General features: G+C 44.6%; 2 protein-coding genes across 2 annotated transcripts; both read left to right on the top strand.

The window, feature by feature from the left end:
* The first annotated feature begins 372 nt into the window (after positions 1-372).
* LOC128056652 (HLA class II histocompatibility antigen, DM alpha chain) lies at positions 373-5,209 on the top strand. Its single transcript, XM_052649457.1, has 5 exons — positions 373-524; positions 2,366-2,650; positions 4,067-4,345; positions 4,557-4,685; positions 5,038-5,209. Exons 1-5 carry the CDS (start codon positions 437-439, stop codon positions 5,040-5,042), a joined length of 786 nt encoding a protein of 261 aa, XP_052505417.1. The 5' UTR covers positions 373-436; the 3' UTR covers positions 5,043-5,209.
* Positions 5,210-14,928: 9,719 nt separating this feature from the next.
* Positions 14,929-21,410, top strand: LOC128056564 (HLA class II histocompatibility antigen, DM beta chain). Its single transcript, XM_052649354.1, has 6 exons — positions 14,929-15,180; positions 16,024-16,305; positions 18,133-18,417; positions 19,978-20,094; positions 20,492-20,527; positions 20,861-21,410. Exons 1-6 carry the CDS (start codon positions 15,126-15,128, stop codon positions 20,872-20,874), a joined length of 789 nt encoding a protein of 262 aa, XP_052505314.1. The 5' UTR covers positions 14,929-15,125; the 3' UTR covers positions 20,875-21,410.
* The last annotated feature ends 34,030 nt before the right edge of the window (positions 21,411-55,440 follow it).

A 55,440-nucleotide genomic window follows, 5' to 3' on the forward strand; every position in this document is an offset into this window, starting at 1 on the left:
AAACAGTCTGAAGAGCCCTGTGTCTGGGTGAGGGGGTGGGGTTTGCTATGGAAAAATGAGCTTCCTCAGTTTATTATTTGGCCACGGGGTGGTGCTGCTCAGAAGAGTCCCTCGGTCTGGTTACAAGCTGAGGCTGACAGCCAGATACTAAAGAGGGATCCCCACCAGGAGGCAGACATTCCTCCACTGCCTCCCCATGCCGCCAGCTACACCCCAAGCCTGGCCGGGTGAAAGAGCCAGGTCCTAAGAAGGTGGCTTGCTCCAGGTCTCTCCCCAGCGACTAATAACGTCAAACCCTACACTCTTTGTGATTGGCTTATCCAAAATGACAAGGGCAGTGGTGGGAAGTGAGCTGGAGAAACATGATCTGGGAAGGAATTTGGGGACCTGGGTCAGCTGGCTGGTAGTTCCTAGCCCCCCGGGGAAGTGTGAAGATATGGATCGTGAGCCGAGCCAGGAAACTGCGCTGCTACGGCTGCTCTCCTTTCTGTGGCTGCTGCCCCTGTCCTGGACCGCCCCTGAAGGTATGACAGTACCTCTCATTGACTTCCATCCTGATTGGGGTAGAGCCTAGGGAACCGGGGTATTTGAAAGTGACAAGAATGCTTAGTAAATGGTGAAAGTGTGACGAGAGAGCAAAACGATAGCAGAACTGGGAAGGAGAGCCATGCTATAGATGGATGGTAAACAATGCCAGAGGTGCTTCGTCAGTTCCATTGAAGACAGTCTCTTGAAGCAGAGATTATTATATCCATAACTTGGGCAAGTTCACCCCTTTGGTAAGTGATAGAGCTGGGATTTAAACAAAACAGATGTTATCTCCACTGTTCCTACTTAGGAACCCTGCACTCTGAAATCAATTCACCTTATAATTCTTGAAAAACCTCTTAACTTTATTGGTCCTTAATTTCTTTCTCTGAAAAGGATGGAGTGGAATGGAAGAAGAACCTGGAAGATCTCTCTTACTCTGTCTATCATTCTGGGTACTGGGTTTTGAGTAGAATCTTTCTGGCTGGGGAGATTCCTGCCAGGAGTTTCAAAGAATTAGGGAGTATTTGCTGCAGCTATGGTGCTATTCCCCCAGTCCTGTCTTTGCAAGATCTGCAGGGCTGAGGGAGGGAAGACATATTCAGAGAGGCCTGCTGCCAATGAAGTGCCTGAAAAGAAGCCTGGAGAGTGGTTTTATAGTCTGCCATGGACTTCCCTGGTAGCTCAGATGGTAAAATGTCTGCCTACAATGCGGGATACTCGGGTTCAGTCCCTGGGTCGGGAAGATCTCCTGGAGAAGGAAATGGCAACCCACTCTAGTATTCTTGCCTGGAAAATCCCATGGACGGAAGAGCCTGGTAGGTTACAGTTCATGGGGTCGCAAAGAGTTGGGCACAACTGAACGACTTCACTTGTGTGTGTCTGAGTGTAGGGTAGGGCACTGTTGTCTACGGCTTAGATCACCATTCTTCCATCCACGTGAAGACTGGGAAACCCATACAGGCCCTTCACAAGTCAACAGGATGGCCTTCTGGGAATTACACAAAGGTCTCTTCTGTGGGAGAAAGTAGCCCTGTGCCAGGACTTCCCAGGTGGGGCTAGTGGTAAAGAACCTGCCTGCCAATGCAGGAGGTGAGTCCTGCCTGGAGAATCCCATGAACAGAGGAACCTGCTGGCTACAGTCCATAGGGTCGCAAATAATTGGACACGACTGAATGGACTTAGCACGCGCACACACACAACTCTGTGCCAAGATGCATGGCTTGGTAAGCAAAATGCAAGCTGAATTTCAGCCATAACTTACCTCTTTGGCTGGGTGCTTTGGGGCACAAAAATACAGTCAATGCTGCGACTCTGTCAACTGAATTTGTCTCTTTAGATCCTAGAACCTTTTACTTGTTACAGCTTTAGATGTTTTTATGGACTGGGAAAGTCTGGAGAGATTCTGTAATTTCTTTTTCGCCCTTTTCAGAGTCTAAGTGACAGACACAAGAGGGGTTGTAAACCCACTACTGCCCCCCTCCTGCCTGGAACAGGGCTTGCTGTTTTCTTTTTTAAAAAGTATTTATTTATTTGGCTGTACTGGATTTTAGTTGAGGTAAGCAGAATCTTCATTAGGTTACGCAGGATCTTCCGTTGCGGCAAGTGGATTCTCTAGTTGTGGCGCAAAGGCCCCTGAGCTATTGCTCAGTAGCTGCAGTGCACAGGCTTAGTTGCTTCTCAGCTACGGGACCTTCGTTTCTCGACCAGGGATCCAACCCAAGTCCCGTGCATTGCAAGGGGGATTCTTAACCACTGGACCACCAAGGAAGTCCCTTGCTGTTTTCTAAGCTGAAGGGGATCCCACCTCCCTGAACCCCGCCTGTCTCTTTTGCAGCTCCTGCTCCAGGGTGGAGGGATGACCTACAAAACCACACGTTCCTGCACACAATGTACTGCCAGGACTGGAGCCCCAACGTGGGGCTCTCTGAGGCCTACGACGGGGACCAGCTTTTCTCCTTCGACTTTTCCCAGACCATCCGAGTGCCTCGCTTGCCTGAATTTGCTGACTGGGCTCACCAGCATGGAGATACTTCCAACATTATGTTTGACAAAGGTTTTTGCCGGACCATGATCGAGGAAATTGGCCCACAACTTGAAGGGAAAATCCCTGTGTCTAGAGGTCAGGGCATTTTTCTGTAGAGGTGGGGAGGGGAGCTGCCCTCTTAACCTCATTATACACTGAATTTTTCCCTTTCACACCAATTCCCCATCTCTCATGCTTTCTGGTTCTCCCCTTGAACCTTGATTTTTTTTTACCACCCATGGTCTGCACTCTGTTTTTGTTGTGGGCAGAAGAAAAGCCCCTGGGGTGTAGTAGGATTCAAAACTATGGAACTTGATAAATTTAGCAGGGACCAACTAATGCCTTCTGACTGTTAGCACTTGGGTTATGATTGATGCTCAGCAAGATGGAAGGGGAGAATGGAAGTATCTGATGATGTGTCTGAATTTCATTTTATTTATATATTTTAAAACTTGAGTTTATTAGGAAATACTGACGGATCATAGTAGATGAAAACCCTAGCTGAGTTAATGAAATGGTAGTTAACTGCCTTGGTAAACTAAGCTTAACTACATGAATTAAGTAAGCTCTGTTAATATTTATTTTCTTATTCTGCCATAATTGTTTGGACATCACAATGTGTTTTTTTAATTGGAATATAGTTGATCCACAGTGCTGTGCCAATCTCTGCTGCGCAGCCAAGTGACACAGTCATGCACACACATACATTCCTTTTTTAATATTCTTCTCCATCATTGTTTATCCCAGGAGATTGGATATAATTCCCCATGCCACACAGCAGCACCTTGTTGTCCAACTGTTCTAAAGGAAATAGTTTGCAATCATAATGTGTTTTAATGTACATTTTTCAAGATTTAAACAATACCACATCAAAACTGAGTTGACATCAATTGGATGACAAGGTAACTTAAAAAACATATATAGATGTGATCAGCACGTCTTTCAAATATGTCCAAACATATAGTTCTTGAAACTATCCTTCCAATCAGTATTTTCAATGTTTTTTTAGCAATTGGTTCTTTTTTTTCCGGTGGTTACCTTTATTTTTTAATTTTTATTTTATATTGGAGTATAGTTGATGTACAATGTTGTGTTAGTTTTAGGTGTACAGTAAAGTGGTTCCCTTACACACATACATATATTCATTCTTTTTCAGTTTCTTTTCCCACATAGGTTATCACAGAATATTGAGTAGAGTTCCCAGTGCTGTAAAGTAGGTCCTTACTGATTATTGATCTTATATATAGTAGTGTGTCTGTTAATCCCAAACTCCTGGTTAAAATGTGCTTGCATTTTTAATGAGAAGACAGCTCATGGTCAGGAGCCCCCCCGTGCGGTCCAGTTAGGAGGGTGGGGCTGGCGTGGTCTGCCTCTGGTCCAAATCTGGTTCTTGCCTGGGCAAAGACCTCCCCCAGAGCCCCAATTCCTCGTTTCTCCTCCACGTGCCACGGCCCCTCCATAAACGGGGTTCCCATCTGAGCTTCCTTCCTTCACGCCTCAATCCCCTCACAGGGTTCCCCATCGTTCAGGTGTTCACACTGAAGCCCCTGGAGTTTGGCAAGCCCAACATGCTGGTCTGTTTCATCAGTAACCTCTTTCCACCCACACTGACCGTGGAGTGGCAGCATCAGTCGGCGCCCGTGGAAGGAGTCGGGCCCACTTTTGTCTCGGCGGTTGATGGACTCACCTTCCAGGCCTTTTCCTACTTAAACTTCACACCCGCACCCTCTGATCTTTTTTCTTGCATCGTGACACATGAGATCGATGGCTACACAGCAATCGCTTTTTGGGGTGAGACCCTTCTCCCTGGAAGCCTGGTTCCTTTGTGGGGCAGAAGAGAGGGGGACCCATGGGAGGGCTTCTTTCTCCACCTGGCCCTTGTTCAGGCCGTTCCCGCTCTGCGCCAACCTCAGTCTTCCCAGCCTCGGGGTCTGCCCTGCCGTAGACAGCCACAGCATCCCCAACCAGGTCTCGGGGCTGATCAGCTCCCCTTTTTCTCCAGTGCCCCAGAACGCGCTGCCCTCTGATCTTCTGGAGAATGTGCTGTGCGGCGTGGCCTTGGGCCTGGGTGTGCTGGGCATCACTGTTGGCGTGGTCCTCATCATCTACTCCCGGAAGCCGTGCTCAGGGGGTACGTTGGGGCATCTGGAGGGGGCGGGAGAGCCAGACACAGTGGCGCACATGTGAGTTTGCTGGGGACCGTCTTGTGACCCAGGGAGCACACAGTGGCCCTTGGGTGGGCAGGCCTGTATCTGCACACCCATCCTCCTGGTTGAGGCCCCGGCTGCACATACACAGTTACAGGTCGGGAGGATGTCTTTGCATGGGGGAGGAGCAGCGGGGGAGCTGGAGGAAGGGCGTTTGGAGATGATCTGGAGACAAGGAGAGAGCAACTTCTGGATGGTGTGTTGCTGGTGGGGAAGGGCCTTTGGGGATGAGAAGGATCCCCCTGATGGATTTTCTCCATCCTTCTTTCTCCTCAGGCTGACTCTTCCTGACCAGAGTCTGATACCAACAGCTGCAGCCATGCAACCAGGAGGTGTTCAGGTTCTCACATCCTGACCAGGATCTCTCATTCTCAGAGCAGGAGGCCCTGGGACTCCTCTGGGGTGTGTGTGTGTGTGTGTGTGTGTGTGTGTGTGTGTGTGTGTGTGTGTCTGTCTGTGTGAGCATGTGTTGCACCCAGGTTTCTCAGCTGAGGGCTCTGCATCCAGGGGAACCCAGAGTGGCCTTCTGATCACAACCACACCCCTGCTGTGTCAAGGCAATAAATTTCATTTCTTAATATTGATGTGGCTTCTTTTTTAACTCATGATATTTTATTTCTGGATATTTTAACTCAAGTAGGTTATCATGTCAAACTCAACATGCCTTCACCTGACACAGTTTGCCCTCATTAGGGAGAGAAATGGGAAAACCCCCAACTCCTGGCTGACTCCTGCTTCCTGGTATCCACACAGCATGACGGCTTTTACTCCTATTAGTCTGTGCAAAATATGTGAGTAATGAAATCAGAGCCTCTTTCTGATAATCTGCTCACACAATAGTGGAGGAAGCTGCTTGCTTTTCTTTTTTTTTTTTTTGCACTCTACTGTTTGTGAAAGTGTTCATGCCTAGTAGAGGCTGCCTTGAGGAATATATAATTACCTTCAACCTTCACCATAGCTGGGAGAACAAGAGCTTCAGAGTGGGAAAAATACGACTTCAGATGCTGTTCTAAGTCATCTTGGTTTTGTGAGAACAGTATAATCAAAAATCACTGAAGTGAAGTGTGAACAGCCTGGAAGGGCCCAGAACTCACGCGTCCTCTCCGATGACCTGTTCCGTGGCCTGAGGGGACTATCCAGGGAGAACCATGCTGCTGCTGCCCCGGGAGGGCGGTGGTGGTGTGGTGGGGGCACATGGCGAATGGTAGTAACTCCCTTTGTCTGCACTTTCTTTCTTGCTTTTCTCGAGGTCTGGGAGTTGCTTTCAAGGAGGGAGTGGCGTTAAGACGAAAAGTGAAATTATTTTGGTGTTGGTGCAAGAGTCTCTGCTTTCTGCATTGTATCAGAATCTAAGGGAAAATATTCACTTCTTCTGAGAACCTGGCACCTCCTCTGAACCACCTTATTGCTAAGAGCAGCATGTGTATTGGTTAAGAAGATGGGGTGCAGAACCAGACCACTGGGGATTCAGTCATGACTGTAGCTGTGTTCCCTTGGATGAGTTCCTCAACCTCTCTGTGTCTTGGTGTCATTTTCTGTAAAAGGATGATGTTAACAGTGTTGCCTCCCTGAATAAGGTTGCTGTGAAGCTTAAATAAATTAATATCTTGCAGAATGCTTAGAACAGTGCTTGGCACGTAGAAAAAGTGCTTGTAACTTAGCCAAGATTTTCACTGGGGAATTCAGCAGCATCATTAACTTCTTTTCTGGAAACAACTTTGACTCTACCTTCAAGTATTATGTGGTCTCTCTTTGAGACCTTTTCCTTTCACTTTACCATTTTGCATCTGTCCCTTGTTACTTTCTAGTTCTTGATTTCTCTCTCTCCATTTTCCAACCTATCCAGAAACTTCCTGCCACTCAAGCCTTAAAAGTGGTTTTATTTATTTATCTGTGAGTATTTTTTTGGCTGCACCTCTTGGCTTGTGGGATCTTAGTTCCCCGACCAGGAGTGAATCTGGGCCCTTGGCAGTGAAAGTGCAGAGTCGAAAATCACTGGACCACCAGAAAGTTTCCAAACCTTTTTTTAAACTACACTGTGTGGCCTTAGACAAGTCACACCCTCTCTCTGGGCCTCAAACTCCTCATCTGTAAAGCGGTGGGCTTAGGTTAGGTGCTCTCTGATCAAGCATTCTGTGATACTGTCACTTATAATATTCAAGAAGCCTTCCAGACCTTCTCTCATCTGATGTCCCCCTTTTAATAAAAATCTTAGTGCCTCCTCTTCCGTGAACCTATGCCTAATCTTCCAGCCCTATCTGACCTTGACTGAAGTCTTCCAAGACGTGATACACTCAGCCCAGACTCTGCTCTCACGGCTATGCTGTCTTGGCTCATGGGTTAGTTTTTTCACACAATTGCTTTGTCATTTCAGTGATTCAGGGACCATAAACAGTTTACACGCTCACCAACTCTCACTTTCCTTTATTGTCATTAGCACTTGAAATTATTTGACTTTCAAATGTTGGCAATTCAGTGGGTGTCAAGTGGTGTCATGTTTCAATTTGCTTTTTTTGCCTTACTAGTGAGGCTGGACATCATCTCCTAGGTTTCTCTCTGTGTGAGTTGTTGATTTATATTGTTCGTCTATCTTAAAAATGGTTTTTTCATGTGACTGTGGGGGTGGGTGTTTCTGATATATTCCGTATAGTAATCCTATGTCAGTATATAAATACTGTAAGTGCCTTCTTCCACTTTGCTGCTCATCAGTTAAGTTTGTATATGGTCCCTTCCCTAAATAGAATGATTTCATTCTCATGATCAAAACCCATATGGTGGGAAATCCCTGGGGGCCCAGTGGTTAAGACTCCATGCTTCCAATGGAGAAGGCACTGGTTTAATTCCTGGTCATCAAACTAAGATACCACATACACCTGATGTGACCAAAAACTTAAAAAAAAAAAAGCCCATATGGTTTGTGTTTTCATAATCTTAAGAAATTCTTTCCAAACCCAGGGCAGTAAAGTTATAATTTTTGCTGGAACATAAAGCGATAAGGTGAGTCTCCATATTCTCAGTGAGAATATTTTTAAAACATTTTGACCAGTTTCAAAATATAAAGCTTTAGGTATATAGAAGTTATAGGCAAATAGTCAAACATCGGCTAACTACTTTTATTTAGTTACTCACAAGTTTAAAATCACATAATTTATAACATAGTATTTTAACAGATATTGCTGTTTCCACTTTCATGTTCCATAATTTTTATTCTAATTCTTCTCATGTATTTATTTTTGATTATGCTAATGGTTTCTAGATTATCTGATTGATTGATTTAAAAATAAATCCATTTATTTAAACTAAAATGCCCCACCAAAACCAGTTTATTCTTCTCTCCCATCTCCCGGCCCCTGTCTCTGGCACCCACAAATCTGTTCTCTTCCATTCCTATAAGCTTGTTTATTATTATTATTCCACATAATAAAGAGATTACATGGTATTTTTTCTTTTTCCAACTTATTTCATTTCACATAATGCCCTTGAGGTCCATCCATGTTGTTGAAAATGACAACATTTTATTTTTTATGACTGAATAGTATCCGATTATATGTACACACGACAATTTCTTTTTTCTTTCATTCACTGATGGACAGTTAGGTTGTTTCCATATTGTGTCTACAGTAAATAATGCTGCAGTGAACATGGGGGTATATATATATATACACATATTTGAATTAATGTGTTTGTTTTCTTTGAATCAAGACCCAGAAGTGGAATTGCTAGATCATATGGTAGTTCTGTTTTTTATTGTTTTGAGGAACTTCTGTACTGTTGCTGAATCCTCATGCAATATGGTAGGAATGGAAGTTGGTTAAGCCACTCTGGAAAACAGTACGCAGGCTCCTCAGCTATTTGTTACTTGAAATCATTTTAGAATAATGTATCTTCTCCAAAGAACTTTGAAAGAGTGGCCATAATTTGGAAAGGGAAGAATTTAAGGACTTATATCGAAGGTAATTCTCTCTTTTCTGATGCATAATTTTGGGTGAAAATGCTTTGCTTTGTATTTGTCTGGCCATCTATGATGTTGCACTGAGCCGCCTTCTATTAGTGTTTGTTATTCTCCTTTCACATTTGGATCTTTACTGATCTGGAGTGTTTGCATATGGTGTGAGTATGTTTACAGCTTCCCTTTTCTCCAAACACTAAATTGACATTAATGTCATTTAGAAACTATTTGATTTATTCCCAGAAATTTTATGCCAAATTCCTCCATATGCATGGATTTGTCTCTGAATTATTCTGTTCAATTGGTCTGTCAGTTTCTTGTTCACTTAAACATGTTTAAATGATTACGGCTTTTTAAAAATGTTTTCATATTTGACAATGCTAGTTTCCGTTTCTTTGCCACCTCACTTCCCAGATAACTACATTATGCTCTTCTTTATCAAAATTGTCTAAGATTCTCATGGACTTTATTATCATATATATTTTAGAGTCAGTTTGTCAAATTCTCCCCAAATTCTGCTTTGATTTTAGTTAGGAATATGGGGGGAACCTGACTTCTTCATTGTGATAGGATGCCTCATCCATGAATAATGGTATGTCTCTTCACTTCTTGAGGTCTTCATTTATGTACTTTAATAAAGTTTTCCTTTTATTCCATAAAGTTCTTATACTTTTGTATATTAATTTCTAAATATATAAATATATGATGGTTTTTAAATTCCTATTAGAAATGGTTGACAATTTTCAGTTATTTTCTGATTATTAAGATATTATTATAGGGCTTCCCTGGTGGCTCAGATGGTGAAGAATCTGTTTCTAATGCAGGAAACCTGGGTTTGATCCCTGGGTCAAGGAGAACACCTGGAGAAGGAAATGGCTACCCACTCCAGTGTTCTTGCCTGGAGAATTCCATGGACAGAGGAGCCTGGCTACAATCCATGGGGTTGCAAAGAGTCAGACAGGATTGAATGACTAATACTTTCACTTTTTCAAGACATTATTATAGTGTAGGATTTTGAATCATAAATCCGGAGTTCAAGTCATCGTGCTGTTACCCAGCATCTGGGTAAAGCTGAGCAATCACTAACTTCCCTCTGCCTCCATTTTTTCATAGCTAAGATGGGGAGGTAATAACATGATTCAAGAGTGGTGGTGGCAGGACTTCCAGTGTCTAAGACTTCATGTTCCCAATGCAGGGGACCCAAGTTTGATCCCTGGTCAGGCAATAAGATCCAACATGCCACAACTAAAGATCCTACATACTGCAACTAAGTCCTGGCTGAGTCAGATAAATTAAATATTTTTTTAAAAAGACTTGTGGCAAATCAGGTAAAATATATGCTAGTAGTTCAAGTCATCCGGCTGCAGGACGGAAAGATGTTGAACTAGTTATAGCTACTGTAACCCAAAGGTCAGGGTCTAGAGTAGTGAATCCTAACAGAGAAGATGAAGAGTGAGAAGAGGTGAGATGGCAGGTGGAAGCTGACCAGACGGGGAAGTCACGTAACCCTGACCCAATGCAGAAGTGTGTAGTTTTGGGAAGACATTGAAGGAAGTCACAAATGTGGTCTTTTACTCTTGGTTTTCAATTACAGATGTTGGATGGATTGAACAATTTTTGACTTTATAAAACGGAAGCTTAAGTGAAAACCATCTGTCCAGAAGAGGAGCCTGTGTGCATACAGGGACACTAGGAAGTACCTAGAAGAGCTCCAGTATTATGGCCAGCCTCTCGGAAAAAGCGTAAGACCACATTGGTGAATTTCATCCATGTGCCAGTGATGTCATTGTGGTTGGTTTTGTTTTCACCAGTCCAGGTGGCTGGTAGACCCTCAACAGAAACATACACTTCCAAGCTTGTGCGGTTATACACCAACCGCCTTCCTCTTCTCTGATGTGAAGGCAGCCCACTTCCAGGCCTACTCAATGCAGAGGACTTCCCGTGCACCAGACCCACAATGACTTCTCTTTTCTCTTTTAAGTCCACCATCCAGATTGCTTGCCTGCTTTAACAAAAACTCTTCTCTTTCTAGGTGTTTCTTCTCACTCTCCAACTGACCTGCAAGTGAACGACATGGAGGCAGAGGTCACATCTCTTAGCTCTTGGGAGTCTGAATAATGCTTTGCACACACACACCACAGTTAGTCCACTTCTGGCCTTGGTGGCTAGGTTGGTGGAAGAGGCAGTGGGCAAGGAGGGGACTCACTCTTTGGGCCCTTCTATAGCGGCAGTAAAAGAGGGACAGGGACTCCCCTGGGAGCCCAGTGGTTGAGAATCCACCTGCCAGTGCAGGGGACCCAGGTTTGATCTCTAATTCAGGAAGATCCTACAAGCCACAGGAAAACTAAGCCCGTGCACCAGGACTGTTGAAGTCCGTGAGCCCTATAGACTGTGCTCTGCAGCAAGAGGTCCTTACACCACAGCTGGAGAAAGCCCATGAGCAGCAGTGAAGACCAGGTATAGCCAATAAATAAATAAATACAGAGGGACAGCACAAGAGAAGCTGCCTGGGGTTCCCTAATGTCAGTCCTGGGTTCTACATAAATGGTCATCCAATCACCGACAGCCACAGGACTGGAAAAGGTCAGTTTTCACTCCAATCCCAAAGAAAGGCAATGCCAAAGAATGCTCACACTACCGCACAATTGCACTCATCTCACATGCTAGCAAAGTAATGCTCACAATTCTCCAAGCCAGGCTTCAACAGTATGTGAATCATGAACTTCCAGATGTTTAAGCTTGATTTAGAAAAGGCATAGGAACCAGAGGTCAAATTACCAACATCCGTTGGTGATTCAAAATGGATTACCAATGTTGGATCATCGAAAAAGCAAGAGAGTTCCAGAAAAACATCTGCTTCTGCTTTATCGATTACGCCAAAGCCTTTGACTGTGTGGATCACAACAAACTGTGGAAAATTCAAGAGATGGGAATACCAGACCACCTGACCTGCCTCCTGAGAAATCTGTATGCAAGTCAAGAAGCAACAGTTAGAACCAGACATGGAACAACAGACCGGTTCCAAATTGGGAAAGGAGTATGTCAGGCTGTATATTGTTACTCTGCTTATTTAACTCATATGCAGAGTACATCATGCAAAATGCCTGGCTGAATGAAGCACAAGCTGGAATCAAGATTGCTGGGAGAAATATCAATAACCTCAGATATGCAGATGACACCACCCTTATGGCAGAAAACGAAGAGGAACTAAAGAGCCTCTTGATGAAAGTGAAAGCTTAGAGTGAAAAGGTTGGCTTAAAGCTCAACATTCAGAAAACGAAGATCATGGCATCCGGTCCCATCACTTCATGGCAAATAGATGGGGAAACGATGGAAACAGTGACAGACTTTATTCTCTTGGGCTCCAAAATCACTGCAGATGGTGACTGCAGCCATGAAATTAAAAGACACTTGCTCCTTGGAAGAAAAGCTATGACCAACCTAGACAGTATATTAAAAAGCAGAGACATTACTTTACCAACAAATGTCCATCTAGTCAAAGCTATAGCTTTTCCAGTGGTCATGTATGGATGTGAGAGTTGGACTGTAAAGAAAGCTGAGTGCTGAAGAATTGATGCTTTTGAACTGTGGTGTTGGAGAAGACTCTTGAAGCGTCCCTAGAATTGCAAGGAGATCAAACCAGTCCATCCTAAAGGAAATCAGTCCTGAGCGTTCATTGGAAGGACTGATGTTGAAGATGAAACTCCAATACTTTGGCCATCTGATGCGAAGAACTGACTCATTGGAAAAGACCCTGATGCTGGGAAAGATTGAAGGCAGGAGAGGAAGGGGACGACAGAGGATGAGATGGTTGGATGGTATCACCGAGTTGATGGATATGAGTCTGACTCTGGGAGCTGGTGATTGACAGGGAGGCCTGGCGTGTTGCAGTTCATGGAGTCGCAAAGAGTCGGACACGACTGAGCGACTGAACTGAACTGAACTGAATTACCAACAATGCTCAAGACAGTTGAAATATTCTTTGGAGTTGACTACAAGTGGGGACAGAGCTATGTGCGTAAAAACAAACACAAAAAAGTAGAGTCAAGAGGAAAAAGGGAAGGAAGAAACCACTTCGCTGAGCACAGGTCGCTGGGTTTTTCTGTCCAGCTTAATTCTAAAACCACACTCAATCTTCTCATTAATAGAGAAGTGAAATTGCCTGCGTTTCCTGTTGCTGCCTTATGGAAGGTTTCACATCTTTGGCTGCCTGAGCAGAGACCCAGGCACAAGAGGGAGCTCGCCGAGCCTCCAGAAGCTGGCGGAGGGCCACGCAGGGAGCATTCCGGTTCCAGGCAGGCTTTGGAGACCTTGATAAGGATCCCGAGACCTGGTTCCTAAGGTTAGGGTCACCACCTACCTGGCGGTGGAGGAGAGACTTTCAAAGGGGAAGTGAACGTGTGTGCAGGGGAACTCACACAGTTTTGAGACTGTTGAAAGACAAAGTAGAAGAGACACTGGTTCAGAGTGGGAGGAACTCGGAGCATTGGAAAGAGAAGACTCAGAGGCATGTGCTGGCTCTTCCCGTTTTCCTTTTCTCAGCTTGGGCCACCACAGGCTACCTCTATGTGCTCCTCTCAGTCCTAGGACAGTGAGTGTGTGGGCACACTCAAATGTTTGTGTGTGTGTACCTTGAAACCTTTGGTGTGAATCTTCAACTTGTTTTCCAAATTATAAAAAGGACCATTAACAGGACTTTTAAGATTAAACGAAATAGTGTGGATCTCATAGTATCCGCCACAAAGTAGAAGCTCAACAAATTTTGGACTCCCCCCCACCTCCTCCGTTTTCGGTTCATTCAACACCCTTCACGGCTGATTAGAGAAGTTCAAGTGTAGAACAATCTTGTAACCAGGTGGGGTTGAGGGCGGGGGTGGTAGAAAAACATGGTCAGAGCATCAGTGAAGCTCAACTAATTACACAAAACCAGCCTTTGGTTCCTGATATTCATCTATATTTTCATTTGGAGGATATAGTTTCCCCTTTCCTCTCTTCTTCAGAAATATCATATTCTCTTGGAGTCAGGGACTTGGAGGGAGGATGGGTGTTAAGGGGTTCCCTCCTCATCCTCTTTTGTTTAGCTCACTATTAAGTCAAGTTCAAGAGCTTTCAGGAACCAAGCTGGGGAGAGGCAGCCCTGAAGACTGGTGGGGACCACAGGGAAGTCAACTGAGGGTTTTACATTTGTAATGGAAAAATCTACCAGTTGTATAGGTCACAGGTGAGAATGGATTGCTACGTGAAGCTTGTCTTTTCCTGGGGAAGAAGAACAGGGAACGTTTATCTCATTTTCCTAGTGGCTTCACAATGCTAAGGAGGGCCTGCCCCAAGACAGATGGGACCTGTCCGGGAAACACATAGGGGAATTTTGAGTTTGGGGGAGACAAGTGAGCTTTGGGCACTGGCTCATGACCAGCTATTTATCAAGCAGATTAGTGGGGTTGCCCAGCGGTCTGCCCTGAGATGGTTCAAAGGATAGGGTGTCCTGGCTCCAGAAAGCAGAAAGGGGAAAATGAAACTCGTCTGGCTAGAACGGAAGAAGCAATGGGAGCCCAGGGAGGGACTGTTCAGGGCTGTGGCCCTGAGCTCTTAGGAACAGCGCCTCTTATTCTGCCATCTTGCTTTGAGGCCAGAAAAGAAGGGCCTCTTGTCCACCTGTTTCCTGGGTGACAGGACAGACCACGGGTTATGTAATCAAGGGTTAAGTTCCCCAGTAACTTCCCTTAAAGGAGCAAGAGAGGTGACCTTGTCTCAGTATCTGGGGAGACCTTAAGAGAAAACAGTTAGACCAGGGGGCAGTCTAGGCTGCATACATCCTGGGAATACAGGGTTATTCTCTCCACCAATCTAGGGAAATCCTCCTGTGTGTGTGGGGGGGTGTGTGTGTGTGGGTGTGTGTGTGTGAGAGTTGCTCAGTCGTGTCCGACTCTGCAACCCCATGGACTGCAGCCCACCAGGCTCTTCTGTCCAAGGGAGTCTCCAGGCAAGAGCACTCGAGCGGGTTGCCATTTCCTTCTCAAGGGAAATCCACCTGCAGACTGGTTGTTCTGAGGGATAGTAAGAGACCAGTTGCTAAAAGCCCAGGGCAGGATGAGATCTACCTGGTAACTGATGATGCTGGGCTGATCTGCTCAATGATTTGTCTCTATACTTGTCCCCGCCTACCTAGGCAGTCTGACAATTCTGTTTGGAAAGCTCAGATGATCTGGCAAGGAACAGGTTTATTATCTCGGGCCTTAGTAGCCCCAAACTGCTCATTTAGAGAGCATCAAGGGGCCCCGGGCAGTACCACATTCCCACTTAGTGTGTAGAGATACTCTACCCAGGCTGGGACTTTTGGGGTAGACGAAGACCCAGGGCCCCTGGAGGAGCTGGTCCAGGGGACCCAACTCTCCGTGTCTCCCCAGAGCAAAGAATGACTGTCCTCTTGCCGCTGCTGCTGGGTCTCAGCCTGGGCTGCACCGGAGCAGGTAAGGACTCTCCCTTCCTCTGCTCCCTTTGGATTGGGGGGTTCTGTTTTGCTGTTGGATTCGGATACCCCAAAGCAGTCTATCTCCCTATTATATACTCCCACCACACTTTGTACTGTAGCTTTGCAGCAATTTTTTGAATTTATATTTTTAAATTGAAGTATTGTTGATTTACAATATTGTGTTAATTTCTGCTGAGCAAAGTGACTCAGTTATGCACATGTATAGTTCTTTTTTATATCCTTTTCCATTATGGTTTATCCCAGGATATTACTATAGCTGCCAGCGCTACACAGTAGAAACTTGTTCATCTGGGTAGCAAATTTAATGTAATTAAGCTGTGTAATTATTTGTGTGACAGATATCTCTTGCTGGAATGTAGGCAAAGGTGATGACGGCCCTGTTGATGGCTGCTGTGTCCCCAGTTCCTCGCGTGGTGTCTGGCACACGGCGAGTCCTCCAGATATACATGTGGCATGGATATTTAATAATGTATCCAGCACAGAACAAGCCTGACTCTTTCCTTTGACCCCCTTTTCTCACTCAGTCATTGGTCTTACTGAAAATCTTAATCCTGGGTAAATTGTTGTGTTTAAACATGCAAATAATTTTGGGTCACTTGTGTCTCCATGCTGAGTCTTATGTAAAGAGGAAATGGGATCTAGGAACTTCTCTGTTAGGATTACCTAGTGCCTGCATCAAGACTTGCAGAGACTCCTGTTCATGAGCTTGGTGAGCAGATGATGCCTCAGGCAGGAATTCTGTACCCTCCTCACCAGGTGTAACTGAGGCTTGGGCTCCTGCAGAGGACTCTGAGCCGCCCCCTTTCTCTGGCTCCTGCAGGTGGCTTTGTGGCACACGTGGAAAGCACCTGTCTGTTGGACGATGATGGGAGTCCAAAAGAGTTCACGTATTGCGTCTCCTTCAACAAGGATTTGCTGACCTGCTGGGATCCCCTGCAGGCCAGTATGGTTCCTCGTGAATTTGGGGTGCTGAACGGCTTGGCCAAGTACCTCTCAGAGTCCCTCAACAGTAACGATGTCCTGATCCAGCGCTTGTCCAGTGGTCTGCAGGACTGTGCCGTGCACACCCAGCCCTTCTGGAGCTCTCTGACCCACAGGACACGTAAGGAGAGAGGGGAGCAGAGGGATGGTGCGGAGAGGGGAGGCCGTGAAGGCTCCCTCCACTGACAGGGGGTTTAATGTGGGCAGAAAAGAAGCAGATAAATGGGAGGACCTGTGATGTAGAAAGAGAAGGAAACAAGGGGGTTGACAGGAATGGGGCTGGAATGCAAACGGGGTGGTGATATTTGAGCAGGCAAGGAGCTTCTGCAGGGAGAGTAAGAATATTCTCCTTCGATTCAGGGCATCTCAGGAGACAGATCCAACTTCAGCCAGGGGTTGAACTGTCAGAATAACCAGAATGGCTTTCCTCAAAATGCTTGTGCCTCTGTATCCCAGGTTCTGGTGTCCCGGGTCTAAGATGGGCCCAAGCATGGGACAATTTGGAAAGCCTCCCAGGGAATTCTGAAGTAAAGCGAAAGTGAAAGTCGTTCAGTTGTGTACGACTTTTCGCAACCCCATGGACTATACAGTCCGTGGAATTCTCCAGGCCAGAATATTGTGGATAGCCTTTCCCTTCTCCAGGGGATCTTCCCAATCCCGGGATCGAACCCAGGTCTCCCACGTTGCAGGCGGATTCTTTACCAGCTGAGTCACAAGGGAAGCAAACTCTCTCCCTAATCACTTGCATAGAGAATGACTTGAGATTGGTTAAAAAAAAAACAAAAACCCAAACTTGAAGTTCTCTATCTTAAAAAGTATTGTGTCTCAAGATACCATTTCTCAGAATTGCCTGGGGAAGGTGCTTGTTAAAAATGCAAGTGCTGGGATTTCCCTGGTGGTCCAGTGGTCAAGAATCAGTGCTTCCAGTGCAGGGGGCTCAGGTTCAACCCCTGGTCAGGGAACTAGGATCCCGAAAGCTGTGTGGCACAGCCAAAAACAAAAACAGAAATAAATTTAAAATAAAAACATAAAAATAAAAATGCAAGTCCTTGAGAGCTACTGCAGATCTGTTGAATAAAAATATCCAGGGATGTAGGCTAGGGAATCTGCATTTTAACACAATATCTTGGATTTTTATTGAGGATTTTATTTGAAAGACACCCAAGCAAGCTGAAGGGTCACCTAGAAAAATAAATTACTAACAGATGGCAATATGAACGATCTGATGAATTGGGTCCACCCTCATCCAAATTTAAGAGTTAGTCCTGAATTAGTCTTGCTTCCTTAAACTATTCAGGCTTCCCAGATGGCACAGTGGTAAAGAATCTGCCTGCGAGTGCAGGAGACTCAGGAGATAGGGGTTCAATCCCTGGATCAGGAAGATCCCCTGGCATAGGAAACGGCAACCCACGCCAGTATTCTTGCCTGGGAAATCCCATGGACAGAGGAAACTGGCAGGTTCCAGTCCGTGAGTTCGCAAAGAGTCAGACACGACTGAGCACGCACACATGCCTTAAACTCTTCAAGGGAAAAAGAATACTTTCTTTACCAAGTTAATCTGTTCAATGTGATTTGAGGACAAGGGTGTTTTCCTTCTTTTGCTCACCCCCACCTACAAGTCTGGATGACGATTTGCTTTTAAGTACTTGCAATGAATACAATGCCTTCTGAAACAGCTTGCAGTTCAGCCCCAGCTTCTACTTACCGTGATCAAACAGGATTTTGGAGGAACGAGAAAGGAAGGAGCAGGGATGGAGTGGGAGACAGGAAAGAGTGCAGAGGGATATATTCCAGCCTCTCATTTTCAGAGGGATGTGTGCAGGCCTGGGGTGAGGGCGGGGAGGGCGGGTGGGCAAAATCCTAAAAGCATTGAAGTAGGAGAGAAACCAGGTTGGAGGAAAAGCCAGGGTGGTACCCTCCTTCGTGACTGTTTCTTCCTCCTGTGCAGGCCCGCCGACTGTGCAGGTAGCCAGAACCACTCCTTTTAACACGAGGGAGTCTGTGATGCTGGCCTGCTACGTGTGGGGCTTCTACCCAGCGGACGTGGCCATCACGTGGAGGAGGAACGGGCAGGAGGTCCTCCCACACGGCACAGCCTGGAGGGTCATCCAGCCCAATGGAGACTGGACGTACCAGACCGTCTCCCATCTGGCCACAACCCCCTCTTTTGGGGACACCTACACCTGTGTGGTCGAGCACATTGGGGCTCCTGAACTCATCCTTCAGGACTGGAGTAAGTGTGCAGCAGGCAGGAGGAATTAGCGTTAAAGCAGAGAGCTGCTGGAATTCCCTGGCAGCCCAGTGGCTAAGATTCTTCGCTTCCACTTGCAGGGGGCCCAGGTTTGATCCCTGGTCAGGGAACTGAGACCCACACGTGCTGCTCTAGCGTGGCCAACAATAACAACAAAAAGCAGAGAGCTACTGCAAGTGGGTTGGAGAAGGCAATGGCACCCCACTCCAGTACTCTTGCCTGGGAAATCCCATGGGCGGAGGAGCCTGGTAGGCTGCAGTCTGTGGGGTCGCTGAGTCGGACACGACTGAGCGACTTTACTTTCGCTTTTCACTTTCATGCATTGGGGAAGGAAATGGCAACCCACTCCAGTGTTCTTGCCTGGAGAATCCCAGGGACGGGGGAGCCTGGTGGGCTGCCGTCTCTGGGGTCGCACAGAGTCGGACGCGACTGAAGCGACTTAGCAGCAGCAGCAGCACTGCAAGTAGGTGGTTGTAAAAAAAAAACACCGGTACTTTGGCAGAGGGAGGAAGCTGTAGAGAGGTCCACGGTACAGGGAAGAGAGGGAGATGCTGAAAATGAGCAAGTCTGGAGGAACTCGTGGAGCGTGCTTGACCAGAGATGGGGCCAGGGGATACTGGGGCATAAAGAGTTAATCATCCTTGCCGTTGCTATGGTGCTGTGGTTGGTGTTCTGCGCTTGTTGGAAGGTGGGAGGGGAGCCTGATTGTCCTGAGAAGAGGATGTCGATTTGGTAACCATATTTTCAGAGCCCCAGATTGTGATGCAGTATTCTAGGATCTTCAAATTTCCACTGTTCCGTTGTCAGGTCAGGGATGGGAACTGGAGAAATAAAGATCGCAGGAGAGCGAGGAGCCTCTTGGTGTCAGAGAGGGGAAGCCCAGGCTGACAGATGCTTTGATGTGCACGTTTGAGGGCTACCGCGTCAAGCCAATCATCACTGTTTGAACCCTAGGACTGGAAGTAGTTAAAGGAAAGGAATTTGGGAGGGGCACCGGATTCAGACTAGGACCAGTTCCAGGATGTGGGGGCTGTGGAGGTGGGATAGACACAGGTTCTGGAAGGACCCATGGCCAATCTGAAAGTGGATAGGCAGAGACACCTAAGCCCTTGGATAGCAAGGAACTGCAGAAAGGAAAGGTGGAAAGACAATTTAATGGGAAAATGCTCGAATAAAGCAGTCAAGGGAGCGAGTATTGTCACCACAGGCGAGTGAAGAGAGGAGTGGGGGGCCCTGCCTTCTCCGGTCAGGGTGCCTTTGGGGTGAAGAAAGAAAACGGGAAGCCTGGAGGGCCCTACAGTCTCAGAGAGCATCTGGAAGCCGGGGTACAAACTTGGGGAGAGGGGTTCCTCAGGGACCTTCAGGAACAGAGACCCACGGGACGGGGGTTTTGAGGAAAGGCCACTTGCTCAGGCCTGGATTGGTGTGAGCCCTGGGCCCCGGATGAGCACCCCTGAACCTCTGGGCGGAGGTCGCAGTCAGCGAAGGCGCTCTGGGGACGCGCTCTGGGAACTGGTTGCAGTTCAGTTCCTGTGTCCGCAGCTCCTGGGCTGTTGCCTGTGCAGACGGTGAAGGTTTCCTTGTCTCTGGTAACGCTGGTCCTGGGCTTCATCGTCTTCGTTTTTGGTCTGCGCAGTTGGCAGAGAGCCACCTCCTCCGGTGAGTGAGCCTCCCGAAATGTCAGACCCAACCTCTGCTCACTTTGTGTTTGTGACTGGCTCTCCCGTGGCGTCCGCCATTGCCATGGAGGAGACTTTCATCCACCAGGCCTGTCCTGGGCGGGAGGGACCAACTGAGAGATGGGGATCGGCATCTACACACTACTATGGATAAAGCAGATCACTAACAGGAACCTGCTGTATAACACAGAAAACTCCCCAGTACTCTGCAGTGGCCTAGATGGGAAAAGAATCAAAGATGAGAGGGGGTATAGGTATATGTATGCACTTCGCTGTACACTTGAAACCAATACAACAGAGTAAATCAACTATAGTCTAATACAAATTAAAAAAGAAAAGAAAAGACTGTCCTCAACGCAAATATTTTCTTCTCCTAGGCTACATTTTCCTCCCGGGGTCCACTTATCCAGAAGGTAATGTCTCTGTTGGTCTGTGCGCCTCCTGGTCCCTTGGAGGGGGAGACAGAGGGCGTTATCTCTGGTGCTGATGGCGGGGGTGGTGCGCGTCCGCTGGGATCAGGCTGAGTGTGATTGAAGCTGCTGCTGTTGGGCTCAAGAGCAGAAAGCAGGAGCACCGGCCCCCTCCGCTTCTGCCCGACAGTGTGTCTGAAAGTGGCTTCTAGTGCTTGGTGATCTAGAATTTTCCACATCACTGTGTTAAGGGCTCTGGCATGGATGGTTATAGGGACAAACGATGGGGTCAAGTTGGCTCGAAGCATTATTATCTCCTTTTCATTTCTTCTGCAGGTCATCACGATTGATAGAGGCAGAACCCTACAGCTTTCCCTCCACATGAGGAGGAGGTCTGAACTCTTGGGGATGCTGCTGGGGCCCTCCACATCTTCTTGGACCCTGTGGTTTCTCTGTTTAATTCTTTGAATTTCCCAGTGTTCCCTATGTGAGGGCTTTCCTGGTGGCTCAGCTGGTAAAGAATCCGCCTGCAATGAGGGAGACCTGGGTGTGATCCCTGGGTTGGGAAGATCCCCTGGAGAAGGGAAAGGCTACCCACTCCAGTATTCTGGCCTGGAGAATTCCATAGATTGTAAAGTCCATGGGGTCACAAAGAGTTGGACATGACTGAGTGACTTTCACTTCACTTCACTTCCCTATGTGAACCTTAGTAACTTGGGGAAACTCATTCCTGGTAAAAATATTCTGTAACCAAGGTGCTGTCCATAGGCAGACCCCAGGGCTAAATATCTGGGGTGAATATCATCTGGGGAGGAAGGTTAAAGACCCTCTTGGGGGCCCCCCTGTGTCACAGAGGGCATGAGTCACTGTTGATTGTCTCTGAGGAATAAACTGGTGGAATCCTGTTTTTTTCCATGCTTTTTCCTGCGGTCCTGGGGAGGGACAGCGGGCAGTCGGGCTGGGCTTGATTCGCTCCAGTCGGTGTTTCCTCCCATTTTCCCATCTGGACAGGACAGAACTGGGGGCTGTTTTCTGCTGGATAATTCATAAGAAGACTTTAAACTTTGGTGGGAGGGAGTCACAGAGTCAGAGATAGTAGGAGGTTAACAGTTTTCTGAACTCATAAGGGATCTTAATGAGGCTTAAATGAGTTCATGCTTATAATTGGCCAAGAACATTACCTGGCACCCAGCCAGCCCGCCGCCGTGAAGTTAGCTGTTAGCGGTCACTCTACTTTCCGGGCCAGGCTTCCTACCAGGTGCTTTACTTGCTCTGTTTCATTTGATCTTCATCACAACCCTGACAGACCCTCAGGCAGGGTTCAAAGGGCAGAGCTCAACTTCAGATCTGAATTCTGGGCCGTTACTCCTTCCACAACCAGCATGGGAAAGGGACCACAGCTCGAGTGCTTGTCACGATGTAGGCAGTGGGATAGGTGCTTTATGCTGTATCTCATTCACGCTCCACAATCACCCGGTAAGGGGGAAATGGTCTGCCTCCAAGTCCCAAGATGAAAGTGAGGTTCAGAGGGGTTAAATAGCCTGCCCAAGGTCGAACAGCAAATTCTCTACAGGATGTCAGTTTGCCTGAGCTGGAAGTAACTAGGCTGCTGTATTCTGAGGACTTTCCTGCTGGTGCACACACGATTCTTCAGAGCCCTCCTTCCATTCTCTCCACCTGGAGCCCATGGGGCATCCACCGTTTGGGACTGGATTTCACACAGGGCAAGAGAGGTGCTTTAAAGAAAGCTGAGCGCCGAAGAATTGATGCTTTTAAACTGTGGTGTTGGAGAAGACTCTTGAGAGTCCAAACTGCAAGGAGATCCAACCAGTCCATCCTAAAGGAGATCAGTCCTGGGTGTTCATTGGAGGAACTGATGTTGAAGCTGAAACTCCAATACTTTGGTCACCTGATTGCGAAGAGCTGACTCATTTGTAAAGACCCTGGTGCTGGGAAAGATTGAAGGCAGGAGGAGAAGGGGGCGACAGAGGATGAGATGGTTGGATGACATCACTGACCAATGGAAATGGGTTTGGGTGGACTCCAGGAGTTGGTGATGGACAGGGAAGCCTGGTGTGCTGCAGCCCATGGGGTCGCAAAGACATGACGGAGCGACTGAACTGAACTGAACTGAGCTGAACTGGAGAGGTGCTGATCATTCCCAGTGAAGGGTGACACCTGCTGGACCCAGGTGGCATTGTCTTTGGAATGAGAGTTGGAGTCTAGAAAGAAACCAGAAATGAAAACACATACTGGAGGAGTTTAGCCTGACAGAAAGTTGTGGACAGAGAACAAGCGGTTAAGAATGCACGTCTGCCAAAAAAGAAAAAAAAGAATACATGTCTGTGTGTGGGTGTCTATGTAGGAACATGGTAAGCAGAATCTGATGAGCTGCGGGAAGGGGTCAGAAGACAGTGTGTGGAATCTTCCTGCCTTGTCTCCATGGTGGTCTGTGTGGGTGCCTGGTGGGTGGGGTTGGGTCCCTTCCTCCCTGCATGGTTTCTGTCCTGATGGGGGCCTGGAGAACAGTGGGGATAGCACTGATCGTACAGCCTTCATATCCAAGGCAGGTGCTCAGGCATAAAAAAAGAAGAAAATAATTCCATTTGCAGCAACATGGATGGGCCTAGAGATTATTTTACTAAGTGAAGCAAGTCAGAAAGAGGAAGACAGATACCATGTGATACCACTTATATGTGGAATCTAAAATAAGATACAAATGAATTTATCTACGAAACAGACTCACAGATACAGAGAATGGATGGATGGTTGCCAAGAGGTGGGCTTGGGAGAGGGATGGTTTGGGAGTTTGGGGTTGGCAGATACAAATTATTGTATATAGAATGGATAAACAACAAGGTCCTATTATAGTGCCCAGGGAGCTATAGTCAGTATCCTGTGATAAATCATAATGGAAAAGAATATAAAAAAGGATGCATATATATAAACTCCGGGAGTTGGTGATGGACAGGGAGGCCTGGTGTGCTGCAGTTTCCATGGGGTTGCAAAGAGTCGGACACGACTGAACAACTGACCTGAACTGATATATGTGTGTGTGTATAACTGAATCACTTTGCTGTACAGAAGAAATTAACACAACATTGTCGATCAACTATGATTCAATTGAAAAAAAAAGTAGGTGCTCAGGGTTTGTCTAATCAGTGAATTGATTTCCACTACGTCCATGCTTTCCCCAGAAAGATCCTTGTGATCAAGGCACCTCTTCTGGAACGAGTTTCGCCAGAAAGTCAATGAAATGGGAAAATGCTCCTGAGTTCAAAATGGCTCTTCTCTGAGCTGGGCCATGTAAGGTAGGAAGCAGTTGTGTGCTCTGTGCTGTGATTGGTGAGTGTAGGCTCAGAAACAAATCCCTACAAATTTTATCAATTTTATGTTTCATTGAAAAAAGGTTTTTATAGGGACTTCCCTGGCAGTGCAGTTGTTAAGACCCCAGGCTTCCACTTCAGGGGGCTTGGGTTCGATCCCTGGTCAGGGAACTAACATCCCAAATGCTGTGCAGTGCAGCCAAAAAAAAAAAAAAGGAAACAGTTTTTATGTAACAATTAATTAGCCTGTATATCATGTAAATGATCTATCACCTCTACCCAACTCTGAGCTTCCTTTAAGAACTTGCCATCTGAAGCCTTGCCATATCCTTTCATTTTCACTTTTCCATTCCCTGTGCTTGCTTTTGTTTGCTTGACAAAGCTAATTCCTTCTGAAATTCTAGTCTAGTCTGGGGTGGGGCTTTGGTCTATGCTTGGCCATTTATGAAGGAGACGCTGTACATTCGGAGGGTATGGGTGTGGTCTCAGCGGTGGAAATCAAGGGGGCAGGACCCCAGGGGAAGGAGGGAGAGAGGCAGCGAATGAGTGCACCTCCAGTCTCCCTCTGGAGATCCCAGGCAAGCTTGCTCTGTCCTAATCTTACTGGGTTTTGTTTTATAGGGAAGGCTGTCCTCTTTCAGATGGGGAGCTGAAAGAAAAATACCACGTAGATCTCCTGGGATCCAGCAAGCCAGATTACAAGGGGAGAGAAAGGAGGATGTGTGCGCTACACAGGCAAGCGAGTGGAGCCTGGGAGGAAGGCAGGATGATGGGTCACCTCCAGGATTGTGTGAGGAGAGTAAAATGCCACATACATACAGCAAAGAGCCAGAAAGGGGTGTGTGTGTGTGCCTGTGTGTGCGTGTGCCTGTGAGAGAGAGAGAGAGAGAGAGAGAGAGAGAGAGAGAGAGAGCTGGGCTTTTGCATTATATCTAATACAAGTGGCACAATGATTGGTTCTCTCCCTTCAATGTCTTCTTTGTTTTAAAAACTGAACTGGAAGCTGGGAACTGACTCTGAAGGTCATCTAGTCCAACTCTGAGCATAGCGGACATGCATCTGTGTCCATGAGGGCAGACACCAACGCTGTAGTCAAAGGTGTTGACCCCAAGTTTGAGGCTCTTTGGGCCCTTGAAGACGATGGGAATAAAACCAGATGCACCCCCCACCTGAAAAGAACACAACATTGTAAGCCAACTATGCGCTAATAAAAATTTAAAAATGTAAAAGGAAAAAACGAAGGGAACACCAAGGATGTCTGGCAACCCCGGAAGCTGGAGAGAGGCAGGGAACAGATTTCTCCTTAAAATCTCCAGGGAGGACTAGTCCTCTCGGCAGCTTGATCGTGGCCTTCTGGGCTTCTCAGCAGTGAGAGAATCAATTTCTGCTTCACCCCCCCTTTTTAAAGCGTCAAGTGCACCCCAGAAGGCTGTCTCCTCAGGGCCCCACGTTCCAGGTACTTTGCTTCCTTAGTGCACATTCATGGGAAAGGAGCAGACAGGGATTGGTAGCTAATCTCACTATTCATTTAGGAAAAATAATGTAGGGAAATTATTTTTAGATCATCTTCTCAAGTAATTCTGTTTTCGAAGTAAAGTCAGATGGATCAGATGAGAAATGAGGGTGGAGTGGAACCTTGGTTGGACTGCCTGCTATTCCCAAGAGTCCTCAAACTGCCCTAGGCCAGGGTCTGGGGGATTCCTCCTGGGTGTTGAAACCAAGCAGTGCCTGTGGGGCTTCCAGGCACGGAGGCCCTTCTTGTCTCCTGTTTCTTGTAGGCGAGACTCCAGCTTCCACAACCTACCCTGAGTTCCACTTCCAATAGCTGCTTATCACGGGAAGGGCAGCCAAGAAACAACCTGAGGCAAGATTAAAGGGACCTGAGGAGGTTAGGTCCTTATGATTATACAGTGGAAGTGAGAAATAGATTTAAGGGCCTAGATCTGCTAGATAGAGTGCCTGATGAACTATGGAATGAGGTTCGTGACATTGTACAGGAGACAGGGATCAAGACCATCCCCATGGAAAAGAAATGCAAAAAAGCAAAATGGCTGTCTGGGGAGGCCTTACAAATAGCTGCGAAAAGAAGAGAGGTGAAAAACAAAGAGAAAAGGAAAGATATAAGCATCTGAATGCAGAGTTCCAAAGAATAGCAAGAAGAGATAAGAAAGCCTTCTTCAGCGATCAATGCAAAGAAATAGAGGAAAACAACAGAATGGGAAAGACTAGAGATCTCTTCAAGAAAATCAGAGATACCAAGGGAACATTTCATGCAAAGATGGGCTGGATAAAGGACAGAAATGGTATGGACCTAACAGAAGTGGAAGATATTAAGAAGAGGTGGCAAGAATACACAGAAGAACTGTACAAAAATGATCTTCACGACCCAGATAATCACGATGGTATGATCACTCATCTAGAGCCAGACATCCTGGAATGTGAAGTTAAGTGGGCCTTAGGAAGCATCACTACGAACAAAGCTAGTGGAGGTGATGGAATTCCAGTGGAGCTATTTCAAATCCTGAAAGATGATGCTGTGAAAGTGCTGCACTCAATATGCCAGCAAATTTGGAAAACTCAGAAGTGGCCACAAGACTGGAAAAGGTCCGTTTTCATTTCAATCCCAAAGAAAGGCAATGCCAGAGAATGCTCAAACTACCACACAATTGTACTCATTCACATGCTAGTAAAGTAATGCTCAAAATTCTCCAAGCCAGGCTCCAGCAATATGTGAACCGTGAACTTCCTGATGTTCAAGCTGGTTTTCAAAAAGGCAGAGGAATCAGAGATCAAATTGCCAACATCCGCTGAGTCATGGAAAAAGCAAGAGAGTTCCAGAAAACAATCTATTTCTGCTTTATTGACTATGTCATTTGACTGTGTGGATCACAATAAACTGTAGAAAATTCTGAAAGAGACGGGAATACCAGACGACCTGACCTGCCTCTTGAGAAATCTGTATGCAGGTCAGGAAGCAACAGTTAGAACTGGACATGGAACAACAGACTGGTTCCAAATAGGAAAAGGAGTACGTCAAGGCTGTATATTGTCACCCTGCTTATTTAACTCAAATGCAGAGTACATCATGAGAAACGCGGGGCTGGAAGAAGCACAAGCTGGAATCAAGATTGCCGGGAGAAACATCAATAAGCTCAGATATGCAGATGACACCACCCTTATGGCAGAGAGTGAAGAGGAGCTAAAAAGCCTCTTGATGAAAGTGAAAGTGGAGAGTGAAAAAGTTGGCTTAAAGTTCAGCATTCAGAAAATGAAGATCATGGCATCTGGTCCCATCACTTAATGCGAAATAGATGGGAAAACAGTGGAAACAGCGTCAGACTTTATTTTTGGGGGCTCCAAAATCACTGCAGATGGTGACTGCAGCCATGAAATTAAAAGACACTTACTCCTTAGAAGAAAAGTTATGACCAACCTAGATAGTATATTCAAAAGCAGAGATAGTACTTTGCCAACTAAGGTCCGTCTAGTCAAGGCTATGGTTTTTCCAGTGGTCATGTATAGATGTGAGAGTTGGATTGTGAAGAAGGCTGAGTGCAGAAGAATGGATGCCTTTGAAGTGTGGTGTTGGAGAAGACTCTTGAGAGTCCCTTGGACTGCAAGAAGATCCAACCAGTCCATTCTGAAGGAGATCAGCCCTGGGATTTCTTTGGAGGGAATGATGCTAAAGCTGAAACTCCAGTACTTTGGCCACTTCATGAGAAGAGTTGACACACTGGAGAAGACTCTGATGCTGGGAGGGATTGGGGGCATGAGGAGAAGGGGACGACAGAGGATGAGATGGCTGGATGGCATCACTGACTCGATGGACGTGAGTCTTGGAGTTGGTGATGGACAGGGAGGCCTGGTGTGCTGTGATTCATGGGGTCGCAAAGAGTCGGACACGACTGAGCGACTGAACTGAACTGAACTGAGGAGGTTAGGAGATTAGGAGACAGACTGTGTGAGAAGAGTTTAAGGAAGTGCTAGCCTTGTTCCCACAGCTGAGGCTTCCCTGGTGGCTCAGAGGGTAAGGAGTCTGCCTGCAATGTGGGAGACCTGGCCCTGGATCGGGAAGATCCCCTGCAGAAGGAACCTGCTCCAGCATTCTTGCCTGGAAAATCCATGGACAGAGAAGCCTGGCGGGCTACACACTCCAGGGCCGGGTCACAAAGAGTTGGACAGGACTTCACTAGCCTTGTTCCCACCCTAATCTTGTCAGACCCCACCGTTGGCCCACCTTTATAAAAATCCTCATCAAATCCTCCTGGGTGGCAACAGTTTTTCAAGGCAGAAGCCTGGTGTGTCTCCCTTTGGCTGGCAAAGTAATAAAGTGATCCTTTTCTACCTCACCCAAAACTGTGTCTCCAGGATTTTATTTGGCACCAGCTACAGAGAGGCCATAAGGGTGGTGTCATCTGCATATCTGAGGTTATTGATATTTCTCCCAGCAATCTTGATTCCAGCTTGTGCTTCTTCCAGCCCAGCGTTTGTCATGATATACTCTGCATAGAAGTTAAATAAGCAGGCTGACAATATACAGCCTTGATGTACTCCTTTTCCTATTTGGAACCAGTCTGTTGTTCCATGTCCAGTTCTAATTGTTGCTTCCTGACCTGCACACAGGTTTCTCAAGAGGCAGGTCAGGTGGTCTGGTATTCCCATTTCTTTCAGAATTTTCCACAGTTTATTGTGATCCACACAGTCAAAGCCTTTGGCATAGTCAATAAAGCAGAAATAGATTGTTTTCTGGAACTCTCTTGCTTTTTCCATGATCCAGCGGATGTTGGCAATTTGATCTTTGGTTCCTCTGCCTTTTCTAAAACCAGCTTGAACATCTGGAAGTTCACGGTTCACTTGATCAAAGTGAAGGAAGAGAGTGAAAAAGTTGGCTTAAAGCTCAACATTCAGAAAACGAAGATCATGGCATCCAGTCCCATCACTTCATGGGAAATAGATGGGGAAATAGTGGAAACAGTGTCAGACTTTTTTTTGGGGGGCTCCCAAATCACTGCAGATGGTGATTGCAGCCATGAAATTGAAAGACGCTTACTCCTTGGAAGAAAAGTTATGACCAACCTAGATAGTATATTCAAAAGCAGAGACATTACTTTGCTGACTAAGTTCCATCTAGTCAAGGCTATGGTTTTTCCTGTGGTCATGTATGGATGTGAGAGTTGGACTGTGAAGAAGGCTGAGCACCGAAGAACTGATGCTTTTGAACTGTGGTGTTGGAGAAGACTCTTGAGAGTCCCTTGGACTGCAAGGAGAACCAACCAGTCCATTCTGAAGGAGACCAGCCCAGGGATTTCTTTGGAGGGAATGATGCTAAAGCTGAAACTCCAGTACTTTGGCCACCTCATAAGAGTTGACTCATTGGAAAAGACTCTGATGCTGGGAGGAATTGGGGGCAGGATGAGAAGGGGACGACTGAGGATGAGATGGCTGGATGGCATCACTGATTAGATGGACGTGAGTCTGAGTAAAGTCCGGGAGTTGGTGATGGACAGAGAGGCCTGGCGTGCTGCGATTCATGAGGTCGCAAAGAGTCAGACACGACTGAGGGACTGAACTGAATTGACTGACAGGCCAAGGTTTCAGCCCAGAGCTTCCTGCCACCTCTTGGCCAGACTGGCCCCCGGGGCGGGGGGGCGGGGGGGGAGTGGCAGCAAAAGGCCCCAAATTCAGAGTCTACTCCTAGACCGGGACTCACTGACTCTCTTGACCCTGTCTCTCCCTCTTTTCCATTGTACACGAGGCTTCAAGCGCCCCTGGCCAGACTGCACTGGGGCAGGGAATGAAGACATAAGTGACTTTCATTGTCACTTTCAAATGTCACTGATTTCAGGGTCGCAACCAGGATAGCTCAAGGAGAGTCTGTTCACAAGGAAGCGAGTGAAGGGCAGGACAGTAGCAGCAGCTGAGCAGTCACCAGCCCACCCCCGCCCGCAATGGGAGTGGCTGTCAGGATCCAGAGGAGGGCGAATCCCGCAGCGTCCCCGCCTTGCGTGCAGATGGCCTTCAGCCCAGGGACACAGCCGGCCTAAGGTGACCTAGCAGGGTGAGAGCCAAGGGAATAAACACCCTGACCTCACTGTCTTCCCTCCCTCTCTGGGTGAGGCTGAAAGCAAGAGAAGGCCAGGGAGCAGGTATCCTGTGATGTCATACAGACCCCCAGGTGGAGAATACAGAGGGCGGGGCCAGAAGGCAGAGGGAGGAGGTCAGCACAGTTTACAATGTGAAGGAAAGAAGCCAAGGTCGGGGCGTGTGGGTGTGTGTGTGGGCGAGATGCAAAGCGCCGGTTTCTCTGGCCTTGGACAAGACCTCAGTAGCAAGAAGACCAGGTTTGTACTTTCCTGCTGGGATACGGGGTGGAACACTCCCTTCTCCACCCCTTCCCCCGCAAGGTTTTGTAACTCTTTCTGAATCTTCCTTTTTTCTCCTTCTTAGTTCACAGTAAGTTTATTGAGTTCTCAGAATGAAAGTAGAATTTTGATTGAGGTTATACTGAATATATACAGCAACATGAGGAGAACTGATTTCCTTTTCCTATCAAGTCATCCCACAAAAAAGCAGAGGGTATGTCCTCATTAATTCAAATGACTTATTTGCTCTTAGTTGCTTTTTCACTGCACCGTGGAGTTTGTAGGATCTTAGTTTCCCAACCAGGGATTGAACCTGGGCCTTGGCAGTAAAAGCCCAGATTCCTAACCACTAGGCCACCAGGGAACTTATATGTTTTTAAAAATTCACTTTTTCATAGTGACCAGGGTATGGTTGGTTAACTCTTGGACATTTTAGAGATTTTATTGTAATTGGGATAGGTGTCTTATTGTAATTCTACTTTCAAGTCAGTTATTTCTGGTACAGAGAAATATAGCCAATTTTTTAAAATTGTGGTAAACATTTATTGTAAAATTGACCATTTAAACCATTTTAAAGTATACGTTTCAATGCTAGGCATGTTCACTTGTTACATATTTGTGTAGCAAATTGCTCAAATGTCTTCATCTTGCAAAACTTAGTTTTTGTACCCATTAAACACCAATTCTCCATGTCCCTCTCTCCCCAGCCCCTGGTGACCACTGCGCTTCTTTATGTTTGACTGAATTTGACTGCTTTAGATACCTCATGTCAACTTAAAAAAATGCACAATGTGAAAGCTACAAGTTGAGTTTTACTTGGGGCAAAATAAGGACTGTAGCCTGAGAGACAGCGCCTCACATAGCTCTGAGAAACTGCTCCAAAGAGGCGGGGGCGGGGGGCGGGTGGGGAGGACAGTACATATGTGTGATTTTTGATGAAAGGAGAGTGCTTGCAATCAAGCACATGTTTTTGCAGAAGGTTTCTGCTAGTCACAGGGAACAGTCATCACCATGAAGGATTTTAGTGCTTTTCTAGATATGAAGAGATACAAGAATTGGACTCATAAAACCAGCTCCTGAAAATATCTATTAATAACTGTCTGAAGACCTGTCCTGCCAGTTTTTCCCTAAGCACAGAGTGCCTTCTTTCTGTTCTCCACCCTGAACTCCTTTCAGGGGGTGTTGAAAATCAGCAGCTGCAGCAGCAGATGATGTAATCCTCGTAGAGGTCGACGGGCAAGTGCCAATTTGTGGTTGACACCCATATAAGTCACACAGTATTTGCCTTTTTGTGGCTGACATTTTGCTTAGCACAATGTTCTTAAAATTCACCCATGTTGTCACATAGGATAAGATTTCTTTCCTTTTTGAAAGCTGAATAATATTCCATTGTATGTATTTACCACATACTACTGTTAATCCATTCATCCATTGATGGATGTTTGTGTGTTGCTTCCACCTCTTGACAACTGTATATAGTGCTGCTATGAACATGAGTGTGCAAATATCTGTTTTTCTCTTCTTTTTTAATTGTAGGTATCCAAATGGTTGGAGAAGGAAATGGCTATCCACTCCAGTATTCTTGCCTGGAAAATTCCTTGGACAGAGGAACCTGGTGGGCTACAGTCCATGGGGTCGCAAAGAGTCAGCCACGACTGAGCTCACATCCCAGTGGTATGTCACTGCGGTTTTGATTTACACATCTCTGATGAGGAGTAATGTAGAATGCCTTTAGATAGGCTTGCTGGCTATACCTATAGAGATGTGTCTGTTCAAGTCTTTTGCCCATTTTTCAGTTGTTTTTGTTCATGGTCTTATTTGTTGTTGTTAAGTTACAGGAATTTTTAAAAATTTTATTTATTTTATTTGGAGGCTAATTACTTTGCAGTATTGTAGTGGTTTTTAGATTCTGGATATTGCTGAAGCCATGAGTGGGGCTGAGCTCCAGGAGGCTTGGCTTGGCCCCAATGCTGCCCTGGCTGCTGAGCTGAACTTTTATTTTCAATACTTGGACATTCCTGCCCTGTTCAGCTCCACAGCTCCCAGCTAGTAAGTTTCTGCTCCTTGGTGGGAATTCTGACTATTCAAATAAACCAGACACCCCACATGTATCATGTAAGTTAAAAAAATAGATTCTAGATATTAATCCCTTATCAGATGTATGATTTGCAAATATTACTTCTAGCCTACCAGTTTGGTTATACTGAAGCTCCCCAGGTGGCGCAGGTGGTAAAAAACCTGCCTGCCAATGCAGGAGATACAAGAGACTCGGGTTCTGTCCCTGGGCGGGAAAGATCCCCTGGAGGAGGGCATGGCAACCCACTCCAGTGTTCTTGCCTGGAGAATCCCATGGACAGAAGAGCCTGGCAGGCTACAGTCCATAGGGTCGCAAAGAGTCAGACACAACTGGATCAACTTAGCATGCACTCATGTGGCTATACTGGCATCAGTTCAGTTCAGTCCCTCAGTCGTGCCCGACTGTTTGCGACCCCATGGACTACAGCACGCCAGGCCTCCCTGTCCATCAACAACTCTCAGAGTTTACTCAAACTCATGTCCATTGAGTTGGTGATGCCATCCAACCATCCAACCTGTTCCTGCCTTCAATCTATCCCAGCATCAGGGTCTTTTCTAGTGAGTCAGTTCTTCACATCAGGTGGCCAATGTATTGGAGTTTCAGCTTTAGCATCAGTCCTTCCAGGACTCATTTCTTTTAGGATAAACTGGTTTGATCTCCTTGCAGTTCAAGGGACTCTCAAAAATCTTCTCCAACACCACAGTTCAAAAGCATTGATTCTTTGGTGCTCAGCTTTCTTTCTAGTCCAACTCTCATATCCATACATGATTACTGGAAAGACCATAGCTTTGACTGGAGGGACCTTTGTTGACATACTGGCATACCTCAGGATATTGTATGTTTGGTTCCAGACCACTGCAATAAAGACAATATCAAATTAAGCAAGTCACAATTTTTTTGTTTCTAGTGCATATAAATTCATATTTGCATTATACCATAGCTGCCGTCTATGGGGTCGCACAGAGTTGGACACGACTGAAGCGACTTAGCAGCAGCATAGTCTATCACATGCGCAAAAACATTATGTCTAACAGAACAATGTATGTATCTTAATTTAAAAATAACGCTGCTGGAAAAATGATGCTGATCGATTTGCTTGATGCAAGGTTGTCACAAACCTTGAATCTGTTTTAAAAAACCCCACAATATCTGCAAAAATGCAATGCAGTGAAGTGCAACAAAATGAGGCATGACGGTATTTGAACTGAGTTTCTTGCAGTTAGCATATCTTTGGTATACCTTTTAAAAGTCAACTCTTCCAATCTCTTTTAATTGATGTATTTAGACTGTTTACATTTAATGTAATTATTGATATGTACATTTACTTGAGCTGCCATAACAAAATACCACCAATTGGGTGGCTTAACAAACAGAAATTCAGTTTCTCGATTCTGATCTCAGACTGCCAGGATGACTGGCTTCTGGTAAGAACACTCTCCCTGGCTGGCAGATGGTGCCTTCTTGTTGGATCTTCCCATGGATGGTGTGGCCAGTCCCCTGATCTTGGCCTTCCAGATGGTTTGCCTTCTTATCTCTACCTTTCTGAGTCTTATGTTTGTCTTATATATGATGACTGGGGTTTTTGGCTGTACTTAGCGGGAGGAGCTGGAGAAGGAAATGGCAGCCCACTCCAGTGTTCTTGCCTGGAGAATCCCAGGGACGGGGGAGCCTGGTGGGCTGCGGTCTATGGGGTCGCACAGAGTCGGACACGACTGAAGCGACTTAGCAGAGTAGGAAATACATGTCTATTTCTTCCTCCCAGAAACAGAACTCCTTTCTGAAGGTTTTTGAGTACAACCTTCACTAAATTAAGTAGGTTTCCTTTCATTCCTAGTTTTCTGAGTTTTTTTTTAAAATAAAAAAAAATCATAAATAGATGTTGAAATAAAAAAAATAGTTTCCCAGGATTGATTTATTTCATTATATATATATTTCCCCTCTTAATCTCCGAACATAGTGAATTATATTGAGAGATTTTTGATGTGAAGGATTTTTGCCTTCTTGTGATAAACCCTGTTTGATCATCCTATGCTGCTGCTGCTGGTGCTAAGTCGCTTCAGTCGTGTCCAACTCTGTGCGACCCCATAGATGGCAGCCCACCAGGCTCCCCCGTCCATGGAATTTTCCAGGCAAGAATATTGGAGTGGGTTGCCATTTCTTTCTCCAATGCATGAAAATGAAAAGTCAAAGTGAAGTCGCTCAGTCGTGTCCGACTCTTCGCGATCCCGTGGACTGCAGCCTACCAGGCTCCTCTGTCCATGGGATTTTCCAGGCAAGAGTACTGGAGTGGGGCGCCATTGCCTTCTCCTATAATTACATATTAATGTTGTTTTATTTAGATAATATTTTACTTAGGGTATGTATTTACTTTTATAAAGCATGGACATAAAATTTGTTTTTCTTTTATTTCCTTATTTATTTTTGCAGTAGAAATTCCTTTATACAATGTGCTGAGCAGATTTTGTTCTTCTGTTTTCTGGAACAAGGTACACATTTATCTTTTCAAACACCCAGCTTTTGTTTTCATTGATTACTTTATTGCTTTCTGTTCTCTATTTCACTAATCTCTAGCCTTATCTCTATCATTTCCTTCCTTCTTTGGGTTTGTTCTATTCATCTTAAAAAAACATTTATTTATTTTTGGCTGCACTGGGTCTTCACTGCTGCCTGCAGGCTTTCCCTAATAGCGGCAAGCAGAGGCTACTCTGCCGCAGTGCTCGGGCTTCTCATTGTGGCGGCTTCTCTTGCCGCAGAGCATGCACTCTAGGGCTCGAGGGCCCGGTAGTTGGGGCTCACAGGCTTAGTTTTTCTGCAGCATGTGGAATCTCCCCACACCAGGGATTGAACCCATGTCCCCTCATTAGCAGGCAGAATTCCTAACCACTGGACCACCAGGGAAGCTCCATCTTAACTTTTGAGTTGAATGGTTAGCTCATTTTATTCACATCTTTTTATTCCTGATAAGTATAGTTACAGGTAAAAAATTTCCTTTAAGTTCTGCTTTAGTTATATCTAACACATTTTGACATGTACTGATTTAATTTCTATTCAGTTTGAATTCGTCTTAATAATTTTAACTTGAAAGTTATTTATGAAAAGTGTAAACATTTTATTTTGAAATAATTTCAAATTTACAGAAAAGTTATAAGAATAGGACAAAGATTCCTATGTACACTTCATCCCGATTCAAGTTTTTAACATTTTTCCATATTTGCTTTTTTTTTTTCTGTTTCTGCCCCTTTCTCTAAGATTTTTTTCCTAATATTTTAGAGTAAGTTGAAACAGATGCTCCTTTACTACTAAGTATTTTAGTGTATTTCCTGACAGCAAGGATATTCTTTTATATAAATACAGAAGAAGAATAATATCTAAGATATTTTAATTTTGTTATGAAACTATTATTTAATCCACAGTGCATATTCAAGTTTCACTAATTTCCCCAATAAAGATCCTCAAAGTCTCCCATCCCCAACCTTCTGCCCTGCAATCCAGAACCATGCATTTCAGAAAGTTGTCATCTCTTTTTTATTTTTAATTAATTAATTAATTTGGCTGCACAGCTTTGGGGGAGAGATTGAACCTGTACCAGAGATTGAACCTACACTTCCCCACCCCCCACACTGAAAGCATGGAGTCCTCACCTCTGGACTGCCAGGGAATCCTCAAGTTGTCTTATCTCTTTAGTCATTTATAATCTGGAAGAGTTCTTCAGTTTCTTATTTACTGAGATCCGAATAACTTGATATTCTGCTATTTAAGATCTTTTTATTTTCTAACTTCCATATTTTGACAGGGGTTTGTTAGAATCTCCAAATGCGATTTAAAAAGACCCACAGCTTCTAATTGTAGTTTTTTTAGTGCTTGCTTTATAAGTTGTGAGGCTGAATTTTTAATTTTATGTATATATTTATAATACTTTTCTGGGTCTATTGTTTATTTTTAATTATATAAACACATTTTGTTTTTTCCTTTATGCAGTTTTATTAAAACTTGAATTCTATTTTGTTGTGTAATTATTGCCCAGTTTTTTGGGGGGTCATATTTGCCACCTGGTTAATCTTTTTCTTCCTTTTAATTTCAACCTTTATGTGTGTCTTCTTGCTCTAGGAGTAATTGTATGTGAATAACCCATGCTGCTGCTGCTGCTAAGTCGCGTCAGTTGTGTCCGACTCTGTGCGACCTCATAAACGGCAGCCCACCAGGCTCCCCTGTCCCTGGGATTCTCCAGGCAAGAATATTGGAGTGGGTTGCCATTTCCTTCTCCAATGCATGAAAGTGAAAAGTCAAAGTGAAGTCGCTCAGCTGTGTCCGACTCTTAGCGACCCCATGGACTGTAGCTTACCGGGCTCCTCCGTCCTTGGGATTCTCCAGGCAAGAGTACTGGAGTGGGTGCCATACCATAGTTTGGTCTTTTTACTTCCTCCGTTATGAAAGGATCTGTCTTTTTGATTTGTGACTGCTGACATAGTAAGGCTTATTTTGCAATTCATCTCATGCTTTATATTTATTCTACATTGTTTCTTCCCTTTTTTTGCTTTCAATTTGATAGACTGATTTTTTTTCCTGCTGGATTAAAAAATATACATACTGATTCTGTTCTTCTGTGGTTGCCTTTAAGACATACATTTGTGTTTACTTACCTTTATTCTTTCCTTTTTTTATTCTTAAGGTATTTATTACCATATTGGATATACTTCCTCAACGTTATTTTTAATCTTGAAAATTTTATGAAATGCAGCATATATGCATGCATGCGTATATTTCTTGTTCCTTAAGTTAAATGACTATCATTTTCACAAAATGCGTTCCAGATCTGTTTGTAAGGTTTTCTTTTTCTTATTTTTTCTTTTTTTAAAAAACAATATGAATTATATTTAGTCTTTATGAAAATTAATTTCTTGATGGAAAGGTAACACATTGGAATTTTATATATGTATCTATCTATCTATATAACAATAAATGTTTTATAGATTTTTATTTTTACCATTTTAACCAGTTTTAAGTGTTTAGTAGTGTTTAGCGTTTAAGTATCTTCATGTTGCTGTGCAACCATAGTTTTTCTTAAATGGAACTTAATTTATTGATGAATGTGGTATTGCTGAAGCAATGTCTTCATGTTTATTCTACTTTACTATTCTTTCTCCAGAATATGTATCAACTTGAAGGCACTGGGTTTTCAAATATTCCTTAACTTATAGACCATGACTATACAATAAAACATGACATCACTAAGCAATTAGGTGTAGTTCTGTTGAATCCTGTTCCTAAGGTAGGTGTCTATGTACACTGTGAAACTTTTTTAATTTAAAACATTAATCTCATTGAAGTATAGTTGCTTTACAATAATGTGTCAGTTTCAGGTGTACAGCACAACAATTCAGTTGAAGCTGATCGGTTTTATGAAGACCAACACCCTTGAGACCTAACACCAAAAAAGGATGTCCTTTTTACCATAGGGGATTGGAATGCAAGAGTAGGAAGTCAAGAGATACCCAGAATAACAGGCAAGTTTGGCCCTGGAGTACACAAAGAAACAGGGCAAAGACTAACAGTTTTGTCAAGAGAACACGTTGGGCGTAGCAAACACCCTTTTCCAACAACCCAAGAGACGACTCTACACATGGATATCACCAGATGGTCAATATTGACATCAGACTGATTATGTTCTTTGCAGTCAAAGATGGAGAAGCTCTATACAGTCAGCAGAAACAAGACCAGGAGCTGACAGTTGCTCAGCTCATAAGCTCCTTATTGCAAAATTCAGGCTGAAATTGAAGAAAGTAGGAAAAACCAATAGGCCATTCAAGTCAAATCACAGTGGAGGTGATGAATAGATTCAAGGGATTAGATCTGGTAGGCAGAGTTATTGAAGAACTAGGACAGAGGTTTGTAATACTGTATAGGAGGGAGTGACCAAAACCATTCCCAGGAAAAAGAAACACAAGAAGGGAAAGTGGTTGTCTGAGGAGGCTATACAAATAGCTAAAGAAAGAAGAGAAGTGAAAGAAAGGGAGAAAAGGAAAGATATACTCAGAGATCAGAGATCAGAGTTCCAGAGAATAGCTAAGAGAGATGAGAAGGCCTTCCTCAATGAACAGTGTGAAGAAATAGAGGTAAAACAATAGAATGGATAAAGACTAGAGATCTCTTCAAGAAAATTGGAGGTATCAAGGGAATATCTCATGCAAGGATGGGCACCATAGACAGAAATGGTAAAGACCTCACAGAAGCAAAGGAGATTAGGAAGAGGTGGCAAGAATACATGGAAAAACTAAAGAAAAAGGTCTTAGTGATCTGGATAACCATGATGGTATGGTCACTCACCTAGAACCGGACATCCGGAAGTGTGAAGTCTGGTGGACTTAGGAAGCATCACTTCACATAAAACTAGTGGAGGTGACTACCTGAGCTCTTTAAAATCCTGAGATGATGCTTTCCAGCTGAGCTATTTCAAATACTAAAGGAAGATGCTGTTAAAGTGCTGCACTCAATATATCAGCCAATTTGGGAAACTCTGCAGGGCCACAGGACTGGAAAAACTGTTCTCATCCTAATCCCAAAGAAGGGCAATGCCAAAGAATGTTCGAGTGTGTTAATTGCTTAGTTGCGTCTGATTCTTTGCGACCCCATGGACTGTAGCCTGCCAGGCTCCTCTGTCCATGAAATTTTTCAGGCAAGAATACTAAAGTGAATAGCCATTCTCTTCTCCAGGGGATTTTCCTGACCTAGGGATCGAACCCTGGTCTTCTGCATTGCAGGCAGATCCTTTACCATCTGAGCCACCAGGGAAGCCCCAAAATGTTCAAACTACTGTACGACTGTGCTCATTTCACAAGCTAGCAAAATTATGCTTAAAATCCTTCAAGTTAGGCTTCAGCAGTACGTGAACTGAGATATTCCACGTGTACAAGCTAGGTTTCAAAGAAGCAGAAGAACCAGAGATTGAATTGCCAACATTTGTTGGATCATGGAGAAAGCAAAGGAGTTCCAGAAAAAACATCTACTTCTGCTTTGTTGACTATGCTAAAGCCTTTGACAGTGTGGATCACAATAAACTATGGAAAATTCTTAAAGAGATGGGAGTACCAGATCATCTTACCTGTTTCCTGAGAAACCTGTATGTGGACCAAGAAGCAGCAGTTAGAACCAGACATGGAACAACTGACTGGTTCCAAACTTGGAAAGGAGTATGACAAGGTTGTAAATTGTCACCCTGCTTATTTAACTTACATGCAGAGCGCATCATGCAAAATGCTGGTCTGGATGAATCACAGGCTAGAACCAAGATTGCCAGGAGAAATAACAACCTCAGAAATGCAGATGATGCCACTTCAAAGGCAGAAATTGAACAGAAACTAAAGAACCTCTTGATGAGGGTGAAAGAGGAGCGTGGAAAAAGCTGACTGGAAACTCAACATTCAAAAAACTAAAAGCATGGCACCCAGTCCCATCACTTCATGGCAAATAGATGGGGAAAAAGTGGAAACAGTGACAGACTTTATTTTGGGGGCTTCAAAATCATCGTGAACAACAGTGACTGCAGTTATGAAATCTGAAGACGTTGGCTCCTTGGAAGAAAACCTATAACAAACCTAGACAGCGTATTAAAAAGCAGAGACATCACTTTGTTGATGGTTTTTTCAGCAGTCATGTATGGGTGTGAGAGTTGGATCATAAAGAAGGCCAAATGCTAAAGATCTGATGCTTTTGCATTGTGCTGGAGAAGACTCTTGAGAGTCCCTTGGATTGCAAGGAAATCAAACCAGTCAGTGCTAAACAAAATCAACCCTGAGTATTCATTGAAAGGACTGTTGCTGAAGCTCTAATACTTTGGCAGCTGATATGAAGAAACTCATTGGAAAAGACCCTGATGCTGGGAAAAAACCGAAGGCAAAAGAAGAAGAGGGCAGCAGAGAATGAGATGGTTAGATAGCATCACTGACTCAGTGAACGTGAATTTGAGCGAACTCTGGGAGGTAGTGGAGGACAGAGGAGCCCGGTGTGCTACAGTCCTTGGGTTTGCAAAGAGTTCGACACGAGTTAACTACTGAACAACAATAGCAATATATATATATATATATAATACCGATACACCTATCTACCTATTCTTCTTTAGATTCTCTTTCCTTAGAAGTTGTATACGTCACATCTTTATCCATTCATCCGTCGATGGACATTTAGGTGGCTTCCATGTCTTGGCTATTTTAAACAGTGCTGCGATGAACACTGGGGTGTAGGTATCTTTTCTATCTACGCCCAGGAATGGGATTGGAGGATCATATGGTAATTCTACTTTTAGTTTTTTAAGGAGCCTCCATATTGTTCTCCATAATGATTGTACCAAATTACTTTCCTACCACAGTGTAGGAGGGTTCCATTTTTGCCACACCTCTCCAGCGTTTATTATTTATAGACTTTTTGATGATGGCCATTCTGGCAGGTGTGAGGTGATATCTCATTGTACTTTTGATTTGCATCCCTCTGATAATTAGTTCTGTTGAGCGTTTTTTCATGTACCTATTTGCCATCTGTGTTTCTTCTTTGAAGAAATGTCTATTTAGATCTTCTCTCCATTTTTTGATTGGGTTGGTTGATTTTTGATATTGAGCTGTATAGGCTGTTTGTATATTTTGGAAATTAATCCCTTGTTGGTCACATTATTTACAAATGGGAGAAAATATCAATATTTGCAAATATGACCAATGAAGGATTAGCTTCCAAAATATACAAACAGTCATTGATTTCCTAAAAAAGATTTGAAACAAGTAAGGCAAAATATTAAGACTTAATAAACCTGGGTGTTCAGGCAATGGATGTTTTTAGTCTTTAAGTCTAAATATGTAACAGTTAAAATAAAAATCATTAAATGGATTTTTATTAAATGGATTTAAATCAATAAATGGATTTTAAGAAATACTAAGTATAGGAAGAAAATCAGTTGTTACTTGCCCAAAGAACCAGATATAATTAATAATACCTGATTCCATTAGAACTAGATAGAATTTAAACTTATTCTATCATCTCTACATGGATTATGAGAATAAGAAGTTTGATCTGAAGAGCAGCATTCTATAATTGGCAGCATGAGGGATCTAGAGTACATTTTACATTGTTATAACTAATATTAAACATTTCTAACACACAGAAAACATAGAATCATACTTATGGACTGACTTAAGTTCCACCATTTTTTTCCCTCCTCAGATGTAATTATTATCTTAAAGTCAGTGCATATCATTTCTCACCATGTTTTGAGAAATGTCCTTGTGAGATGTTGTAAAATATTTAAATCTGTCTAATAACACAATGAATGTTTTTCTTTGGGAATTCAAAGATTCACTATTAATATTCACTGGACTGTCATAACTATTCACAAAACACTTAAAGTTTTTAAAGGCCAAAGATGCTTTCACATTCCACTTGGTACCAAGGGAGGAATCGGTGTGGTATGTGTGAGTTACACCTCATGTGTTCAACAGCTGGGCAGTCAGAGGTGAAAACCTCTCTAAGTGTTCAGGACATGGACATTAGGGAACTGGTACTTCTTTGTTTCATCTTAGAGGAAAAATCCCCAGAAGTTCCTGTGTTGCAGGTAGAACTTATTTGCTCTGCTTTATCCATCATGGCCCTGTGTCTGTGCTGGTATTTGTTCCAGGCTCCAAGAGCAGCAGTCTTTAAACTGGGCTTCTTGTATTTCTGGGTGTATCAGAAAAATGTCCAAGGGGTACCTAGGCGCAGACAACTGTAAGGGAATCTAGATGCCCAGCACCTACATGCACATTGACTGTAACAGTACTCACTGCTCGTACAGTGAGCACTCTTTCCCACTGCCCTTTTCATAATAATTTTCCTCTGACTTTACAACAAGAAAGGCATACAGCTTACCTATTCCAAGTATAACTACAGTACTCTGACCTGAGTACTAAAGGAAAGGACAATTCAATACCTGCATCCGTGAAGCCTTCTTTCATTGCAGTGCTGGGTCTTCCTTGTCTCACGTCTTATTTCTGTGAAGGGCAATGGCCCTGAGACACTCGCTCCCCAGGAAACATCTGCAGAATCTGCAGACATTTTTGGTTGTCTCTGGGGTCAGAGATGGGTGCTCCTGGCATCTAGTGGGCAGAGCCGGGGGGATGCTACACGGTACATTCTACATGGCATGGGACAGCCCCCTACAATGAAGAATTATTGAACCTCAAATGTCAATAATACTTTGGTTGAAAAAATGCCATTTGGAGCAACGTGGATGGACCTTAAGATTATCATACTAAGTGAAGTAAGTGACAAAGACAAATATCATCTGATATCACTTATATTGTGGAAACTGAAAAAAATGATACAAGGGAACTTATTTACAATACAAAATTAGACTAACAGACATAGGAAACAAACGTATGGTTACCAAAGGGTAAAGTGGTGAGGAGAGACAAATTGGGAATTTGGGATTAACAGATACATACCACTATATATAAAATAATAAGGATCTACTGAATAGTACAGGGAACTACATTCAATATTTTATAATCTATAGTGGAAAAGAATCTGAACAAGAATATGTATGTGTGTGTATGTAACTGAATCGCTTTGCTTTACACCTGAAACATTGTAAATCAACTGTATTTAATTAAAAGGATAAATAATGCTTCAGCTTGAGTGGGAACTTTGTGTTAAGGGTGAGGTGGCATTAGAAAAAAAAAGAGCTTTCGGCTTCCCTGGTGGCTCAGAGGTTAAAACGGCTGCCCGCAATGCGGGAGACCTGGGTTCAATCCCTGGGTTCAATCCCTGGGTCGGGAAGTTCCCCTGGAGAAGGAAATGGCAACCCACTCCAGTATTATTGCCTGGAGAATCCCAAGGACGGAGGAGCCCGGGGTCGCAAAGAGTCAGACACGACTGAGTGACTTCACTTTTCACTTTCTTTTCCAACAATATTCCAGATTCATGTAATCTCTCGGTGGAGAAGCTGGGATGCTGAAAAATTTTCATCTGATGATTTTGATGCTTCCTCTCTGATAATGATAAAGGATGAATAGCTCTTTGGCACTGGCAAGAAATACTGATGGTAGTGGTGATTTCATTCAAGTGACAAACTCAAGGCAAGGTTCCAATCCTTACCTGTTTCAGGATTAGGATATGTAATTTATAAAACCATGGAAAGAAACAGTAACTTGCTGCAAAGCAGTCTAAGCTAAAAAGACTTACTCGTGTCTCACCCGTGCTTTACTTGCTTAGTTTGCAGGATTTCGAGGCAGTGAAGGCAAACGTCTCAACATTGATTTCTGACTCACCAACACCACACTTTACAGTAAAAGAAACACATATCAGGGGTACTTTAATATATATTTTCTTAAACTTATTCAGACTCATAGGAGAAATGTGTTTTTTAAATTTATTTATTTTAATTAGAGGTTAATTACTTTACAATATTGTATTGGTTTTGCCATACATCAGCATGTACCTGCCACATGTATACACGTGTTCCCCATCCTGAACCCCCCTCCCTCCTCTTTCCCCGTACCATCCCTCTGGGTCGTCCCAGTGCACCAACCCCAAGGATCCAGTATCATGCATTGAACCTGGACTGGTGACTCGTTTCATATATGATATTATACATGTTTCAATGCCATTCTCCCAAATCATACCACCTTCTCCCTCTCCCACAGGGTCCAAAAGACTGTTCTATACATCTGTGTCTCTCTTGCTGTCTTGCATACAGGGTTATCATTACCATCTTTCTAAATTCCATATATATGCATTAGTATACTGTATTGGTGTTTTTCTTTCTGGCTTACTTCACTCTGTATAATAGGCTCCAGTTTCATCCACCTCATTAGAACTGACTCAAATGTATTCTTTTTAATGGCTGAGTAACACTCCATTGTGTATATGTACCACAGCTTTCTTATCCATTCATCTGCTGTTGCACATCTAGGTTGCTTCCATGTCCTGGCTATTATAAACAGTGCTGCGATGAACATTGGGGTACACGTGTCTCTTTCAATTCTGGTTTCCTCGGTGTGTATGCCCAGCAGTGGGATTGCTGGGTCATAAGGCAGTTCTATCTCCAGTTTTTTAAGGAATCTCCACCCTGTTCTCCATAGCGGCTGTACTAGTTTGCATTCCCACCAACAGTGTAAGAGGGTTCCCTTTTCTCCACACCCTCTCCAGCATTTATTGCTTGTAGACTTTTGGATCGCAGCTGTTCTGACTGGCGGGAAATGGTACCTCATTGTGGTTTTGATTTGCATTTCTCTGATAATGAGTGATGTTGAGCATCTTTTCATGTGTTTGTTAGCCATCTGTATGTCTTCTTTGGAGAAATGTCTATTTAGTTCTTTGGCCCATTTTTTGATTGGGTTGTTTATTTTTCTGGAATTGAGCTGTGGAAGTTGCTTGTATATTTTTGAGATTAGTTGCTTGTCAGTTGCTTCATTTGCTATTATTTTCTCCCATTCTGAAGGCTGTCTTTTCACCTTGCTTATAGTTTCCCTTGTTGTGCAGAAGCTTTTAAGTTTAATTAGGTCCCATTTGTTTATTTTTGCTTTTATTTCCAATATTCTGCTTTTACCAAATATTACCGGATTGTAGAAATACATTTTTATGCTTGGATTCTGGTCTATGATAGACTGTTATTTCTTGGCTCATTTATTTATTATCATATACTAACCAGATTCAGATTAATCTGATGAAAAGATCTTGTGAATTCTGTTTTACATAATGTACACAGCAATCAGTGATTGGATTTCTGTAACTAACACACTGATGATCTAATACTTTCTTTTCATTTTGCTGTTGATTTTCATTAAGTAGATTAAATGGTGTTCTTCAAAGCAGAAAGCCACTTATGAATAAATACAAAACAAAATGTTCCCAAATACAATTTTAGATGTAATACCTTAAATTTAAAAAACCCAGGTTCGTTTATTTTGGATTAATTTCTCTGTCTTGGATGTTGCCACATTGTTTTTCATTTGTCAAGTGAAAAATTATAAAACATCATTTTGACAATGAAATAAAATGATATACACATGTTAAAGTATCCTCTTTGCCATATTTTTCACTATAAATACATTTCCAGATGACATTAAAAAGTGGAAAAAAGTCTTTATTCAGAACCTACTGAATTTTCATTTTCAATTTTGTGCACTTGTTTCTTTCTAACCCCATTTTCATGTAGTTTGAGTTTCACAAATGATGTCTCTTCAGTGAAGGGCTAACACATATAATTATTAGTTATTTCTATAAGCATTTGTGAGAGAAGGCAATGGCACCCCACTGCAGTACTCTTGCCTGGAAAATCCCATGGATGGAGAAGCCTGGTAGGCTGCAGTCCATGGGGTCGGGAAGAGTCGGTCACGACTGAGCAACTTCACTTTCACTTTTCACTTTCATGCATTGGAGAAGGAAATGGCAACCCACTCCAGTGTTCTTGCCTGGAGAATCCCAGGGACGGGGGAGCCTGGTGGGCTGCCGTCTATGGGGTTGCACGGAGTCAGACACGACTGAAGTGACTTGGCGGCAGCATCGTCATAAGCATTTGTCAAGCCTTTTTGGCATTGAGAAAGTGATAAAGTGATAAAACCTTATGTATGTGTTTTGCAAATCAAGTAATTTCTAATTCTTTGCTTCAACAAAACTGAAGAAAAATTCTATGCTTGAGTTGTGCGGCTATTAAAAATAGCATTTAATAAGAGCTTGCTATGTGAGTTTTTGGCATTTAAACTAAGAGAAAATTTGTAAAATTGGGTGAAGTTGCTACAAGAAGATTCTTTTCCACTCCCATATTTTTTCTGTTTCCCATATTTATATACATGAACAAAATTCTTTAGTTATTCCATGTTAAAATTTTTTTCTAAGGAACAGAAATCATACAGAACCTGGCCTCACTATTGGTAAGTAACTTTCATCAGCATGAAGCTGGGAAAATAAGTCTCCTGATCCTCTCAGGAAGAGATGCATTTTGGTTAAATTTTACTTTTAAAAAATTTATACTTTTTATATATGTGTATCTTTTATAGACATTGTTCTCTGTATATTTTTAAAAATTCATTTTTATTTATTTATTTGGCTGCTTTGGTTCTCAGATGCCCCACATGAGATCTTTTGGTTGCAGCAGGTGAACATTTGCTGCAGTACATGGGATCTAGCTCCCCGACCAGGGATTGAACTTGGGGCCCCAGCATCGCAAGTGCGGAGTCTTAGGGACTAGAAAACCAGAAAGTCCCTCTACTTTCTATATTTTTATTTACCATAACCTGTCTTATTTGTATTGTTTTGACCAACTGTGTATCTTTAATAATTGTAATATTATTTTAATCCACATGACTTTTTAAGCACTTAGCAGAGAAAAGTAAAAATTCATTTTAAGAACGTACTTTACTGCAAAGAAACATAATAGCTGGATCAAGAAAAGATTTCCAAGAACAAAAACATATTACATTAGGATGCAGCCAGCATGGAGAATTCAAAAACAATTCTATAGGGGACAGTAAAATGAAAATAGGAATTCACAGGAAAAAGAAGGAGGAGCAAAGTAAAAAATTCCAACTGTTAAGGGGTTGCTTGTGCATTTCAAAAATTAATGATGGGTGTCAATCCTTGTGGTACATGGATTCCACTGGAGGTGTGATGGAGTGATTGACAGTTTAATGTAAGTATATAATATACTGAAATTTATTTTCTTTGCAACTATTTGAATCCATGCTGAGAATTTCAGGTCAACTTCAGCCCGAAGTGGAAAGATGTTTCACATTTCTTTTAGGAGTGATGTGGACAGACAAGCACTAAGTAACTCTACCCTCTCTGTGTTACCGTGATAGGAACACAGACCTGCAACTGGGGAAGGAAGCTCTGCATCAGCAGAGATGGGAAGGAGGGAACTGTTTCTCAGTTCTATGCTGGGAAGTCCACTCAACCTGAGGAAAGAGAGAATAAGACACACGAGCTTTGAAACCCTTGGTATTCTGGAGGGCCTGCCCGCACCACCAACGACCAACCTCCAAAGCTCCCTTCTGCTCAGTAGACTGTTCTTAAACTCTCAGCAACTCTTCCCCACAGCAAAGAACCAGTTTTCCCTTTCCCATGTGATTTGAGTCCATCCCCTTTATTTTCCCCACGATGAAGATCCTACCGTTTTTCATTTCTGTGAAGAGAAAATGGCCCTGCGGGGTCAGGGTGCAGGTGGAGGTTGAGGTTGTGACGTCCTGGAGCAGCCCCATCAGTCTTCTCTTTGAAGTAGTATAAAAAGGTGGACGCCAGGCCGAGGGTGATGTCTGGAAACAAGGGAGGGGAAGATGGACAGAGCTATCTTAGAGGTCTGTCCTGCAGCAGTGACTTTCCTCCAGTGGACCCTCCATCTGGAGACCACACCATTGCTTCGACTTTACAATTCTCCTCCTCTCTGCTTGGGGTAGATGTCCCCTTCTGACTGTTCAGCACGCCAGCTGTAGTACCATCCATACCCACACACGCTCACCTAGAGCTTTCGGGGTTGGTTTCTGTTTTTAACCAAGGCTGGCACCTGGTTTCCTCCCATGGAATTGCTGTTGACAAACTGGAGAAGAGGATTCCTGGAGAGGATCTCTTGAAGACAGGAGAATCGTTGCTCGGGTGCCTGGGTCCCCTTCTGGTCCCTCTCCAGGCCCCTGGCTCAGCTCCCCCAGCTGTCTGAGTAAGCAGGGGAGGTCTGAGTGCAGACCAGGCACATGGGCACAGCCCACAGAGCTTGGCCATCCCGCTGGAAGCCTGCCACCGGGCCCTGGGACATCTGGAAAACCTGGACTGCTGATTTTGCACTTCTCCATCTTGACTGCTGCTTGGACTGCCCACGAGGCTGAGTTTTCAGCAGCCTCTCGCCTTCCCTCATTTCACACAAGCAGCGCTGGGAACACACTTGCACATTCTGGCCCCTCAAGCGAGTGGCTACTTGGCCACACCCTTCTACCAAGCTGGGCTTGCCTGCCTCACATCAGACAGCCCCCTGCTCTCTGCAGCACACCTGTGAGTCACCATCTCTGGCCCTGGAGTAAGAGCGGGGCGGGGGGGGGGGGGGGGGGGGCGGGGGGGCGGGGAAATCGTGTAACTCACCAACTTGAGTGGGAAACCCACAAGTCAGGGTAAACAGATCTGGCATCCTTACTCATGTTTTCCATCTAGGGACTTCCCTGTGCTCCAGTGGTTAAGACCTCACCTTCCAATGCAGAGGGTGCAAGTTCGATACCTGGTGGAGAAGTTAAGATTCCACATGCCTCTGGGTCAAAAAACTCAAAACTTAAAACAGAAGCAATATTGTAACAAATTCAATCGACTTTTTTTTTTTAAGCTTTTCCTCTATATTATCAGTCTCCATTCTGATAACCAGGGTACCAAGGAAGAGCAGGCCAGCAATTATGTCCATAATGGTTTTTTTTCTTTTTTTAGGGTTACAGAAAAATGGAATTTCATTCAACATTTTATCAGTTAATTTTTTGCTTCATTAGTCCTTTTCTATACCAACGAAAACATCTATAAAAGGGAGGGCTAAATAGTTCAGATTGAATATAGAATACATGAGATATCTTACTTTAATAGAAGATTATTTCTGAGAAGCAAAAAGCTCTTGGCTTTTATTTTAAATTATGAAACCAAATTAAAATTGCTTTTTAGATATTAATGTGAGGATTCCATAAAAATCTCTTGCTTCTACAACTAAAATTTTTAATTGTACATTTTATCTTTGTTTTAGACTTCCATGATTATACCATTCCCAACTGTAAAAAAAAAAAAGAAGTTAATATATTTACTTTCAGGACTAGGTATAGAATAAATATCTACAATACTATTTATCCCATGTGTGTAGAGATATTTCTGATCACTGACATTTCAGTTAGAAATATGATATTCAGAAGACGTTCAACTTAGGGGTTTTTTTTCCTTAAATTTCTTCATTAGTTTGAATCATGGAGCAACTGTGTCCATGATTACAAGGAGGTAGGAAGATGGGTTTTGAGTAGAGGAAAGGAGATGGCTTATGATTCTCTCTTGGCTGGAATTCTGGTTCTGCTCAAGGCGCCCTGGGTGGCTCCTGATTGCCCTGGTCTGATAAGAGCTTCCCTTGCCCACATCCCTCCTTCCCAAGTAGCCCTTCCTAAGGTGACAGATGTGGGTGTGAGGCTCAGAGGGTAACGTATAAGAGAAGCGACTATTGCACAAACCAAGGCCGCCACAGGTTAAGCAGAACGAGTTACGCATCCAAACAAAGGCGGTGAGACAGGAAGGGATAAAGGTCCCAGCCCTAGTGTTCTCCTAGGACTCTCCCCAAGGACCTGGGTTGCCTTCACGACCCTGAAGGGGCACTCAGTGCGCCTGCCAGCAGCAGCAGCAGCAGAGGGTCTACAGGTCTGGGCAGCCCCGCCCCCACCGCACGCCAGGGCTTCCTGGAGGAAAGGAGAAAGGACTCTCCAGGTCCGGATTCCTTCTTCACTGCCCTACTTCGCTTTCCATTCTGCCTGCCCTCTGATGGAAAAGGATAAGAGGCTTACAGAAGCTTTCTGATGGGAGAGACTGACTGAGGGGGAAACTGGGTCTTGTTCTGATAGGAGGGGCCATGCTCAGATCTTCAATCCAATGTTCTGTTGATGGGTAGGCCTGTGCTCCCTCCCTGTTGTTTGACCTGAGGCCAAACTGTGGTAGGGGTAATGAAGATAATGGTGACCTCGTTCAAAAGGTCCCATGCACGCACTGCTGCAGAGTGCCCCCAACCCTGCAGCAGGCCACCGCCGACCCACGCCTCTGCGGGAGCCTCCTGGACACTCAAAGGCAAGTCTGGGTCCCACTCATGTGCAGTCAGCTTCCTGTGGGGTCACTGCTCCTTTCCCCCAGGTCCCAGTACACACGAGGTTTTGCTTGTGCCCTCCAAGAGTCTGTTTCTCTGGAAGCTCTGTGTGTAAGCTCTGGAGGCTCTACGGTGGGGTTAATAGCGACCTCCTTCAAGAGGGCGTATGCCATACTCAGGTCTGCTGCACCCAAAGCCCCTGACCCTGCGGCAGGCCACTGCTGACCCGTACCTCCACAGGAGACACTCAGACACAGTTCTGGCTCAGTCTCTGTGGGTTGGGCATGTGTTTTGTGCCCTTCCCAGTTCTGAGCAGCTCAGGCGACCTTGATGAAAGTGAAAGAGCAGAGTGAAAAAGTTGGCTTAAATCTCAAAATTGAGAAAATGAAGATCATGGCATCCGGTCCCATCACTTCACGGCAAATAGATGGGGAAACAATGGAAACAGTGAGAGACTTTATTCTGGGGGCTCCAAAATCACTGCAGATGGTGACTGCAGCCATGAAATTAAAAGACGCTTGCTCCTTAGAAGAAAAGCTATGATAAACCTAGACAGCATATTAAAAAGCAGAGACATTACCAACCAAGGTCCGTTTAGTCAAAGCTATGGGTTTTCCAGTAGTCATGTATGGATGTGAGAGTTGGACTACTAAGAAAGCTGAGCACCGAAAAATTGTTGGAGGAGACTCTGAGAGTCCCTTGGACAGCAAGGAGATCAAACCAGTCAATCCTAAAGGAAATCAGTCCTGAATATTCCTTGGAAGGACGGATGCTGAAGCTGAAGCTCCAATACTTTGGCCAGCTCACGCGAAGAACTGACTCACTGGAAAAGACTCTGCTGCTGGGAACGATTGAAGGCAGGAAGAGAAGGGGACGACAGAGGACGAGATGCGTGGATGGCATCACCGATGTGATGGACATGAGTTTGAGTAGGCTCTGGGAGTTGGTGATGGACAGGGAAGCCTGGCGTGCTGCAGTCCATGGGGTCGCAGAGTCGCACACGACTGAGCGACTGAACTGAACTGAACCCTACTTAGGTGATCCCTGGGGGCTACAATCACCGTCCCAATTTCACTCGCTATAAGCGTCTCCTGCGCGCTCTGTAGCTGTGTGCCAGCCACCGAACGGATGCCCTTTTCCTCCAGCCAGGCACTCCAGGACTTTTCGCAATCTCCCAAGGAGGCTGGGCTTTCGAGCCGCAGCTTCCGCTTCTGTCGAGTCCTCAGGTCCGGGTGCAAACTTTTAAGGAGGGCTGTCTGAGGCGCGGAGAAGCGGGACTCCCGGGGCGCTCCTCCCGGGCTGGTGATACCGCAGCACCGGGTTCGGAGGATTCTCCGCCACCGCGCGTGGCGCACTCGGGCCCCACCCACTCGGGTCGGAAGGTATGATTGGCTCTCTGGAACGCCAGTCACAGCTCGGCGCCCGGCCCAGGGCACAGAGCCCCACCCTCCCGCTTGGACCCCGCAGGGCTGCTCTCCGCTCTCCCGGGACGAGCGCCGTCCCGCCGTGGCCCGAGCTGTCCCGCCTCAGCGCGGTTCCCCACGCACCTGCTCGCCCCTGCGGCAGGGCCCATGAAAGGAACCGGACGGGCACGTCTAGTAGCTATCGGGTTCCAGATGCCACAGCACGCAGTGGGAACTCAGCAAGGAAATTCCCTGCCTTTGACTTGATCAGTCCGAATCTTGACTAAGGCTGGAATCTTCCCCGTGGGCGGGTAGAAGAGAGAAACCTGGAGTCACTGGCACCACGAATGTGGAAAGGTGGGTCCTGGGAACCCCAGCGCGGGTCACGCTCCTAGATCCATTCCCGAGCCTCATCCGCGGCGCTGAAAGCCTGTGTGCATGTGTATGTGTGTTATTAGTGGAATGGGGTAAGTAATGCAAATGTATGTAATATTTGTATATATTTTATATATAATATATGGGCGTGCTAACGTCGCTCTAGTCGTGTCCGACTCTTTGAACGACCGCTATGGACTGTCTAGCCCGCCAGGCTTCTCTGTCTATGGGATTTTCTAGGCGAGAATCCTGGAATGGGTTGCCATGCCCCTCTCAAGGGGATCTTACCGACCCAGGGATCGAACCCTTGTTTCTTAGGTCTCCCGCATTGGCAGGCGGGTTCTTTACCACTAGTGCCATCTATATATATCTATATCTATACATATATTTATAAAATATATAGTAATATGTATCTCCAGGCAAGAATACTGGAGTGGGTTGCCAGTTCCTTCTCCAGGGGATCTTCCTGACCCAGGAATCGAACCCGGGTCTCCTACATTGCAGGAGGATTCTTTACCAGCTGAGCCACCAGGGAAGCCCTATATGAAATAAATATACTATAAATATGTATTTAGTGGAATGGAATATGATACAGTAGAATAGAAAGTAGCAACCACAGATGGTGAGTGTAACTACAGTTTCGTGAAATGCTTCAGGTAAATATATTTGTGTGTATCAACGGGTGAATATATTAAAAAAAAACTTGCTTCTTTGTAAATACTTCAATTTTTTAAATTAATTAATGTATTTTTGGCAGCGCTAGGCCCTCACTGCTGTGCACGGGCTTTCTCCCCGCGGTGCACGGGCTTCCTTCCCGCGGTGCACGGGCTTCCTCCCCGCGGTGCACGGGCTTCCTCCCCGCGGTGCACGGGTTTTCTCCCCGCGGTGCATGGCTCCTCACTGCGGTGGGTTCTCTTGATGCAGAGCATGAGCCCCAGAGTTTGTGAATTCAGTAGCTGTGGATCACAGGCTTAGTTTGCTCCACAGCATGTGGGATCTTCTCGGACCAGGGATTGAACCTGTGTCCCCTGCATTGACAGGTGCATTCTTAACCACTGGACCACCAGGGAAGTCCTAAACAAAACATTTAATTTTTTTTTTAAGTTTGAAAAGCACTGATCCCTCTCCATGAACTGAACTCCTGGTGCCCTTGCTTCCAAAGTAAGCCAACAGGAGCAATATGGATGGACCCAGTGAGTCAGGAACAGAAAGACAAATACCATGTACACTTATGTGTGGGCTGGGGGAGACGGGCTGTTCCCTGGTGGCTCAGTGGTGAAGAATCTGCCTACAAGGCAGGAGCTGCAGGAGCTGCGGGTTTGATCCCTGAGTTGGGAAGATCTCCTGGAGGAGGGCCTGGCAACCCACTGCAGTGTTCTTGCCTGGAGAATCCCACGGACAGAAGAACCTGGCAAGTTACAGTCCATAGAATTGCAGAGTCAGACACAACTGAAGTGACTTAGTACCCCCTAACCCACACACACACTTACATGTGGAATCTAAAATCTGACACAAATGAACCTTTCTACAAAACAGAAACGGACTCACAGACATAAAGAACACACTTGTAGTTGCCAAGGGGTTTGGGGGCAGGAGAGATATGGATTGGGAATTTGGGATTAGCAGATGCAAACTATAATATATAGGATGGATAACAACAAGGCCCTACTATATAGCAGAGGGAACTTTATTCAATACCCTGTGATAAACCATAATGGAAAAGAATGCTATATATATTTATATATATATATATAACTGAATCACTTTGCTGTATAGCATAAATTAACACATTGTAAATCAACTATATGTAAGTAAAATTTTAAAAAGTAAAGCAAAGAAAAACACAATCCCCCACCCCCACCCCGACCAAGGTAACGGAGAGCCTTCTCCCTCTGAGCCCTCCTCCACCACCCTTAGACTCATTTTTAAGGAAAGGAGCCCAGAGTCAGAGTGACCTTCCTTCAGGACATGGCATGTAATGGAAAGGGCTCTGTTATTTCTTTCTGAAAATAGCTCTGGTTGGAGGGTCCACACAGTGATCAACTGCGTAATTTTTCAGCTGCATTGAATTCTTTGTTTTGATAATTGTGTAGGAAAAATTAAATTGATTGTTGAATGTCTTTGCACAAAAGAAACGCAAACCCTGAATGGTACACCAGTAAGTTGTACCGAGAGCTTCTCTGATGGCTCAGTAGGAAAGGATCTGCCTGCAATGCAGAGACTCAGGTGGATGCAGGTTCAATCCCTGGGTCGGGAAGATCCCCTGGAGAAGGAAATGGTAACCTGCTTCAGTATTCTTGTCTGGAGAATCCCATGGACAGAGGAGCCTGGCGGGTTACAGTCCCCGGGGTCTCAAAAGAGTTCGGACGTGACTTAGCAACTCAATAACAACAAGGTTGTACCAAACAATTAAGGAAGAAGCAATTCTAATCCTATAGAAATTCTTACAGAATATTAAAGGAGAGTATATCCCATACTTATTTCAGGAGGCTTGTGCTGTGCTTAGTTGCTCAGTCGTGTACTACTCTGTAACGCTATGGACTGCAGCCTGCCAGGCTCCTCTGTTCTTGGGGATTCCCCAGGAAAGAATACTGGAGTGGGTTGCTATGCCTTCCTCCAGGGGATCTTCCCAAACCAGGGATCGAACCTATGTCTCCTGAATTCTTTACTGGCTGGGCTACCAGGGAAGCCCTTTAGGAGGCTTATGTAAACTTTACGCTAGAAATTTCACGAAGACAGTACAAGAAAGGAAAATACGTCAGTCTCATCCATGAATATAGATACAAACATCCTAAACACACGGCTCACATGGGCTTTCACAACAGGGAAAATAAATCTCACACTCTAACAAAGGAGAAATCATTAACTTCTTGGGACAGCTGGAGATTTTCCTGCCAAGGAAAAGAAAGAAGAAAACACGTACATCTAGAAGAGAATAAAACGCACATGGTCTCCTTATGTTTCCTCAATAAAAACTTGGGGTGGTGGATTGTGGGTGTCCTACTGAGGAAAAGCCACCTATTGCAACCTCTGTGCTCTGCAGCATGGACTTAACCCGGGCTGGGTTGTTCTCAGGCCTCTCCATGGAGATACTCTCCAGCTCAGCCTCATTTCTCACAAAGAATCACTCACTTGGAATAAGATGAATTTAGAGCACAACCAACTTAGAAAAATGAATACTAGAACGTATGCTGGAATTACAGGTGTTTTTCTACTCCAGTAATTCTCAACATGTGGTCTTCAGACTAGAAACTTCAGCATCACCCAGAGATGTACTTAAAATGCAAATTCTATGTCTGAACTCAAACCTTCTGAATCAGACATTCTGGACACAGGACCCAGGAATCTGCATTTTAACACACTTTACAGAGAGTTTCTATGCACTCCAGTTTGGGAATGTCTGCTTGGATTCAACCAGTACACTCACAGATGAGACTCCACCTGGACCCACACCTGTGACAGCCGGCAAAAATCTTTAGACAAAAATCAACAATGAAAGAAAATCCTAAAAAAAAAAAAAAGAACGAAAGAAAGAAAATCCTGTAATTTTCTTACTTTCTAATA

The sequence above is a fragment of the Budorcas taxicolor genome, chromosome 11 (assembly GCF_023091745.1).
Source record: "Budorcas taxicolor isolate Tak-1 chromosome 11, Takin1.1, whole genome shotgun sequence".
NCBI classification, from domain to species: Eukaryota; Metazoa; Chordata; class Mammalia; order Artiodactyla; family Bovidae; genus Budorcas; species Budorcas taxicolor.

Excerpts from the sequence above, each read along its gene's own strand:
- LOC128056652 (XM_052649457.1), top strand. The coding sequence starts at position 437 with ATGGATCGTGAGCCGAGCCAGGAAACTGCGCTGCTACGGCTGCTCTCC. Across the intron at positions 525-2,365 it reads GTCCTGGACCGCCCCTGAAG|CTCCTGCTCCAGGGTGGAGG; the intron begins GTATGACAGTAC and ends TCTCTTTTGCAG. Across the intron at positions 4,346-4,556 it reads CACAGCAATCGCTTTTTGGG|TGCCCCAGAACGCGCTGCCC; the intron begins GTGAGACCCTTC and ends CTTTTTCTCCAG.
- LOC128056564 (XM_052649354.1), top strand. The coding sequence starts at position 15,126 with ATGACTGTCCTCTTGCCGCTGCTGCTGGGTCTCAGCCTGGGCTGCACC. Across the intron at positions 15,181-16,023 it reads CCTGGGCTGCACCGGAGCAG|GTGGCTTTGTGGCACACGTG; the intron begins GTAAGGACTCTC and ends TGGCTCCTGCAG. Across the intron at positions 16,306-18,132 it reads CTCTCTGACCCACAGGACAC|GCCCGCCGACTGTGCAGGTA; the intron begins GTAAGGAGAGAG and ends CCTCCTGTGCAG.